Here is a 72,089-nt window from a genome sequence, read left to right on the forward strand (position 1 = left end):
TATACTCATATTGGATGGAGTTATGGGCAAAGTGACACATTTTTTTGAAAAATCCTTCAAACCAGCCCAGATGTTAAATTGTTCTGGTCTGCCCCCTGTGTCTTCCCTGCTTCTTTTTTGGAAATTTAATTTTTTACGAGCAACAGCTTGAGAAAGTGAAGGAGGACACGTCGTCAAGCCGAGGCCCAGTTCAGCGGCCAACTTGCTGAGCAATAGCTCCTTGCAAAAGTTCACATCTCGCTCATTTACAAGTAAAGACTCAATGTAGGTTTTAAACCTTGGATCAAGCACAGTGGCCAAAACTTACTGATCCGAGTTCAAGATCTTAATAACTCGAGGATCATTGTGAAGCGAATTAAGTACTTGATCGACAAGGCCAACTTACTTTGCTGAATTGCTTGCTTTCAGCTCCTCCTTCATTTTCTCAAGCTGCTTTTCCAATAGTCTAATTAAAGGAATGACTTGGCTCAAACTAGCAGAGTCTGCACTGACCTCACATGTCACAACTTCAAATGGTTTCAGCACCTTGCACAGCACTGAAAGGATTCCCCACTGTGCAAGAGTGAAATACATCCCCCCTCCTTTCCCAATGTCATGACTTGTGCAATATGCTTGGATGGCTTTGCGCTGTTCCTCCATCCTCTGAAGCATGTACAGGGTGGAATTCCACCGAGTTACCACCTCTTGCTTAAGTTGGTGGCAGGGCAAGTTAAACTGCTCTTGGAGCTGCTGTAATCTCCTACATGCTGTGGCTGAATGCCTGAAATGGCCTGAAATTTTACGGGCCACCGAAAGCATCTCCTGCACCTCACGTTTATTTCGTAGGAAGCTCTGCACCACCAAGTTGATGGTGTGAGCAAAACAGGGAATATGTTGGAAATCACCCAGCTGTAATGCTCGCACTATATTGTTGGCGTTATCTGAAATGACATACCCTGGGGAGAGTCCGAGTGGTATAAGCCATGCATCAATCACATCTCTCAGTTTGCGTAACAAATTGTCAGCCGTATGCCTGTTAGTGAAGCCGGTGATACAAAGAGTGGCCTGCCTGTGACAAATGTTACGTAGTGGTGTACATGCTGCTGCTGTTCCTGCTGGTGAAGGTGAATGACCAACCCAGTGGGCTGTCACAGTCATATAGTCTTTGGTTTGGCCACTTCCACTTGTCCACATATCTGTGGTTAAGTGAACAGTGGGCAGAATGGCATTTTTCAGCGCAATCTCTACATTTTTACACACTTTTTGGTATAGTTGTGGAATAGCTTTACGGGAGAAATGGTGTCGCGATGGAATTCTGTAACGCGGACACAAAACCTCAATTAACTGTGAAAAACCAGCTGCGTTTATTGTGGAGATTGGACGCAGATCTAACACTAACATTGCAGCCATGGCGTCTGTGATTCGCTTGGCGACTGGGTGACTGCTGTCATATTTGCTTCCCCTCGCAAATGATTGTTTCACAGTTAATTGCTGAAATGTAGGACTGCTCATTTTATTCACCTGCCTCTGGGATGACGATTCACCCCCAGCAGCAGCAACAGCAGCAGCAACAGCAGCAGCAGGACTAACGCTTTCTTCAGAGGAATCAATAATAGTGCCGGAGTCATCCAGCCTTAAGTGGGATGCTGGGCTAACTCCGAGCGCTACTGAGGATATTGATGAGGATGGTGTGGTGGGTGTATTTTGTAGCCGTCGGTATGTCGGTGAGCGGAGGGTCTTAGCTGATGAGGGAGTGCTTGTATTCTTTTGGGAAGAACTTTCAGCTTTTCCCAACACTTTGCCATGAACTCTCGTTAAATGGCGTAACATAGACGAGGTTCCAAGATGGTTAAGGTCCCTCCCTCGACTGACTGTGGCTTCACATACACTACAAATGGCTATACAATTGTTGTCTGGATTTGGGTAGAAATAATTCCACACATAAGAAGTGGATTTTTTTGTTTTATGCCCAGGCATGACAATGGCCTTTTTCTTGTCACGTGCCAGAACTGCTGCCACTGGTGCAGGACTTACACAAACAACCTCATCCTCATCAACATCCTCATTAGCGCCCTCGTCGCCTACACAAATCTCCCCCTCATCCTCTTCTAATTCCAAAGTGGCATCCTCAATTTGGGTATCACCGGCTACACTCGGGCTATTAAGGCACACATCAGCAGAATGCTCACGATTAGACATCCCACTGTTGGATGGACTCTCCACAGGGTTTGTTGTCATTTGTGAATCAGAGCAAATATTCTCTTGTAATGCCTCACTGTTATCTTGCAGCTCGGCTTTGACGCGTAACAGTAGTTGTGCACCAATTGTAGGCTGGGTAACTTTTTGGGATCTGCCACTAATAGCCAAAGGTGAAGGCCTCATTCTCTCTTTGCCACTGCGTGTGTAGAATGGCATGCTTGCAATTTTTTTTTTATCGTCACTTAACTTTTGCTCAGTTACACTTCTTTTTCGCTTCAATACAGTAAATTTTTTTTTGGTTTTTGTTTTTTGCACTAATTTGAAAATACTCTGTTGTTTGACATCGCCTTGGCCAGATGACGTACTGGGAACACTAACATCAGGACTGGTGACAGAACCTGGTTGCTCATTCAGATCATATGTGGACTGCTTTGAATCCATTCTGAGCGCAAACCACTGGGGAGTGCTAACAATTATTTAGTAGATACTGCTGACAGTTATGACTTTTGACAGCCAGAAATATTAATGCACAATTAGGGAGGACACCCCAAAAGCACTGAGGAGTGCTAAAAATTATTTAGTAGATACTGCTGACAGATATGACTTTTGACAGCCAGAAATAATAATGCACAATTAGGGAGGACACCCCAAAAGCACTGAGGAGTGCTAAAAATTATTTAGTAGATACTGCTGACAGATATGACTTTTGACAGCCAGAAATATTAATGCACAATTAGGGACGACACCCCAAAAGCACTGAGGAGTGCTAAAAATTATTTAGTAGATACTGCTGTCAGATATGACTTTTGACAGCCAGAAATATTAATGCACAATTAGGGAGGACACCCCAAAAGCACTGAGGAGTGCTAAAAATTATTTAGTAGATACTGCTGACAGATATGACTTTTGACAGCCAGAAATATTAATGCACAATTAGGGAGGACACCCCAAAAGCACTGAGGAGTGCTAAAAATTATTTAGTAGATACTGCTGACAGATATGACTTTTGACAGCCAGAAATATTAATGCACAATTAGGGAGGACACCCCAAAAGCACTGAGGTGTGCTAAAAATTATTTAGTAGATACTGCTGACAGAAATGACTTTTGACAGCCAGAAATATTAATGCACAATTAGGGACGACACCCCAAAAGCACTGAGGAGTGCTAAAAATTATTTGGTAGATACTGCTGACAGATATGACTTTTGACAGCCAGAAATATTAATGCACAATTAGGGAGGACACCCCAAAAGCACTGAGGAGTGCTAAAAATTATTTAGTAGATACTGCTGACAGATATGACTTTTGACAGCCAGAAATATTAATGCTCAATTAGGGAGGACACCCCAAAAGCACTGAGGAGTGCTTAAAATTATTTAGTAGATACTGCTGACAGATATGACTTTTGACAGCCAGAAATATTAATGCACAATTAGGGAGGACACCCCAAAAGCACTGAGGAGTGCTAAAAATTATTTAGTAGATACTGCTGACAGATATGACTTTTGACAGCCAGAAATATTAATGCACAATTAGGGAGGACACCCCAAAAGCACTGAGGAGTGCTAAAAATTATTTAGTAGATACTGCTGACAGATATGACTTTTGACAGCCAGAAATATTAATGCACAATTAAGGAGGACACCCCAAAAGCACTAAGGAGTGCTAAAAATTATTTAGTAGATACTGCTGACAGATATGACTTTTGACAGCCAGAAATATTAATGCACAATTAGGGAGGACACCCCAAAAGCACTGAGGAGTGCTTAAAATTATTTAGTAGATACTGCTGACAGATATGACTTTTGACAGCCAGAAATATTAATGCACAATTAGGGAGGACACCCCAAAAGCACTGAGGAGTGCTAAAAATTATTTAGTAGATACTGCTGACAGATATGACTTTTGACAGCCAGAAATATTTATGCACAATTATGGGGGACACCCCAAAAGCGCTGGGGAGTGCCAAATATGAAGAAAAAATAATAAACCTCTATCCTCCTCTCTGCACTAGCGATTTTGGTTAGAGCAATTGCAAGAACAATATTGTATTCTCTGTCCCTGCTCTAATTAGCCTATGACTACACCCTGCTCTCTCCCTCTGTCAAATGGCGATGGATTGCTGTGGAGGCGTGTATTTATAAAGTTGAAGTATCGCGAGAACCGAGCCCCGAGATCTGACGACGTCACAATGACGTTCGGCCTCGATTTGGATTCGGAATGGGCGGGAGAGTACCGAGCTGCTCAGCTCGGTACTCGGATACCCAAAGTTTGGGTGGGTTCGGTTCTCTGAGAACCGGACCCGCCCATCTCTATTGAAAACCCATCTCTTTTTTAGAGGTGACCTTATCCTCGATAACACTGTTCACACTACTACACCCTCACAAATATCCCAATCTCCACTCTGAGCCACACTCGCTCCACTTGTTTCAGCTGTGCCCTCTTCCCTTTGTTTTCCTGTCTCCATTAATTTTGTCTGCCTTGTCTGTTCTTGTTTTACGCATGACTTGTTTTAGGTATGTCCTTGTCTTCCCTACTGTACGGCGTTGTGGAGCACTAAGGTGCCTTACAAATCTACGATAATAATAATATTAATATGTCTCTTAGTGAAGCAGTTGATACACAGAGTAGCCTGCCTCTGAAAAATGTGACATTCTTAGGTACATGCTGCTGCTGTCCCTGCTGGTGAAGGTGAATCACCAGCCCAGTTCCGCTTGTCCACATATCTGTGGTTAAGTGTACAGTGGATAGAATGTCATTTTGTAGCCCAATAATTACATTTTTACAAACCTTCTGGTAGAGGTGAGGAATAGCTTTTCGAGTAAAATGGTATCGTGATCGAATTTGGTAACGGGGACAGAAGACCTCAAGTAAGTGTCTAAAATCAGCTGCATAAACAGTGGATATTGGACGCAGATCTAAAACTAGCATAGTCGCCATGGCGTCTGTGATCCGCTTTGCGACTGAGTGACAGCTTTCATACTTGCTTCCTCTTGCAAAGGATTGTTTAACAGTCAATTGTTGTAAACTACTAGTGGGCCTAACGCTCAAAGATTCTTCTGAGGAGTCCTGTATAGGGGAGGAGTCATCTCACCTTAGAAACTTGGATGCAGGACTAACTCCGATTCCTTGTGAGGATGTTGATGATAAAGTTGTTGGGGTGTAGATTGCAGGTGCTGGGATCTAGCTGAGAGAAGGGAGGTAGCTGATGCTGGACTGCTTGTTGTTATTTTTTAGCATAAGTTTCTGATTTTCACAAAAGCTTTCCAAGAACTCACTTCAAATGGCGTAACATGGATGAGGTTCCTAAATGGTTAAGATCCCTACCTCTACTGACTGTGGCTTTACAATGCTACAAATGGCTAGACAACTGTTGTCAGGATTTGGGTAAAAATAATTCCACACATAAGAGGTGGATTTTTTGGTCTTATACACAGGCATGACAATGGCGTTCTTCTTATCACTGGCAAGAACTGCTGCAGTCTTTGTTTGAAAGTGTATGAAAATAATTAGTGCTAGTGAGGTTAATAATAATGTAGGGGGGGAAGCAAAATTATGTGCTTTTAGCAAAAAAAATTGGGATTTTAGAAAAAAATAGGTATCCAAAATCAAAACAAAAACCAAAACACGCAAGAGCGGTTTTGCCAAAGCCTAAACCAAAATACGAAGTTAATCCAGAACCAAAACAAAAACCAAAGCCAGAACATTGGGGTCAGTGAACATCTCTTAAATAAATTGATGTAGGAAAAAAAAATTGCCATGCCTTCCCCCAACCCTAGTGCTGCCAGTCTAAGACAGTACTAACAATATCAAGGGGGCAAAAAGCATGGGGTCCCGCCCCCAAATTTTTCATTGCCAGTAGTAGGCTTTGCCAGCCTGGGCTAGTGGCACTATAGCAGGGAATCCCGCAGCGTGATGTCCCCCTGCCATAATGCCAAACTAGCTCCAGGCTGGGCAGTACGGGGTTGGTATCCCTAGGGAGATTGAGTCTGCAAAGAAACAAATGTGCACCCCCCCTCCACTAGATTTAACTGGCTCCATGCTGAGAGCCCTAAGTTCAAACCATGTTCTATTTAAATGACTTATCCGCCGGTTAGAGGTCATTTGTGCCGGGAGCTCTTAGGAGCTGGTTGTGCTGCGCTTATCAGGGTTTTTAATTTTGCCAAGCCAAGGGTCCCTTGCCCAAGTGCCAGCATGCCCTGGTAGCCGTGGGTATGCTGGTACATGTAGTACTACAAGCGCCAGCATGCCCAAACACTTAATGGCAGCCTGGGCATGCTGTGACCTGTAGTGCACCAGGGACAAAATGGATTTATACATCTAAATAATGAATATTACAATACTCCATGCTTTCTATCCCCCCGATTTTGCTAGTACCAGCCTAGGCTGGCAGCACTAGGGTTGGTTAAGCTGTTTGGGGGACAGCGCGCCGTTTTTGTTTTTTTCATTTATTGCCTTGTTGTTTGTTTACACGTATTTATTTATGTCGACATCACAACCCTGTAGACATTATGACAGTGGGTGAAATGTGTACACATTTTATGTTGACATTTTAACTGTATAGACATTATGAACATGTAGACATTATGTTAGTCGACATTAAAATAGTGTAGACATTATCACTATCGACATTATGCTGTGGACATTTTGACTACATCCCCATTACATATAGATTAACTCCATGCTTATAGTCATCTTTATTCAGGACCACAATGTTTTTTTAGAAAACAGGACTATTTTCCTGTCTGCAATGTAGACTCTAGTGGAGTGTATATACAGTTGTAGGCAAATGTTTTGACACCCCTAGTCAAATTAGATGCTTCACTTAATCTCTAATTGAAGATAAGTTAGTACGATCTCTACAGGGTACAATCTTAAACATGACATATTTTTGTGCACATTAATGCACAATTACACAATCTTTTGTGATGAGGTCGTAGGAAAGGACAACTCTTCTGTGCAGATAATTTTTGTGTTAGTAACGGTGCACTAATATTAATCCATTGTCTGCTAAATCTTCTATGCATGTCCTTTGTAGTGATGTGTGGATTCTGCATTACATCTCTGACCAGTTCAGCAAATAGTTTGCATTTTAACATTAAGATGTTCAGAAATATGTCATGTTTATGTTTGCAGATTTCATGCTTTTTCACTTAGATATTCAGTAAAACAAGCAGTTTGACTTGGGGTGCCCCTAATTTTTGCATAGAACTTAACCATTTGCCTCTACTAAAGCTCTTGCAAATATTTTGGCCAGCCGTAGCGAATCCTCTGTCTAGGGCAGGCAACATTCACAGGACCCAGGGCCATCTTAACAACATTATGGGCCCCCGGGCAAAGCAGTGCACCGGGGCCCCTAGATATAGATATAGATATAGATATAGATATATAGATATATAGAGATACAGATATAGATATAGATATATAGAGATAGAGATAGATAGATGTACTTGCTCAGTGACCCTTGAAGGATTTTTTTGCAGGTTTTTTTCTTTTGCAGGATTATTTATTCTCATTAAGAGCCGTGCCTATGGGCCCCCCTTGCCCGTGGGGCCCCCGGGCAGCTGCCCATCATGCCCAATGGAAAAGATGGCCCTGACAGGACCCAAAGACATCATGTTTAAAACTGAGTAGCTCAAAATGATTTTTGACAACAAGATGATGTGGTTTTAGGGACTGGTTATAGTTAGAGAACTTAGTAGAGCCAGACCACCAAAGATTGCTGGAGCTTCAGGAGAAGTTAGTGTAATATACGCTCTACTAGAGATTGTACATAGCAAACACCTCCAGATAGTATTAGTGGTACATTTTTTTCACATTGCACCTCTAAAAAGTGGGTTTCATTAGCATCAGAGAAATTTTTGTTATAAAGTTTTATCTCCTACTCGTCCATACGTCTCCAGGTTTGAAGCGGATGACACAACCTGCAGCCAATCAGATCAGATCAACCTGTAGCCAACCAGATCGCCAGATAAGTTCGGCGTATTCCAGGAGAAGACAGCTGGTGAGTGTTAGGAAACCCCCTAGCCAATACTGCACAACCCGGAGTCTGCTCTGCCAGTCAGGTGTTCACTGAAGCCCCTAGTGGTAGGGACAGACTTAGCCGCAGACTGACAGAGGGTCGTGAAGTGCGTACCGGTTGGGGAGAACCCAGGAAAGCGGAGTGAGGTCCAGGCACGGGTCAAGGGCCAGTAGCAGACAGCAAATCCAATAAACCAAGCCGAGGTCAAGGGTCACGGGCAAACAGGAAGGTCGGTAAACACGCCAGAGGTCGGGGTCACAAGAAACACAGGCAGGGTCCAAATCCAGGCAAGGGGTCATACACGGGCAATCCAACAGAATATACAACGGACAGGAACAAGGCACAGAGCAGGTCAGCAGACAGGCAACAGAAGCTATAACCGGCAGTGAGGCTGCAGACCTCACTGCCTTAAATACCAGAGTCAGCCAATCAGAGCCTAGCTCTGAAATCACCCACAGTCCCTGCTTGATAAATATATTAAATTAAATTAGCCCACAGCCTATGTATATTTTCTGCGCACGCGCCCGACTGTCCCCGGCCGCCTTGGCAACGGTCAGGTAGACTCCGGAAATGACGTCCCGGTCATCAAGGTGACGGCCGGGACGTCAGAGGGCACCCGAAGTGAGCCGCAGTGGCTGTGAGTACCGCCGCGGCTCGTGACAGTGAGGTGAGGCTCTTAAACTGATGCAGAGAGATTTTTGGGTCAAACAGACCTCAACCGGGCTCATACATCCAAATTATTTTCTTTCATTTTTTTTGTTATTAAGTGAGGGGGCAATAAAAATGAAACATTGCACTTGCCCTATTTTTGGCACGCATTATTTTAATGCAGTTACTACACATAAATATAAACATATATATACCTAAATTTACATAGTGACTTCCTACTTACATAGAATATGTGTATATATTAGATATGTACGCTGACCTCCGTGCTTTGCTTTGTTACTGGTTTTGCCCAAAAATCCTGAAAGGTTTTGGGTTTGGATCTAGATTTAATAAAAAAAATAGGTAAAATGTTGTGATTTTGAGCTAATTTTTCTCTCATTTACAGTCATTTACAGTCTAATTTCTAATGATCTCTTTCCAACTGTCCAAATGTTCCCCAATTTTGTCCAAAGTCTGCAGCGAGCTGGCTTTCTAAAATTAGTAACTATTATACATGGCAGTTTAATAATTATTTCTTGTTTCTTAAAAACCAAATTTTTATTTTCTTTAGGTGGAGGGGGGGTTGTGCTGAGACAGAGTCAACGAAACCAACACCCTGCTGATCACTGATGTCACTGATAAAATTACAGTACAAAAAGTGAACACATTTTAGAAGAAAGAAATATATTTTCTTTCATCATCTATTTATATAGCCAGGGCCTGATCAACCACTAGGCTGATCAGGCTGCAGCCTGGGGCGCTGAGTCCTGGGGGGGTGCAGCGCGGAACACTGACAAGCTGTTGGTTTTTTTTGGGGGGGGTTTTTTCTTCAAGTGCCGGTGATCAGCTTCTTTCTCCTCTAATGGGGTCGCCCCTGGCCTCAAGGGGGCGGTCCCGCATGTTCCTGTACCCAATCACACAGCTAACAGCATCCAACGCTGTTAGCTGCCCTATTAGTGTATTGCTTAGTGTGGTCACGTGAGATCTCACATCTCACGTGACCACACTAATCACACAGAGCGCGCCCGCAGCTAAAAAGACAAAATCTGAATTAAGTTTAATCTACTGTTCAGTGTCCTTGATATATAGCGCTGGACATGTATACAAGAATTTTGCTTCATCTGTAAATGTTGTCCTTTGTTGTGAGACAATGAGATACCAAATATTCTGTTCTTTATTTCTTTTCCAGCCAGGAAATCTAATATGCATAGCTTCTTGGTTCTAACAACTTACTGAATATTTTTGCATATATATATATATTTGTCAATTTTATTTGCGTAAATCATGTTGTTTAGATAATCTTTACCACTGATTGTATAGGCTTTCTCGGCAACTAAACTATTTGAATGTTTTTTCAATCCCTATAAAACGTTGGCACATTATTTTTTATGAATTAATGGGACGCTTTTCCCACACTCCCTTACTTCTCAGTACAGAAGCAGATCCTTGCATGCAATTTGTATAATCCATTCTATGACCTCCTGTTCTGTTTATTTATTCTGTTGACTATATCTATACTTTAACTCAACTGGCCACAAATGACCAATCTTGACCTTTTTCTCTTTTACACCTTATCTGACAGCAGTAGGAATGATAAGAAAATCTATTTATAGATAAATCACATTTATAGGCTTTGAAAATGTACCGTAAATGTGGATGATATTTATATTGTCAATAAAGCAACTATTTAATTTTTATTTTTTTTTAAAAAAGTGAAGCAAGATGTGTAAACCTCTATATAAGTAACACCTAAATAAAATAAACAAATGTGGTTATTTTAGATTCCAATTTCTTATAGTTTCCTCTTAAATTGTTAAGCCAGAAAGCGATTAATGTATTTCATTCCCTTGAAAGATTATTCCTTTGTTTTACTGTACCTTCGAATTTCAAAAAGTAATGACAACTTATTGTTTCCTATAAATTTATTGTGCATCGCCGCATAATACAGTGACATAATACCAATAAACATTATTATTAATAACAATAATAATAATAATAATGATAATATTAGTAATATATGGTTGTTCTGTAGTTGGAGCTTCCAAACTAACATTCCCACATCTTCCCAAAAATAATAAAAGCTTCAATTCTGGTGTTTAGGACTGCAGTAATTTTGTTATGGGAATTGGCTTCTGTCACAGAGACGCCAAGCGTCACCTAGTGCTAAGACATTTACAGATGACAATACACCTTGGGAAATGAGTTTGTACCGCGCTCAACTCTGCCTAAGCTCCTACCAGATATTTCTCATTTTTTGTTAAAATTAAAAAAAACCTCATGTTTCACAAAACAAAAAGAAAGACGATGACAAGTAGGGAAGTGTCTTTTAAATACATATATTTAATGTGTACCTGTAATGGAGTTTTGAAAAAACTTATATTAATAGTATATCCTGAGTCAAATCCTAACTGTGATGTACAGTTATTAAGACACATATCTTGCTTGAGAACAGTATTTTCAGAATCATTGTGATCCTAAGTGAATCATTTCTTCTCTACCTTGAACGTCTGCTATAATGCCTTATGCATTGTATAAATTAGCTGTTGGTGTGGGCTGTCCCGTGGACTTGAGAGCATGTGATCATAATGTTCATCGTGATCCCATGATCGCTCAGAGCCAATGGGGGGAATTCAATTGACTGCAAAGATATTTTTAAACACCGCGCTAAGTCATTTTAACGCTGTTTTTTATCATTTTTGAGCGGGTTAACTTTACCCGCAATTCAATTCCATTTTTAAAGCTCAGTTTTTTTTCAAGAACCGGTCCTCTCGCGCTCCAGTAGAAGGTCTATTATAAGTATAGGGTGTGCGATAGGCAGCCGCGTTAAAAGTTATTAAATTGTTTTTTAACGCGGCGCTTCAAACAGACCAATATGCTGTTTTATCTCGCACCTACTTGGGGTGTGATAAAAAATGAAAAACCTAAGAAAACTATTTGAAATCATGTAATAATGGGAAAAAAAAAGATAAACTTATGTTTATCACTAGGGATGAGCGCACTCGGATTTATGAAATCCGAGCCCACCCGAACGTTGTGGATCCGAGTCGGATCTGAGACAGATCCGGGTATTGGCGCCAAATTCAAATGTGAAACTGAGGCTCTGACTCATAATCCCGTTGTCGGATCTCGCGATACTCGGATCCTATAAATTCCCCGCTAGTCGCCGCCATCTTCACTCGGGCATTGATCAGGGTAGAGGGAGGGTGTGTTAGGTGGTCCTCTGTCCTGGTAGATCTCGTGCTGTGCTGTTTAGTTCTGTGCTGTTTAGTTCTGTGCTGTGCTGTGCTGTGCTGTGCTGTGTTCTGCAGTATCAGTCCAGTGGTGCTGTGTGCTGTGCTCTGTCCTTCTGAGGTCAGTGGTGCTGCTGGGTCCTGTGCTGTGTCCTGTTCAGTCCAGTGGTGCTGTGTCCTGTGCTCTGTGCTTCTAAGGGCATAGTTATTTCCCCAATATTCCCCTGTGTTTAAAAAAATAAAAAAAAGTTTTTTTAAAAAATACCAAAACTACTTTAATTTTTTTTAATTACCACAAAATTTGCACAACCAATCCTGCAGTATAAGCCCATTGGTACTGCAATATTACCAAGTTCACACATTCAGCAGTAAAAGTCCAGTGGTACTGCAATATTACAAAGTTTACACATTCTGCAGTATCAGTCCAGTGGTGCTGTGTCCTGTGCTCTGTCCTGCTGAGTTCCGTAGTGCTGCTGGGTCCTGTGCCGTGTCCTGTTCAGTCCAGTGGTGCTGTGTCCTGTGCTCTGTGCTTCTAAGGGCATAGTTATTTCCCCATTATTCCCAAGTTTTTAAAAAATAAAAAAAAAGTAAAAAAAAATAAAAAATTTTAAAAAAAAAAAATATATATAATAATTATAACCAAATTTGCAAAACCAATCCAGCAGTATAAGTCCATTGGTACTGCAATATTACAAAGTTCACACATTCTGCAGTATCAGTCCAGTGGTGCTGTGTCCTGTGCTCTGTCCTGCTGAGTTCCGTAGTGCTGCTGGGTCCTGTGCCGTGTCCTGTTGAGTCCAGTGGTGCTGTGTCCTGTGCTCTGTGCTTCTAAGGGCATAGTTATTTCCCCAATATTCCCCTGTGTTTAAAAAAATAAAAAAAAGTTTTTTTAAAAAATACCAAAAACTACTTTAATTTTTTTTAATTACCACAAAATTTGCACAACCAATCCTGCAGTATAAGCCCATTGGTACTGCAATATTACCAAGTTCACACATTCAGCAGTAAAAGTCCAGTGGTACTGCAATATTACAAAGTTTACACATTCTGCAGTATCAGTCCAGTGGTGCTGTGTCCTGTGCTCTGTCCTGTTGAGTTCCGTAGTGCTGCTGGGTCCTGTGCCGTGTCCTGTTCAGTCCAGTGGTGCTGTGTCCTGTGCTCTGTGCTTCTAAGGGCATAGTTATTTCCCCATTATTCCCAAGTTTTTAAAAAATAAAAAAAAAGTAAAAAAAAATAAAAAATTTTAAAAAAAATAAATAAATATAATAATTATAACCAAATTTGCAAAACCAATCCAGCAGTATAAGTCCATTGGTACTGCAATATTACAAAGTTCACACATTCTGCAGTATCAGTCCAGTGGTGCTGTGTCCTGTGCTCTGTCCTGCTGAGTTCCGTAGTGCTGCTGGGTCCTGTGCCGTGTCCTGTTGAGTCCAGTGGTGCTGTGTCCTGTGCTCTGTGCTTCTAAGGGCATAGTTATTTCCCCACTATTCCCAAGTTTTTTAAAAATAAAAAAAAAGTAAAAAAAAATAAAAAATTTTTAAAAAAATAAATAAATATAATAATTATAACCAAATTTGCAAAACCAATCCAGCAGTATAAGTCCATTGGTACTGCAATATTACCAAGTTCACACATTCTGCAGTATCTTGTGCTACATATAATGGAGACCAAAAATTTGGAGGATAAAGTAGGGAAAGATCAAGACCCACTTCCTCCTAATGCTGAAGCTGCTGCCACTAGTCATGACATAGACGATGAAATGCCATCAACGTCGTCTTCCAAGCCCGATGCCCAATCTCGTAGTACCGGGCATGTAAAATCCAAAAAGCCCAAGTTAAGAAAAAGTAGCAAAAAGAGAAACTTTAAATCATCTGAGGAGAAACGTAAAGTTGCCAATATGCCATTTACGACACGGAGTGGCAAGGAACGGCTTAGGCCCTGGCCCGTGTTCATGACTAGTGGTTCAGCTTCACCCACGGATCTTAGCCCTCCTCCTCCTCCCCCCCCTACAAAAAATTGAAGAGAGTTATGCTGTCAGCAACAAAACAGCAAACAACTCTGCCTTCTAAAGAGAAATTATCACAAATCCACAAGGCGAGTCCAAGGATGTTGGTGGTTGTCAAGCCTGACCTTCCCATCACTGTACGGGAAGAGGTGGCTCGGGAGGAGGCTATTGATGATGTAGCTGGCGCTGTGGAGGAACTTGATGATGAGGATGGTGATGTGGTTATTGTAAATGAGGCACCAGGGGGGGAAACAGCTGATGTCCATGGGATGAAAAAGCCCATCGTCATGCCTGGTCAGAAGACCAAAAAATGCACCTCTTCGGTCTGGAGTTATTTTTATCCAAATCCAGACAACCAATGTATGGCCATATGTAGCTTATGTAAAGCTCAAATAAGCAGGGGTAAGGATCTTGCCCACCTAGGAACATCCTCCCTTATACGTCACCTGAATAACCTTCATAGTTCAGTGGTTAGTTCAGGAACTGGGGCTAGGACCCTCATCGGTACAGGGACACCTAAATCCCGTGGTCCAGTTGGATACACACCAGCAACACCCTCCTCGTCAACTTCCTCCACAATCTCCATCAGATTCAGTCCTGCAGCCCAAGTCAGCAGCCAGACTGAGTCCTCCTCAATACGGTATTCATCCGAGGAATCCTGCAGCGGTACGCCTACTACTGCCACTGCTGCTGTTGCTGCTGTTAGTCGGTCATCTTCCCAGAGGGGAAGTCGTAAGACCGCTAAGTCTTTCACAAAACAATTGACCGTCCAACAGTCGTTTGCCATGACCACAAAATACGATAGTAGTCACCCTATTGCAAAGCGTATAACTGCGGCTGTAACTGCAATGTTGGTGTTAGACGTGCGCCCGGTGTCCGCCATCAGTGGAGTGGGATTTAGAGGGTTGATGGAGGTATTGTGTCCCCGGTACCAAATCCCCTCGAGATTCCACTTCACTAGGCAGGCGATACCAAAAATGTACAGAGAAGTACGATCAAGTGTCCTCAGTGCTCTTAAAAATGCGGTTGTACCCACTGTCCACTTAACCACGGACATGTGGACAAGTGGTTCTGGGCAAACGAAGGACTATATGACTGTGACAGCCCACTGGGTAGATGCATCCCCTTCCGCAGCAACAGCAACAGCTGCATCAGTAGCAGCATCTACAAAATGGCTGCTCATGCAAAGGCAGGCAACATTGTGTATTACAGGCTTTAATAAGAGGCACAACGCTGACAACATATTAGAGAAAATGAGGGAAATTATCTCCCAGTGGCTTACCCCACTTAGACTCTCATGGGGATTTGTGGTGTCAGACAATGCCAGTAACATTGTGCGGGCATTAAATATGGGCAATTTCCAGCACGTCCCATGTTTTGCCCACACCATTAATTTGGTGGTGCAGCATTACCTCAAGAGTGACAGGGGTGTGCAGGAGATGCTTGCGGTGGCGCGCAAAATTGCTGGACACTTTCGGCATTCAGCCAGTGCCTACCGCAGACTAGAGGCACATCAAAAAAGCATGAACCTGCCCTGCCATCACCTCAAACAAGAGGTTGTGACGCGCTGGAACTCCACCCTCTATATGCTGCAGAGGATGGAGGGGCAGCAAAAGGCCATTCAGGCCTACACAGCCACCTACGACATAGGCAAAGGAGTGGGGATGCGCCTCAGTCAAGCGCAGTGGAGACTGATTTCCGTGTTGTGCAAGGTTCTGCAGCCATTTGAACTTGCCACACGAGAAGTCAGTTCCGACACTGCCAGCTTGAGTCAGGTCATTCCCCTGATCAGGCTGTTGCAGAAGCAGCTGGAGAAAGTGAGGGAGGAGCTGGTAAGCCATTGCGATTACACCAAGCATGTAGCTCTTGTGGATGTAGCCCTTCGTACGCTTTGCCAGGATCCGAGGGTGGTCACTCTTTTAAAGTCAGAGGAATACATTCTGGCCACCGTGCTCGATCCTCGGTTTAAAGCGTATGTTGTGTCTCTGTTTCCGGCGGACACAAGTCTACAGCGGTGCAAAGACCTGCTGGTCAGGAGATTGTCCTCTGAAGAGGACCGTGACATGCCAACAGCTCCACCCTCATTTTCTTCCACATCTATGGCTGCGAGGAAAAAGCTCAGTTTTCCCAAAAGAGGCACTGGCGGGGATGCTGATAACATCTGGTCCGGACTGAAGGACCTGCCAACCATTGCAGACATGTCTACTCTCGCTGCATTGGATGCTGTCACAATAGAAAAAATTGTGGATGATTACTTTGCTGACACCATCCAAGTAGACATGTCAGACAGTCCATATTGTTACTGGCAGGAAAAAAAGGCAGTTTGGAAGCCCCTGTACAAACTGGCTCTATTTTACCTGAGTTGTCCCCCCTCCAGTGTGTACTCGGAAAGAGTTTTTAGTGCAGCGGGGAACCTGGTCAGTGAGCGGCGAAGGAGGTTGCTTCCTCACAACGTTGAAAAAATGATGTTTATAAAAATGAATAATCAATTCCTCAATGAAGTACAGCACTGCCCTCCAGATACTACAGAGGGACCTGTGGTTGTGGAGTCCAGCGGGGACGAATTGATAATGTGTGATGAGGAGGAAGTACACACTGTAGGGGGAGAGGAATCAGAGGTTGAGGATGAGGACGACATCTTGCCTGAGTAGAGCCTGTTTAGTCTGTACAGGGAGAGATGAATAGCTTTTTTGGTGTGGGGGCCCAAACAAACCAATCATTTCAGCCAAAGTTGTTTGGTAGGCCCTGTCGCTGAAATGATTGGTTTGTTAAAGTGTGCATGTCCTATTTCAACAACATAAGGGTGGGTGTGAGGGCCCAAGGACAATTCCATCTTGGAACTTTTTTTTTGGCATTATATGACCAATCAACAGTCGTTTGCCATGTTCAAAAAGTAAAACCAAATCTTAAAAAATTCAAGAAATTAAACCAAAAGTAAAATGCCGTGTCATAATTTAAAACAAGAGTTTTTGACGTGCTCTAAAACTACTGTATTGTTGTTTATATTTTATAAACACTACACTTGAAAGCTTGAGTCTTTCAATAAAAAAGTAACTGTCCATTGCACGAATATTTGCAACAGGGACAATTTTAGGGTTAAGAAAGCCAACTGATAACACTTTGACGCTGTCTGTCTTTATAAACACTACACTTGGAAGTTGGAGGAGGTATTGTGGCCCCGGCACCAAATTTACTACCGGGGCCACTCCACTGTGCAGTCCATATTTAGGTGTATCAGATATTAAACAACGGTGACAGTTGATGCCCAATTTTTTAATTATATTGTGGCCTCGGTACCAAATTGTGTACCGGGGCCACCACACTACGCAGTCCAGATACTTGTTTGGTGGAATTCAGACCAGTTGAGGGTTTTATTATTATATTGTGGGGACCACTCTATCTATACCACACTACAACTCTATACCACTCTATTTCATACTTTAATTCTATTTAATACTTTAATTCTATTTCATACTTTAATTCTATTTAATACTTTAATTCTATTTCATACTTTAATTCTATTTAATACTTTAATTCTATTACTAATTACCATAAAGAGGAACAAAATAAACCAATTTTACCAAAAGTATAATATGACTTAGACTTACAAACACTACACTTGAAAGATGGTGCCTTTAAATGAAAAAGTCAGTCTTCATTGCACGACTATGTGCAACAGGGACAATTTTTTGGTTTACAAAGTCAACCAATAACACTTGGACCCTGTCTGTCTTTAACATACTTGATGGGATCTCAATGACGAATTGTCTGTACCATGTTTGGAGGAGGTATTGTGGCCCCGGTATCAAATTGGGTACCGGGGCCACCCCACTACGCAGTCCAGATACTTGTTTGGTGGAATTCTGACACGTGGAGGGTTTTTTAATTATATTGTGGCCTCGGTACCAAATTGTGTACCGGGGCCACCACACTACGCAGTCAAGATAGATAGATGCGTATCATAGATAAAGTACATTCAGTGGTGTGGGGCAAATTGAAAAATATTCAAAATGCACTGACATTATCAAAAACAAGAGGTTGTCACACGCTAAAACTCCAACATGTATATGATGGAGAGGATGGAGGAGCAGCCGTATGTGTAGTGTAATGCAGACCTGTTGAAGGTTTTTTATATATTTTATTGTGGTGCCCAGTGCCCACTCCTCTACGCAGTCCAGATACATTTATTGGTGCGAATCATAAAAGTTCAGGGTTTTTAATATATATTGTGGTGACCCACTCCTCTACGCAGTCCAGGTACATTTATTGGTGCGAATCAAACAAGTTGATGGTTTTCTTATTATATATATTGTGGTGACCCACTCCTCTACGCAGTCCAGGTACATTTATTGGTGCGATTCATAAAAGTTCAGGGTTTTTAATATATTGTGGTGACCCACTCCTCTACGCAGTCCAGGTACATTTATTGGTGCGAATCAAACAAGTTGATGGTTTTCTTATTATATATATTGTGGTGACCCACTCCTCTACGCAGTCCAGGTACATTTATTGGTGCGATTCATAAAAGTTCAGGGTTTTTAATATATATTGTGGTGACCCACTCCTCTACGCAGTCCAGGTACATTTATTGGTGCGATTCATAAAAGTTCAGGGTTTTTAATATATTGTGGTGACCCACTCCTCTACGCAGTCCAGGTACATTTATTGGTGCGAATCAAACAAGTTGATGGTTTTCTTATTATATATATTGTTTTGACCCACTCCTCTACGCAGTCCAGGTACATTTATTGGTGCGATTCATAAAAGTTCAGGGTTTTTAATGTATATTGTGGTGACCCACTCCTCTACGCAGTCCAGGTACATTTATTGGTGCGATTCATAAAAGTTCAGGGTTTTTAATATATTGTGGTGACCCACTCCTCTACGCAGTCCAGGTACATTTATTGGTGCGAATCAAACAAGTTGATGGTTTTCTTATTATATATATTGTGGTGACCCACTCCTCTACGCAGTCCAGGTACATTTATTGGTGCGATTCATAAAAGTTCAGGGTTTTTAATATATATTGTGGTGACCCACTCCTCTACGCAGTCCAGGTACATTTATTGGTGCGATTCATAAAAGTTCAGGGTTTTTAATATATTGTGGTGACCCACTCCTCTACGCAGTCCAGGTACATTTATTGGTGCGAATCAAACAAGTTGATGGTTTTCTTATTATATATATTGTGGTGACCCACTCCTCTACGCAGTCCAGGTACATTTATTGGTGCGATTCATAAAAGTTCAGGGTTTTTAATATATATTGTGGTGACCCACTCCTCTACGCAGTCCAGGTACATTTATTGGTGCGATTCATAAAAGTTCAGGGTTTTTAATATATTGTGGTGACCCACTCCTCTACGCAGTCCAGGTACATTTATTGGTGCGAATCAAACAAGTTGATGGTTTTCTTATTATATATATTGTGGTGACCCACTCCTCTACGCAGTGCAGGTACATTTATTGGTGCGATTCATAAAAGTTCAGGGTTTTTAATATATATTGTGGTGACCCACTCCTCTACGCAGTCCAGGTACATTTATTGGTGCGATTCATAAAAGTTCAGGGTTTTTAATATATATTGTGGTGACCCACTCCTCTACGCAGTCCAGGTACATTTATTGGTGCGAATCATAAAAGTTCAGGGTTTTTAATATATATTGTGGTGACCCACTCCTCTACGCAGTCCAGAAAGATACCTTGTTGCAACGTTTTGGACTAATAACTATATTGTGAGGTGTTCAGAATACACTGTAAATTAGTGGAAATGCTTGTTATTGAATGTTATTGAGGTTAATAATAGCCTAGGAGTGAAAATAAGCCCAAAAACTTGATTTTTAAACTTTTTATGTTTTTTTCAAAAAAAATCCGAATCCAAAACCTTAAATCCGAACCGAGACCTTTCGTCAAGTGTTTTGCGAGACAAATCCGAACCCCAAAAATAACGAAAATCCGGATCCAAAACACAAAACACGAGACCTCAAAAGTCGCCGGTGCACATCCCTATTTATCACTAATGCATAACATGTAAAAGTTGATTTTCTTGTGAAACAATATTGATGAAAAAAACCATAAAAAATAAAAATCACTAATTAAATATATTTATGTATGTTTTTGGTACAAATATGTATGTACTAATGTGTTTTGACACGGTATAGATGATTCTATAGTAAAAAAAAAAGTTAAATAAAAAAATATGCTAAAGAAAATACTGTAATGTAGATATTATGAAATAGAATGGCTGTTTAATGCAATCTAATGTATGAAAATGTATGCCAATCCTTTTATTTGTGTTATACATGACCGCGTTAAAACTCTCCTTTACTCCCCCTAAAAACTCGCAAACACAATGTAACCCACGTGGGCAGCGTTTCCTCTTTTTCAATTGAATTGTACGAGTTTTCGCGCTCTGTTAGCTAAAAACGGTCACTATAGCTGTTAAAAACCTGCGTGTGATTTTTTATTTTAACGCTGCAGGAAAACTAAAAAACTTGCGGTCAATTGAATATCACCCAATGAGTTGAAAGTTGGCAAACGACCAATGACGGAATGATCCGTGACATCCATAGTAAAGTCAACTACTGCATAATAATCGAAATGAATATATTCTCTTGTTTTAGATATTACCACACCAGGTAATTGAACTATGAAGTAGGGAACGGAGGAACTTGAAAATGTTGTTACCTTGCTGCAAATCAGTCACTGCCACACAGTAATGTTTAATGACTTTTTTGCTCTCTAATGTATACTACAAACGTATGAATCTTGTCCTAGAACATTCTATAAACTACACACAGAAGAGAGAGATCAGCAATGTTCTTTAACTAGATTTCTTTTCTTACCATCGGTTATACACATTACCTGCAGGGGGAGGTCAGTGATACAACAGTGGAGGATGACATGTTGTGGTCTGAACCAATATTAAATCAAATAGGAACTAGCAACCTTACTGAGGCGTGAGGCGGTTTATAATGAACAGATACGCTGGATATTGGTTTAGGCCCCCAAAAAAATGGCAGCCGCCAAAATGTGTAGCATGAGTAGCATTCATGAAATAAGGTATATGAAACGTAATTTCTCCTCAAAGACAGGGTGAGGGGCAAACGCAGGATTTGTAGAGGGGGGTTTCCACACCACGCCACCAGTGGGCATGACCAGCATGCATGGGGGTGTGGCTATAATTTTAGACAGTGCTTGGCTTCTCTTCAACTCTTCCTATCCCTATAATATACATGGGCATTGCTGTGTGCACTACTGTTAGGTGCACGCAGCTCTCCCTTTTCAAGCAGAGCTGTGTGAAGCAGGGGCAGGGTCCAGCCACCTCAATTATACAGTGCCTCAGGCTTGTAGGGGGGTTTCCAGGCAATAGGAAACCCCCCTCGGTTTGCCTATGAGGGTTATATGTCATTCACCGCTGTGTTACCTGTATAATCACTCTTCATTTGTGTTACCAATCTACTTCTTGCCTGAATATAAATATCTGATAAGTGCACACTCCTGTGCTTGAGTATCAGGAGATGTAGTAATTCTTTGCAGTGTTATTTGTGCTTCATTCAAAATACCCAAGAAGACTGTTCAATTTTGACCCTTGACATTAGCTTATTTCCTTAATGCGAACATGTGATACTTGACTAGACCCCAGGCCTGTCTCTGACTACTTACAATTTTCAGGTCCTTGCCAGTTGCCGCTTTGAGGTTATCGTTTTAGAGTGAGATCCATCACCTCTTTGCAGGTGTCTCCTAGCAAAGAGCGATCTTTCTATGTACGTGGTGTCAGATGGCAGCAGTAGGGTAGAAATTATTCGGGTCTCCAAAAAACCTCTTTACTGAAAAGTCTTCTATGATCTTCTATCATCCGTAAAGTTTGATCAATGCAACAACGCTTATGTGTGAGGCAGCACGGTGACCCAGTGGTTAGCACTTCTGCCTCTCAGCACTGGGGTCATGAGTTCGTTTCCCCATCATGGACTTATCTGTGTGGAGTTTGCATGTTCTCCCCGTGTTTGCGTGGGTTTCCTCTGCGTGCTCTGATTTCCTCCCACATTCCAAAAACATACTGGTAGGTTAATTCGCTGCTATTAATTTGACCTTAATCTATGTGTGTGTGTCTGTCTGTGTGTGAGTATGTGTGTTAGGGAATTTAGACTGTAAGCTCCAATGGGGCAGGGACTGATGTGAATGAGTTATCTGTACAGCGCTGCGGAATTAGTGGTGCTATATAAATAAATGATGATGTGTGTCAGTAATCCATTGTAATCAAAAAGGGGAAAAGCTGGGCACATTGAAGAACCAACATGAGAACGTTCTCTATAGTCTAATAAACTTGTAAAGTATATACTTTGTTGGATAAGTGATGAGCTTTTCAGACCTCCATCAGTAACACTGAGTCCACGTATTTAATGTTCTCCCTTATTATAATTGACATATAACGACCTTTTCAAAAATAGTTTGCGGTTGAACGTCTTAATGTCTACGGTTCATATCACCCAAGTGGCTCAATGCTTGTCACCATTTTTAGATGTGCTTTTCCCTGTTTCTGACATACAATTATTATTTTTTTACATACATTAATATGCGCTTTAAAAGCCACCTTACTTGAACGCTGATGCCGGCCTGCATGGTAATGGACTGCTACGTGTTGGCTTTGAGCTGCGATGTGACACCTTGTTAACTCCGTGTGACATATTTCTGACTTTATTTTTCCGGTTCTATAGACAGGTAAATGAATTACACGTTTGGTTGAACTTTCTATATTTCTCCTATAAAACTTTCATTTTGCATGGGGTCATTTTTGTGAAAGTGTGCCCCTGAAGTGACAGGGGCAATCACCCACTTCCAACTTTAAAAATGTGTTTATTGTTGTTCATTCTTCTTAAAGGCTTTATCAGGCAGTAACCAAGGATCTGATGTAAAACATATTCATACATCATTTAGATACATGTTCCTTTATGTTTTATACGACTTGCAATTAATGCATTGCCGTTTATCGCCCAAGAAAGTAAAATGATACGGTATGAACTGTTGAACGTTGATACTAGTAATCCAGTACTGCTTTATTCATAGATATTCCTAAATTATTGACATCCTGGGATCCCTTCTTGCTTGTTGATTCCTCATCTGATTCCTTGAGAGCTGCCCACACAAGCAAATGTGTATATATATATATATATATATATATATATATATACTCCTACTGCCTACATTGTAAAACTTTAAAATGCCATTCACTTCCATTCCCATTACATTTTTTCATTCCACCACTTGAAAATTATGTATAAAAACCTCTCAGTCTGAGGTTTCCATGGAATCCTAAACCTGGAACAGAAATCAGTAATTGCAGTTTAGTTTCTAAATTTAAAATAAGTTACAGTCTAGTTCATAAAGATCAAATGCAACAGTAGGTCCACACTCACAGTCAGTGATATTACTATAAGTTTGCGTCATTGCAGAACACAGCACAACAGCAAACATCAAGGAAAGTTGGCTCTTTAAATATTTGATGGAGAGCGCTAATACAACCACCAACTGGTTGAAACCGTGTATTCATATAAACTCTATTGACTAGAAGCTGTGTTCCAACAAATGCAATAATGGGCTTGTGTCTTGTCTCTTAGGGGTATATTTACTAAACTGCGGGTTTGAAAAAGTGGAGATGTTGCCTATAGCAACCAATCAGATTCAAGCTGTCATTTATTTAGTACATTCTACAAAATGACAGCCAGAATCTGATTGGTTGCTATAGGCAACATCTCCACTTTTTCAAACCTGCAGTTTAGTAAATCTAGCCCTTAGTGTTTTATTCAATTTAAACACCTGATTGTTCCTCTATATAGACAGATGGCTAATGCTGACATGTTTCACCAACAGTATTCTTATACAGCAGCAACTCCACCATATTCTAAGTGTTACAGTTGAGAAATGTGATTTTGCTAAGCTAACGCCATCTTGTTGCTTTATAGCCATTTTGTTCTCTTATAGCTTAAAGACAGATTAAATACAGCTAGTTTATAGGAGTTATTCATTGTTTGCAGGAGACTGTTCTCATGACCTTGAATATGGTAGCACAGGAGATAAACCAACTCCCGCCTGGAGAGTATTCCTGTGTGAAAATGAGAGAATTTACCAAACATCTGTGTAAAGGGAGCATGAGTGGTTAAAACCTTCTGGGGCGTAGTTTTCTGTAATATGTGATTTTCGCTATATAGATATGGACTTGTAACTAATAAAGCAGAGCTAATTGTACACTCAAACCATGCAGTGTATTTATTTCTCTCCAGCTGATGAGCTCATAACTGATAAACTGACACTTACAGGTGAACAATCTGATTTAGATTCGACACAGTTTTCATCAGGATTGTCTTTCCTAGAATTCCTCATAGACTCCAGATATGTTGTTGTCACAGGGTTGATTACTCCCATGAGAGAACCAGTTGGCTGGGGTAGCCATCAGAGACACACCAAGACCAGTCAGGCTGCTTAGTTATGAAAGGACGGATCATAAGGGACAAAGCTGAAGTCAATGAGCGAGAGAAGGTAGAATCGTGAGGAATAAAGCCAAAGTCAATGAAGCACCAGCAGAGAAACAATTTGCCAACTTTGCCCATGCAAAGATCGAGAGAATAAGGACCTTATAAAGGCTGCATACATGCGAGGTTGCTTATTCCTCATTGACTAGACCTTTAGCAAAGTGTTGATTGCAGTAAGTGGATAAGAATGTGAAGTAGTCAGCGTTGATGGTGCACTGCCACCTGTTGACTGTAGCTGATATTGCAGCGAATCCTCACAGTTGTCAACTAAGGTCTTCCCAACAAAAACAATTCAGAACTACAATATCTTTGGACAATTTCAGGTAGATCATTTGGTTGTTTTTATCTGACAAGAAGATCTATGACTTTGGAATTTCACACTTATCATTGATGGGTTTGATAATTCTGTCTGTAGAAGACACAATACTCAACAAAAACACTTAAACAAAATGAATTAATTCTAATTCAGGGTGAAAATGTTCATTGTGTTGATACAATTTCTGTTTCTTTAATTTAAACTTGTTGACATGACTGTAAATAGTAGAAACCTATCGAGAACCGTATATATGATTATTTGTCCTTCAGTGGCCTTATATCCTTTTATCTGTCTGACTCACACGTGTTTCCCATGAGTTACTGTGTGTGGAACCTCACGGATGAGAGCAGGAATGATGGTAATGGAAGTGAAGACTCAAATCTGATCTTGTTATCTCCAAAGAGTACATGTGTGACAATCACTGAGATTTACGGAATCTACAGAAGGTCCATTTTAATGTCACTCTTCTTTTTGCTTTTGATACAAATAAATGCCGAGCTCAGTTATTCCAAATATAATGAAACCAGAAGCAGACGAGGGAGGGTTCTTTGGTTCACTCTTACTTTTATTTTATATCAACGAAAATATATATAATATGGAGTAAAATATAAAAAGTTTTACTGAACCAATGGTCATTTCATTTTAATGATAGATCCAGGCAGATAATTTTTTTGGCCTTATTACCCTAAGTTACAATATTATAATCTCAGGATAAGTTTGTGATATGCCAAATTAGGATCCACTATAAACTTCTGCTGCATGTGTTTTCCAAGGTTCACTGTACTGAAAAAGATTTGTTAATAAAACCAATAAATTGAAGGAAACTCTTATTGCTGAATTAAACAGTTCTCCAATATCCAAGAACCCCCACAGTTCCCTCTATATTAACCCCCCTGCCTTTAACAGTCAGTTCCCCAATGATCAAGACCCTGGTGATCTTTGAATGAATGCAGCAAGCAGAGAAAGTATATGGGGGTATGCTGATTGGACGACTGGCGTGATTTCTGATTGGCGGTCTTGATACCATTGCACCACTCACTGTATTCATTTCATCAGAGGGTCAACCCATGAAGAACGGACTGAAAACCTGGTTATTTTAGGGAGAAGGGGGGATTGTTTTAATTAAAAAACAAAAACATGATATTATGTACAAATGATAAGTGTAGTTCTTTAGGTGTTAAGGCAGCGATGGGCAACAGGCGACTCAAGGGTCGTATGTGGTACTTCGAGCCTTCACCGGAGGACCACAACTCCTTCCTGCTTCGATGTGAGATGTAACACTTTTCTATCTTACATTATAATGGTTGCTGATTAGTTATTACAGATAGAGGTCTCTTTCTTTGATTAAATTTAAATCTCGGATCTCGCGAGTTTTGAATTCCTTTTAAAGATCCAACATCAGGAAGGGAGGGAGGGCAGACCCCCATTTTTCTTTTCTGCCACTGCTGTGTGCCAATGTGTCCTAGATGTGCTAGGAACTGCCGTGTGTTTGTGTCATTGCTCTGTCGCTTACCATCCAGCCAGGTCGCTGCAGTATTTGTCTGAAAGTGTATGAAAATAATATTGTGATCTGTGAGGTGGTCAAAATTGACTGCAAATGACTTGAAATTAGTGTTGTTGAGGTTAATAATAATATAGGAACAAAAAAGAGTAAAATTCTGTGATGTTAGCATATTTTAGGTTTTTTCCTAAAACAAAATCCAAGACCAAAACCAAAACCAAAACACACAAGGGTGGTTTTGCCAGAACCAAAACCAAAACACGAAACTAATCCAGATCCAAAACCAAAACCAGTTCATGGGGGTCAGTGAGCATCTCTAGTTAAAATACATCGCACATAAGGATAATTAAACAAAATTAATATTTAAAAAAAAAGCATGTATAGAGATTATTCAACAAATCATGTACATTTTGTGCAACTAAGATTGATGTCCGTAAAACACACATATTTAAATAATTGTAATCTACAGTTATAATATATAAATGCAACACTCCAATATATAGACATTATCCTCGCTTTATAGTTTTATCTTTTTGTTTTGTTTTATTTAACAGTGCTCCCTACTGTACGGAAAGTCAAATTGGCAAACGCCACTCGCAGGCTGATCTTTCTTTTACCTACTGGCATCTGTGCTGAAGGTTTCCACGGCCAAATCATAATCAGGACAGCTGATTAGCATGCTCTGTAATTGGCTAGCGTCTGATTAAACTGAAAAGCCAAGCAGTGTTTTATTATTTTTTTTTGGCCAGCTTAGCACATCATGAGCAGTTGAGGGGAACTCGGGAGGTTTTCTTGTGTGGCGAACATTGTTTTTGAGGTTTTAATCCAATTATTGACTAAATGCAGAGACAAGGTATTATACTTATAACAATAAAGTATACATAATAATAAAAAGGTTAATAGACAAGTTGCAACCATTTCCGAATAGCTCTACAAGAGTTTCAGCAAAGCAATGATGGACGGATGTGTATTATTGGTGAACAGAGGCTAGAGTTATCCCTGGTGACTGCCGATCTGTCTGTGATCCTTTCTATTTATACTGATACTACAGACATGAAGTCTAGGGTATGGAGTTAATGTTTTAGCAATCAGCACAGAATTGGACGATGATTACAACTGACTGACGTTCCCCCATCTCAGTAAGGAAAACAATTCTAGATTCTGGAGCACCGGAACACAATCTCAAGGGCACAATCGTCCAGCCAGTACATGATTGTTTTTGTACCCAACGTACTGAAGTTATTTTAGCCCTGACATTCTTTTTTTTCAAATCAAAGAATATTGCTGTTTACTGCTACAGGACAAAAACTTTCGGCATGGTGGCAGGATTTACCTGGCGCTATCGATTGCAAGCATATTATAAATTAGACAGTCAACATAATGCAGTATTACTCTGTTTGTACCTGTCTTTTTATCTTACTTTATACATTCAATATATATAATTGCTCTATTGATCTTGAATGGAAAGTGAAGCCAAGGTGCACCAGCTTTTAACAATTTAAATGCCCAATTAATTGTTCCCTTTCCAAACCAGCACAGTACAGTAATATATTTTAAAGAGGACCTGTTGCCAGTCTCAACATTGGCTTTTCATTTGCTTATTATATAAAGCCATTTGCGATTTGAAATAAGCAAATAAAAAATCAGACTCCTTTCCAGTCCATTAAACAGGGATTTACATAATGTAGAACCTACACCTCTGGGTGTTAAACCTCACAATTACAGTCACCTTTTCCAGTTTTTTCTCTATGCATTGCTTCCACCTTACAGATCCACAGGGATTTGACTCAGGAACCCCCTAACTGGCTCCCTAAACTACTTGTAGGAACACACATTTACAGGGAATGGGGATATCACTTGGCACATTGGTTGGGATAAAGGCCTGGTATCCTATTGGCCTGAAAGCAGGTAAGTAGTGGATAACAAATAGTTTTAATCTCTTCAAAACAGTGATGGAAAATGTTCAGAGTAGTTTAACCACAAGATGATAATAAGGAGAATACTACAATACAAACACTTGAGGAATAATGTATCACAATGTCAATATTGAAACACAATAATGGTAATGCAAGATGAGGTAATAACGGAATACAAATGACAATATCATGCACTGTGCAAGCTATAACAATACAAAGGCAATATAAAGGTGAATGCAGCGATATAAAGATAAACACAGCAATTTGAAGACAATAAAAATGCAGTGTGATTAAGACACTCTTTTTAACCCTCTATGCATGGTCGCACACCCGCAACTAAATAAAAGAAGATGAGGCCACCTAGCGACTTTAACCAATGGCGATGAAGCAATAACTCGGCTTGACTTGATGACGTCACTCAGATCCGCGACGCTGTTATCGCTGCAGTTAAGGGGGTAATGTAAGTATGCGGCCATATACAATGTACTTTACAAAGCGTTCTACATTGCATATGTGATGTCACGGATCTGACAGAGAGACGTCATCAAGTCAATTCGGGTTATTGCTTCATCGCCATTGGTTAAAGTCGCGTCCAACACCAGTCATCCTCGATCCTCGTTGGCAAGCAGCGCTTCGGTGTACACATGTCGTGGTAAGGGGTGTCGGTGTACTCAGCTTCATTATACCGTACCCCACCCGTAATTATCTATGGATTTAAACCCTGTAACAAAGAAATCGAATACAGGCAACATTGATGGAATGGAGAAGCAAACATAAATGGCAAGTAAACATTTTGGACCAGAAGTTTGCTCCAATCTTGAAAAATGCAAATCTGTAATAACAAGGTTACAACAAGAACAATATCAAGACGAAAAGTAACAGTCCTGAAGAATATCTATCCCATGGTAGATACCCTGAAAGATGTAGAAAAAAATGATATGGGTGGCACACAGTAAGCTCAAGTATGGTGAAACTAAAGATTCATCACAAACCAAAAAAGAAGTTGTTACTTTACAAATGTAGTCAAAAGGGGTGAAGTAGCCCCTTGGGTAATAAGCACTATTAAGTGTATGGATAGAAATAGGATGAGAAGAGGAATAGTCTCAGTTGTATAGAGCGATGCAAAGCTGTACCTCTGTCTCAAACAGACATGGGCAAATAACTCCTGAGGATATATTTAACAAACTGCGGGTTTGAAAAAGTGGAGATGTTGCCTAAAGCAACCAATCAGATTCTAGCTGTCATTTTGTAGAATGTACTAAATAGATGATAGTTAGAATCTGATTGGCTGCTATAGGAAACATCTCCACTTTTTCAAACCCGCAGTTTAGCAAATATACCCCCAGGTGTGGTGCAGTGTTTGGCAGATTACTCACACATGTAGCGGACAGTGACCAAGTTTGGAAACTAGTTGGGTTCTCTGAACACGAGTCAAAGAACTAGAATGTCCTTCAGGGACTCTCTCACCATAAGGCAATGTGAATTGGGCAGCAGGAGCTTGGAATAATGGCAGACACAGAACTAGCAGCAGATACATGTAACACTCCTGCACTCTCACTGTCTCTCTATGCTGGTACTGGATCTTCTCTGTTCCCCTGAGCCGGTATCTGATTTCATCTAAGTTGGACCTGAAATCACCCTTATATCTTGTACAGGATCCTTGGCAATCTCTGGGCCACTGTTCTCTGGGTTTGCCACGTCCCTATGATGATTTTTGCAGCTAGCTCTCACAATATTGCAGCTCTGTCTAATAGATTGGCAACTTTTAGGACTAAGCTTGCAGCCTTGTCTGTGAGGGTTGCAACTCTATCAGTATAGCCACTTGCTCTGTGAGACTGGTGGCTCTATCAATGAGGTGTAAAGCTATTCTCATCTCCTAAATTCTCTATCAGTGGTGTTTCTTCTTCTGTTTGGCTCTGAGGTTCTCATGCACAATACACACACAGGCTGTCTATCTTCTCCCTTCAAGTAGCATCTGTAGCTAAGTGCTATGCAGGCTGTCTGGTCATCTGACCAGCTCCAGGACACTCAAACATGCAGCATTCACACTAACTTTAGGCTCATCAGACTTATAGACGTTTCCTCTTATAACAATATAGCTCCTCAACATGCTGACCCGATAGTGGCCGTGCCTAGCACCTCCTCTGCCTCTCTCTCATATTTTGCCTTCTCCTCTGGGTAAGCAAGGAGTTCCCCAGAGTGTCTTTTATTGACATGTTCTCACCTTTCTCCACTTCCCCAGTATGCTCTTTTCTGTTTAAAGTGCTGGGAAGCTGTCAGTCCACCAGGATCCTCCCAGAACCCTTGTGAATGGCACCAGAGCTTATGATTCACTTCTGACATTGGAGTAAAGGTCAGTAAAGTGGCTGATTTGAAACTCCTCTTAACCAGCCCCCAAAGTGCTGGAGGGTGGTAAGTAAGTAATGTGTGGATAGATCCGCACAGGAAAAATGGGTAAATAATAACCTTCTGTTATTTTATTTTTACAATGTGCCTGGTGTATGTTATTGTAAATGCAAAAAATATATTTATTACCAAGATAGTATCCACGAGCATGATTGTATAACATTTTGAGACAAGAGATCATATGCAAATTAGCCTCTCTTCTTGTCAGAGATCCGGGGAAGGTATCACCTTGACAACAGAGGATTGTTTGTGAAGTAAGAGCAAGTGGGTGACAGAGTTTAATAAAGACACAGGAGGACGAAGCCAAAACATGGGGTTAATAAAGTCAAAGGACTAATTAATAAATAAATGAATAAATACAAATAAATTGCTAAAAAAAAGATATTGCTGAATTCTGTATTCCAGGCACAAGTATTTAGCACTCCAAGAACAACTAGTGTAACTGAAGAAATGAAGCGCTCTTGACATTATAATAACGACACTGCTTAGATCACCTTGACATTGTCACTTTTGTTTTTGTTAATGGCATATAATTCCAGCTTACTCACAAACAAAAAAGTGGATTTGGTGCACAGTGCCATTAACATGTTTTAAAGCAAAATTCACTCAGCTGAAATCATAAGGATTTTCTGGAATATCCCTATCTACAAAAACTTGCCATGGATGTTGGTAGATGTAGGTGGATGTAGGTGGCTATAGGTGAGTAGTAATAGGTTGGGTACACACTACAAAAAGTAACCATTTAACCATACAACCGTTTACCTTCAGATCTCTGCATCTGTCAAAACCATTGGCTGAAAAGATCATGACTCTGTAAACTTGTAAACTCTATGGCGATCTTGATTTTGAGCGCTCACACACTTCAGTATCTTCAGTGCCACTTGCAGACAGAAGATGTCAATGCAGACACCACAAGGTTATTTTAATACATTGGTGGCCCCTCCAAGTCCTATTGCAAAACACAAGGGTGCATGCAAAAGGCAGCAGTATTCCTATAGTAGAAAGAGTCACGTTCTTACTGCTACTACTGGTGCACAATGCGTTTCTTATGTGTTTGGTGAGATTAAAGCTGTTAGAAGCTAGTTTTATGGATTAAAATATGATCATGTTTCAGCCTAGGGCTAAAGCTTGGTGTAGGTTCAGATACAGACCTGTGGATAATGTTTGGGCTACATAAGAGGTAGAATCACTATTATTATGTATATTTGTTGTTAATATTTTTGAATTTTTCCTTCTTTTTTTCCATGGGATTTAAGAGCTCTTACGGCGGTTTTGAAAAAGTGGAGATGCTGCCTATAGCAACCAATCAGATTCTAGTTATCATTTAGTTAGTACATTCTACCAAATGACAGCTAGAATCTGATTGGTTGCTATAGGCAACATCCCCACTTTTTCAAACCCCTTAGGGTCACCATGGTCAAACAACCCATATTTTCACCTTTGAAGCAAGGAATTTGCTGTCTTCCTAGGACACCAGTATGCTTTTTAGGGTCTCTCCTGGCCAGGCTTTATTAGACGGAAGTCAAATGGTAGGTTAAAGTGTCTCTCCTGGCCAGTCTAATGGTAGCCCCAAGGTAAATAACCTTTTTGACCTCTTATTATTACTTCAAAGAAAGGCTAGTGGATAAGTGGAATAGCCTCCCATCAGAGGTGGTAGAGGCTAATACAGAAGAGCAATATAAACATGCTTGACATAAGAATATCCCTACAAAGAACTAAGGATCAAAAAGAGCTGGAGGTTACCATAGGCTAAAAAATGGGCAGACTAGATGGGCCAAGTGGTTCTTATCTGCCGTCAAATTCTATGTTCCTAGCCCAGGATGAGACAGTTAATTTCATTATTTATCTATCTGTTGGACAATGTGACTCACAGAATATTCTAGGTCAGAATTTACATATATATGCTATGTTTGGCCTTTTTGTATTTCTGTGCAATCTATTTGTAGGTACCAACTATTGTTTGACAAAGGTTGATAATGGAATGCCTGCCAATCCGGCATTTGCCCAGAGAAATATTGACATATTAATTTGGCAATGTGACCAGATTCTTACTTGGGATAAAAATTCAGTAATCTCCTTAAAATAAATCCCTCTACATATAACTTCTAAGGAGAAAATGAAAATAATTTGTTAAACACACTTTATTTTATTTACCAAGGGCACTCGATTGGCGAGAAGTTTCTCTATCTGTATTATACCTTCTGTTATCCCATAAATGTATCTTGAATTACCATGGAAGAGTCATAAAAACTCGAAAGCTAAGTTTTCTGTCTCTCGTCAAATGCTGAGCTTAGGGAACACTACTCTATAACCTAATACAAGAATAAATAGGAAAAATATTCTTAAAAATAATAATGGAATGAATTGAAGAACATATTTGTAATAACCAGAGAAGATTTAACTGCACTTCTTGGCCGAATATGACGGATCTAAATCTCACACTCTCTACCACGGAGGCAGCAGATAAATATCAGGCCTGGAAGATTGTCTGGAATCTCTCCCGCGAGGTCCAGCTGAGTAAGAGAAGTTTAACGTACAATGAACCCGGAGGAATTATGAGCCAGCTCGCAGTTTGCATTGGATTGTCAGTCTTTCTTCAGCTTCCTGCCAGCTCAGAAGTTTTGCTTTATCTAGTAATTTGTTTGCCTCTACATAAAAAAATAAATTAAATTTATGCGTAAATCCGAGACCCAGCAGTACATTCCTGCTTCCAAGCAACAAAATGAATAGCTCTAAAGGGTGCAATGGTAGACAAGTCTTAATAATTTGCAGAACGCCTAATTATCTGTTCAAGATGATGATTGCAATTCATAATAACACATTGGATGTATGAACGGAATGTTTCAAATAGAGGTGCATTTTAATCTGCGATTTTCTTGTGTCAGGATCCTCACGTCAATACTTGTTACATTATCACCCCTTCCCTCTCTTTTTCCTTCTAGTTATGAAGGAAGAATAGGGGTTAGTAATATACCCCCCGTGTGTCACAATTGCAGGAAAAATGCCATAATCCCCAGGCAAATTCTAATACAATGTTAAAGCCAAATAATATAAATTACATGTAGTTATCCACCAGCACTAACAGATAATGTATCATCTACAGATGCAGGAAATAGCACAGTCTACAGGTAAACAGTTACTTTTAGTCTAAGGTGTAACGCTTGGGAAAAAATAGGACAATATGTTCCATTTCCGTCTCTCCAATAAATTAGCATGAAATTCCAGGGTGAGATCTGGCTCAGATATCTCAATTGTTTTGCTAAGCCCTCAAAGATCTCATTTTGGTGATATTTATTGAACATCATTAATGGGTGTTTCCTACACAGTTTGAGACATCACACAATGTATCATCATACCAATTCCTCCACAGAGTTTAGCGATATCATGTCAATGTTATGCCAATTTTCCTCCAGTATGAGTTTTACAGCTATTACAGGGTTGGTGTAGAGCAGTGGTCAGGGAACAGGGGTAAATTACCCCAAGAGGGGTAAAAATGAAATTCCTGGGGGTAATGCTGCTGATTCACATGCTGTCAGTTGGATTGTAGACCCCTTTAAATGTGAAATTGCTGTTGTAACAAAAGAGCCTGAAGGGTTGGCAGAGGCACTTCTTGAGCTTTGATGCAATAATGAAGCACGTATTGCATTTGAAAACAAAGCAGATCTGTCATATTTTTGGATGTCAACAGCTGCAAAGGCATTCAAAATTGCACATGAGGAGGCAGTCAAAAAGTTGCTGCCTTTTGCAACAACCTATCTTTGCGAACAAGGATTTTCCACTCCAACGGACATAAAAACAAAGCAGAGAAATCGATTGGACGCTGAAGACTGTATCCAAATTGCTCCGACATCAAAATGCCCCAATATTGATGCTCTCGTATCAAAAATGAAGCAACATCATTTCTCCAAAACCTGAAGTATTGAAGTTGAAGCTTTCACAGACATTTTGAATAGATTCAATAAAACTTTGAATTCCAATAATTAATAATATATGATTTCCTTCCTTTCAAATCAAGGGGGTAATGGTGGCGTTTCTAAATATATTTTGGGGCAAAAGGTAAAGAAGTTCCCTGACCCCGGTGTAGAGGGTAGCATCCAGACTTCTTGCTGGTATAAAGGGGGCTCAGAATCAAGATAATTAAAGCTGTAAGTCGCTCTCTCTTGCAAGTACCCCACCCAAATCGAAATTCCAGATATTGCGTTCCCTCTGGTAGATTTCCAAGGCCTATCAGTAGCATGACTCAGGTACTCAACATGGCAATCTTGGTGCGTCTTAGTAGGATTTAAGTGAGGTTGCCCCAACATTGCTCAACCAGGGCTAGTGCAAGAAATTAGCAAAATTGTCAAAGGTGTTACACAAAATATTTGCTTTGCTCTTTGTTTGGCTGCGAAGTGTTGCACGTTTCTCTGTCATAATTTGGCCTTAAGAGTTTCCAGTTCTACCACAACCACATCACATACCCTAATGAACTGGCCAACACCACCCCAGCTCTATGCATAGGCTATAAATTTGGTGAACTTGACAAGCGTGCCCTTAAAACTTGTTTCTTTATTCAAGTCTATCGGTCCTCCTCATAACTTCCTTGTCCTGGCTCTCTCCCCCAATTAATACCACCCTATTTGTGTCTCCCCCTTCCCTTTAGGATGTAGGCTCTCATGAGCAGGGCCCTCTTTTCTTGTGTGCTCCTCTTTCCTTGTGTGCTCCTTCCACTGTTCCTTCACCCCCTGTACCTCTTGGACTGCTTCCCTAGCCCTGTTTTCCCTGTTTTCTTAAGCTTTGGCCTTCTTCTCACTGATTTCTACCATCCCTTTCACTATCTGTCAAATATAATCTGATTTGCTTTACCCTGTCACCTATGTTTGTATATATTTTTGTATCATGTTGTGTCTTGGTTCTGTTTTCTGTATATGTAATGTACGGCGCTGCGGACCCTTTGTTGCGCCTTATAAGTCAAAGATAATAATAATAAATAATAATTGTATCACCAGAACTTCACACAAATGCAAAACAGCATGTTCCACTGTAAAACATGATTTGGTGAGAAATGTATTTTATATCTATCTACCTCAAATTCATTATTCATGGATTGTTATTAGGAAGATAATCATACTAATTAAATAAGACTATGGCCCCAGCTATACACTTGTGGTCCACGTTGATACATACGCTAGATTGTAACTTAGTATTTCTGTTTATTTAGCTACAGATGCTGCACATTGTCTATAGATGATCCACATGATCAAGCGCTGAGGTATAAGGTGCATCAATGACATTTTTCGATCCGTGCCATGGTTCAATAGTTTATTAATGAGTAAATGGGTTTTGTACAGTGCAGCCCATAGCGTCTTATGCCATCTGAAAGACGCAAGATCATTCCTCTCTTCCTTATGTCTCTCCAAGTACTGCACTTCTATAGATCTCACAGAAATGCATATTACTCCCTATACTGTAGTCTTTTGTAGGCATTATGTGAATAAGCATATAAACACGCTCATACATAAAGTCACCCCCAACTGAGTTAGTATCTTCCGATACTATATCTACACTACACATCTTTAATAAAGCAGGACTGATAGACTAGTATGTTCCATTCCATTGTTACTGTAATCTTCCTTTCTTCATCTCCCCGGTGCATAGTGTCTCAATGACCCAAGCTAGTGTAACGATGTATATGGTGATTAGGATAAAGTGCAATACTATTTTTATTTTATTTTTAGATTTAGAGAGTTAATTAGTGCCTCCCAAAAACACTGTTAGCTTTACATTACTTGTGCCTTAACAGTTAACAAACAAATGCTGATTCCTGTGCGTGATGCTGGCTTAATAAAGTTTGATGAAGAAAAATAACACTTAAACTTCTAGCAAACATTCTTGGCGCTCCTAGCAGATGTCTGGCATAAGAGCGCGAAGCCTTTCCAAATACAGAACTGCGCTTACATACTAGACGGCTATAGATAATATTTCCATAAGAAATCAGCAGTTGCTGTGAGCAAACAGTTTTCCTTTGCTTCTACAGGAGCAAGTCCTTCAGCAGGTGCTTTTGTGTTTTCAACATTTTATAGAACTTCATTTAAAAGTTTCATAAAGCCAAGGGAGGAAAATTACTGTAAAACTACAGACGGATGCAATATGAAAAGTGCACTTTAGAAAATTCAGCAAAATGGATGTAAAATGTTTCGTTTTTTGCAGAGCTTAAATTGGCAGTATCACTATTTATAGATTTACAACATATTAGGGATCGTTGCTTTGCGTGCTTGTAGCTCATTTCTCCAGTTTGTTTTTTTTGCTACAAATACAGCAAGAACTGCCCTCTGGTGCTACGTACATTGGGCCTGATTCAATTAAGAAAGTGAAGTAAAAAATTGAGTAAAGTAGGCTACTGGATAAAACCATGTTACAATACGAGGGGTGCAAATCAGTTTTCTATTTTGCACATACGTTAAATACTGTCCTTTTTTCATGTAGCACACAAATATCAACTTTCAATTTCAGTGTACAAATAAGCTATCAAGTATTTGTGTGCTACATGAAAAAACAGTTTTTAACTTATATGCAATATAGAAAACTTGCACCCCTTGCATTGTAACATGGTTTTGTCCAGGAGACTACTTACTCAATGTTTTACTTAACTTAACTTAATGAATCAGGCCCATTATGGGTATATGAAAATTAATGTTAAATTTCAGTTCAAACAATAGTAAATTGCTCTTTAGCCATGTCATCTCTTGCTTCCCTTACAGTGATTTTACATATGATTGATGCTTTCGCCTAACAGTCCCATAAGCCTCTTTAGTGACAGACAAGCTGAACATTCCTACTGTTGCCTCCATTTAAATGAACAATAACTAATTATTAATTATTATTCTATTTTTAGAATGACTATTGAACTCATGTTACCATTCTGCATGCAGTCAAATTAAATATTTTAAAAATTGATAGTTCCTCTTTTAGATATTGTTAGTTTGGCAGGCACTCGAGGGTAATAAATTTGTGATTGCACACTTAATTCCCTGAAGGTAATTATAACTATTTGTAGCTATTATTGTTATTAATGCATTCAGTGAGTAATTTTATGTTTTGTCCTTACAGTTATATGGCAGCTCCCGTTAAAGTGCTTTTGAATATTACAGTGCTTTTTAAAACTCATTTTATGGGAAATAGAATATCACTATTGGTCTCTCTTAGTCTATGTGTGTGTATGATAGGGATTTAGATTGTAAGCTCCAATGGGCAGGGACTGATGTGAATGAGTTCTCTGTACAGTGCTGCGGAATTAGTGGCGCTATATAAATAAATAATGACTATGAATGATGATCACGGAGCAGAGTTAACATAGCTTTTCTATGACAGTTTATCGATAGAAACTCTATTTTCTCTTCTATTTACCATTAAAAGTCTGCATTGGCAGCTGCGTGATACACAGTTTAACCAGCAATACTGGCTGACAGTGGAAAGAGGGCTCTTGTCTCTTTGCTAGCCAGTCTTTAGTGCCTATGTACTTGCCTGAGCCAGCTTTGCTAGTTCACCTATGGATAGTCAAACTGGAAGACTGAACTTGGGCTTCCATTTCCCCTTTTTTTCCCGAAAAATAAGTAAGTAAACTGTTAAAAAAGATTTTATAAATATAATACAAATACATACTTTAAAATCACACAAGTCAAATAATTAAAGCATTTTCTCTAAGTATAGACCTTACTATCACATCCTGAGATGGCGATAGCATTAAGAGGACTGCGGCAGTGCTTGTACCGCCACTGTCCATGATAAACAGTCTTCCCCATGCTTTGAATGGGAAAGTTTCACCATGAGGAAACCGGTTAAACTCTTTAATCGCAATAGGGGTGATCCAGCAATAATAAATAGACCCCATGGTCAGAGGGAAAACTATATTGTAGATGCACAAAAAATAGACAATGACTATCCATGACCATTTCTATAATTAAACGTCAGATCAATTTTATCATTGAAGCTATTATGTTCATATTAGAGCATCATAAGTTATGGTTCAAAGGGAGGTATTACAGACAAAAATGTGGCACTGCCATGGGCACAAGATTTGCACCAGTGTGCGCAAATACATATGTAACCCAATGGGAAAATAGCCAAATTTGGCATAATAACCCCTTTACTCAGTATATGAAGAAGTGGAAACGATATATAAATGATGTAATTTTGTATCTGGATGGGAAGAAGAATGTTTGTAAAATATAGTTGTTTGTAAAATATATCAATTCTAATCAATGTAACCTTCAATTCTCTGCAAGTATTAACAGCCAAAAAATAGAATTCTTGGATTTGGAGATATTTGTGGAGAATGGAAGGTTGGAAACTAGGACTTACCAGAAGAAAGTGGACTGTAATCAACACATTCCAGCCGCAAGTAACCATCACAGTAACTGCCGTCGAAGTATCTCTAGCAGGCAGTTTTTGAGAGTTAGGAGGAACTGTTTGAAGGAATCTGACTATTTGAAACAAGCAGGCGAAATAAGAGAAAAATTTATCAAGAGAGAATATGACCCAGAAACAGTAAATAAACAAATCTCTAGATAAGCGAATCTCTATCCCTTACGAAGACTTGACGGTGAAACGCGTAGGTTGAAAGGAGACCCTACACATACAGTGACTGAGTGTGCTAAACTGAAAACACCAGAACATAACCCTTCAATTACGTCCAACACACTGTGGAACGCAGAAACCAGCGTGCATTCCAGGGTATAAGCCGAAAGCCAGAAGTTCGGCTTTTGAGACACATGACGCGTTCCATTTGACAGGGAGTTCATTGGAATTATAAATATCGGCCATGTGCTGCAACAATCTAAAGAGAAGTTTTAGGACAGGAGCTCTCAACTATTTGTGGTGACCTGGAGTGACAAACATTCAAGTAGAAGGTCCCTTGAAAAGATATGATCATAAATGTGAGTACTCCCACAACACTAAATGTTTAAGTGGATCTGACAGGGGACAGTGTGATGATTTATATTTACATACCACTGACGAATGTGTATGCGAATTGACAACATCAGATATAAATTAAATTGGACTATTGCTGAGACCTGTGGATATTTTAATAGACAATACTTTATATGATTTTACTATTTCGCAAGGTGGAGCATACGATCTAACGCACAAATCTATATGTGCACAGTCATTTTATTATTGAATTACTCTATTAAATATATCATTGGATTAAGCTGATATATACACTGTCTCTTTACTGATATGACCTATGTGGCGCCAGGGAATTTATTTCTGATATACTATGTTTCCTGTTAGTGTTTTTTTAGGAACAGAGGATGAAAGTTGTAGCAGACGATATAACGGGTAAGGAGCTATAAATATCACATTATGAAAGAATGTATAGAGATAAACTGAGTTCAAAGTGGTACTGTCACCTACCACAGTGGAGGCAGCAATGGAATAGGCTTAGAAATCATGCCTCGTAATGTCAGTAGTTCCTCATATATAAATAGGCTGCATTAATATTAAGATCGTAAAACTGTTGCCTTCAATGTGTGCCAATGATAGATATACTTTAAAGGAGGATTCTAATGTATCTGGGATTGTTTATGTATTTACACCTTCATATACCCCTTTGTCAGGCAATAAGCCATTTCTGTCTACAGCTGAATAAAAGTCTAGATAGTCAGTCTTCTGAACTTCAAAATTAAGATAAAGAAGTGGTAAGTGTAAACATTAAATCTAAAACACAGGATGGCTTTTGTGAGAGAGACACTATACACTATACACAACCGACTTCTTGTCTGTTATCCCACTAAAGCACACTGCAGTTTGCACGTCTGTGCAGAAAAATGGATAATAACAACCAGCGCTCCTTATATTGCTAGATACAATGTTAAACAACTTCTGGTCATGGTATGAAAATTTTCGCACACATGCCATTGTTAATGCTATTAGTTTCAACTTGAATTTTAAGTTTTAGTCTGGTGTATTTCACAGAAAAATTAAATAGCAGAGTTAATAGTGTTTTATACAGAAGCTAAATAAAAATGTATCAGACCTATAACTCTGTCCTTCCCTAGAGCCGACTACCTGACAACACATGTATTGAGCTGGTCCTAGAATTGCGGGAGGACCAAAACTGCTTCAATATTTTACACAAATACTGCAACAATATAAAACAAAATAATGATCCCACAGCACTAGTCAATCAGCTCAGTAAATAACTTGTTTTTACCAATAACTTTCTATGTGAAGCAGATCAGCCTGCAGCTATAAAGGACAAGAGTCAAAGACAAAACACCTGTGTATCCAGCCTCAAAGACAAAACACATGTACTCCCAGCCTCAATAACAAACACCTGTGTATCCAGCCTCAAAGACAAAACACCTGTGCATCCAGCCTCAATAACAAACACCTGTGCATCCAGCCTCAATAACAAACACCTGTGCATCCAGCCTCAATAACAAACACCTGTATATCCAGCTTCTAAGACAAAACACCTGTATATCTAGCCTCAATAACAAAGCACCTGTACTCCCAGCCTCAATAACAAACACCTGTGTATCCAGCCTCAATAACAAACACCTGTGTATCCAGCCTCAAAGATAAAACACCTGTGTATCCAGCCTCAATAACAAACACCTGTGTATCCAGCCTCAATAACAAACACCTGTGTATCCAGCCTCAATAACAAACACCTGTGTATCCAGCCTCAATAACAAACACCTGTGTATCCAGCCTCAAAGATAAAACACCTGTGTATCCAGCCTCTAAGACAAAACACCTGTATATCTAGCCTCAATAACAAAGCACCTGTACTCCCAGCCTCTAAGACAAAACACCCTTGTATCCAACCTGTAAGATAAAACACCTGTGTATCCAACCTGTAAGATAAAACACCTGTGTATCCAACCTGTAAGACAAAACACCTGTATATCCAGCTTCAAAGATAAAACACCTGTATATCCAACCTCTAAGATAAAACACCTGTATATCCAACCTCTAAGATAAAACACCTGTATATCCAACCTCTAATATAAAACACCTGGATATCCAACCTCTAAGATAAAACACCTGTATATCCAACCTGTAAGACAAAACACCTGTGTATAAGGCTTCAAAGACAAAACACCTGTGTATCCAACCACTAAGATAAAACACCTGTATATCCAACCTCTAAGATAAAACACCTGTATATCCAACCTCTAAGATAAAACACCTGTGTATGCAACCTGTAAGACACAACACCTGCATATCCAGCTTCAAAGATAAAACACCTCTATATCCAACCTCAAAGATAAAACACCTGTATATGCAACCTGTAAGACAAAACACCTGCATATCCAGCTTCAAAGATAAAACACCTCTATATCCAACCTCAAAGATAAAACACCTGTATATACAACCACTAAGATAAAACACCTGTATATCCAACCTCTAAGATAAAACACCTGTATATCCAACCTGTAAGACAAAACACCTGTATATCCAGCTTCAAAGATAAAACACCTGTATATCCAACCTCTAAGATACAACACCTGTATATCCAACCTGTAAGATAAAACACCTGTATATGCATGTTCAAAGATAAAACACCTGTATATACAACCTCTAAGATAAAACACCTGTATATCCAACCTCTAAGATAAAACACCTGTATATCCAACCTGTAAGATAAAACACCTGGATATCCAACCTCTAAGATAAAACACCTGTATATCCAACCTGTAAGATAAAACACCTGTATTCCCAACCTCTAAGATAAAACACCTATATATCCAACAACTAAGATAAAACACCTGGATATCCAACCTCTAAGATAAAACACCTATATATCCAACCACTAAGATAAAACACCTGTATATCCAACCTCTAAGATAAAACACCTGTATATCCAACCTCTAAGATAAAACAGTGCTGACCGGCTTAACAGTCGGCCTCCTTTTCACAGTTTGATAATACGCTGATTCTGCTTTTCTCTTTTACTTTCCAATTGCAGTAACTTTGGATTTAAATATTCAATAGGAGTTAAAAGTATTTCTTTAACATTAATTAATTCATCCCAATTTATTGAAGATGGAAAATAAGAGAAAGAAGCAGACTGAGGAGGACTCGGATTGGCAAGTATGTCCTAGCACTCCCTGCAGTTTTATTTGGAGTTTGCCTTATGTCTGGAAAAGTGAAAATAACAGCAACAGAAGATATGTTAAATTATAAAACAAGCATAAAGTGCACAGAAGGGTTTTTGAGTGCTGGTACTTATGCTTTATTACCCCATCAATACACATTACTAACTGAAAACCAAAGCCCGGGTTTTAAAGCAGAACTCTGCAATGTTCAATGAGCAAAAGTATAATGTTTGCAAAGCATCATCAAAGCGGTTTCATTACAGTCATTTCTGATATAATTAGATAGGCAGTGTTCATTTAATTTGCTAACTGGGTTTTAAAGCACGGTATCTATTTTGTTTGGGGGCGCATAAGGAGCGAGCTTTGTACAGTCACAAACCGATGCACAAAAAAAAATAACACATCCTACAATCTAAAAAAGAACAAGCTGGCAGTTTGTTTTGTTTTACCAATGATTTTACACAAAGCCACTCAGTGGAAAACGTTCTATATTACCTTGAAATGTGTTTAAATTCCAACTAGAGACAATTACAAGCTTATTCCTAATTGAAATCATACAGTAGCTGCAAATGCTCTGCTTCTTTATTTTAACCTAGAGATTCCTAATAACACTTCAACCTCTCGGCTTGACATTTTTAAAGTGAAAGAAAGAAATATAGGTTAAGCGTGATCACCTACCCAAATAGATTAACCAACCCTAGTACTGCCAGCCTAGGCTGGTACTAGTAATATTTAGGGTACAAAAAGCATGGGATCCTCCCGATTTTACTAGTACTAGCACTAGGCTTTGCCAGCTAGGACTGGTGGCACTATAGCAGGGGAACCCACAGTGTGAGACTCCCTTCCTTAATCACAAACTAGCCCCAGGCAGGCCAGTCAGCTGGTTTACAGAAAAAAAGGATGGTGGGTTCTGCGCTCCCTGTGTACATATGTTAGTAGGCTGCCTATAGGATCATGAAAAAGAGGGGTGGGCTTCATCCCTCCATAATACAGGATTGAAACAAAGGGGATATTCCAAAGGCGCCAAGATGGTGTACAATAAAGCACAGAGTATTTTTCCAATACAATGTATATATTACAACATGTATAAATAAGTCCACTGATATATAAAATCAAATCATCATGCCACATATACATACATATACATCAAGTCCTCAGGGACAGGCGATTAGGCATAATCCATTACAAGACTTTTGATGCAGTCCATTGTACAATGTGTATAAAGTTCAAAGCAAAACTGCTTGTAAATATATCACAAGTATATGTTGATCAAATATCAAGATGATTGAACAGGTTTCCCGATATACAAAGTCCCGTTTTACAAATAAAAGACCAAAAGCATTATGACACATATGTCCATATGTATCCAGTCCTGCGATGAGCAGGTAAGTGTGTTAATATGCAAGTCACTCTTGATACAGTCAATAGTATTGCGTGTACAGCGTCCAAGCCAGATAGCTTGCAACTTTTTTTATATCAGAAACCCTCTATATTGGATATAGTGCTGAAATATAGAGTGACTATCAAACTAGAAGCAATCTCTTAAGTTATATCAGCAAAGAAACGGTATTTTGGGACACCTTATCACACAGTCTGTCACGGATCAGTAATCGCTTGTGGAAAAAAGTTGCAAGCTATCTGGCTTGGACGCTGTACACGCAATACTATTGACTGTATCAAGAGTGACTTGCATATTAACACACTTACCTGCTCATCGCAGGACTGGATACATATGGACATATGTGTCATAATGCTTTTGGTCTTTTATTTGTAAAACAGGACTTTGTATATCGGGAAACCTGTTCAATCATCTTGATATTTGATCAACATATACTTGTGATATATTTACAAGCAGTTCTGCTTTGAACTTTATACACATTGTACAACGGACTGCATCAAAAGTCTTGTAACGGATTATGCCTAATCGCCTGTCCCTGAGGACTTGATGTATATGTATGTATATGTGGCATGATGATTTGATTTTATATATCAGTGCACTTATTTATACATGTTGTAATATATACATTGTATTGGAAAAATACTCTGTGCTTTATTGTACACCATCTTGGCGCCTTTGGAATATCCCCTTTGTTTCAGTCAGCTGGTTGCCCTAGCAGCAATGGGTATGCTTACAAGCGCCAGCATGCCCAGGCACTTAATTGCAGGCTGGCCATGCTAGGACTTGTAGTGTACCAGGGACAAAATGCATTTTTACATCAAAATCTTCCTTATTACCCCACACCCATTGCCCAGGGGTGGGGGGAAGAGCCCTAGCACTTTTAGCAGAGGGCTGGAAACACCTGGGAATAGGGAGTCCACATTTTATTTGTAGACGGAATCTTCCTAGGAAATCCAGCCATGTGCTGACCAGCTTGGGGCTTTGTAATTATGGTAGGGGTACCCCACAGTGCTACTTTCCCTGCTTTAGTGCCATCAGCCCCTGCTGGCAAAGTCTAGTGCAGGTACTAGTAAAATTGAGGGGACTCCACTCTTGCTGCCCCCTCCCCCCGATTTTGCTATGGGGATGTGGTAGACCACACATTTTTTTTAACATTTAATTCTGTTTTTTTATTGCTGGCAGTAGTAAAGGCAGCATTGTCAGTTTAAATGTAATGCTCTATGTCGACATTGTGACTGTCGACTTTACATCATGTCACCATTCACAATGTCGACATTTTAACCTTGGTGACCTAATGAACATGTCCGAATGTCGACCCTTTAACCGTGTCAACATTCTGACTGCCAAACTTATGGTGTCAACATTCCGAATGTCAACATGTTCATTGTCGATATTCCGACTACGTCCGTAGTAGAAAAGATGGTGATGACCATAGCAATGTGATATCTCCTATGAATTTCTGAGCTGTGGTCGGAAAATGTCGGAATCTGGTTGGTTGCTATGGGCAGCACTTCCTTTTCTACACAGTTCCCTCTAGAGCACTTTTCAGAATTTACGCCTATAGTAAAAACCTGGTACAAAATGACAGGTAACGATGGGGGTATTTATTTGTTAGATGTTCCCTGACTTTATTTTAAGTGACACTAAACCTTACAAAGTTGCTGAGGTACAGGGGGATCTAGCATGTCTCATTTTACCTTTAATGTCAGAAGAACTTGGTTATCTCATAAAATCATTAAGAAGTATTGCCTGTTAATCGTGTCAACCACCCCTAAAAAGACTTAGATAACACCAGTCAATTGTTTGAAGCAGGTTTCGGTAGGTTAGGAGGTGGCTGGCCATACATTCAATTCCAGGTCTGTTTTGCGCTTATTGACTGGCAACTGGAATAACTGATTTTTCTATCGATAGTTGATTAATATATATCATGACAACTACTATAACTACATAATAACATTGCATGGTGTTATGTACAAGTTTGAGGGAGGACAATGGTTCCTTGAATATCATGTTGCTTTGAGTTGATATACATCTGATACACTTTATTAGGCGAGTTGCCCTCACAGCATCTTGATTTGTGAGGGCCTGCAGAACAAAGATTGTGGAACATGTTAACTCCAATGTATCTAGAGGCATTGTAAATTAGTTGGTGGTGGGTATTTATTCTGAAGAGTTTGTTTCAACAGATAGTTGATTGGACTGAAACCTGGGGACTGGGAAGACCAGTGAATTAAATAGTTTTCAATGTCATGTTCCTCATCGATTTTCAGAACATGCCTTGTCTTGGTGGCATGGAGCAGGAGTTAATGCCCCTGATCGGCAAAAATGGTCAGATATCTTGAGATACAAATCTTGCTCTACTGGTATGAAGGTACCCAATATGTGTTACAAAAATACACCCAAAATCTTGTAACACCCCTTTTCCTGGCTGGTCTGGGAATTGGTGTATGTAAATGGTGTTGGTGTAAGATTTTCTCTCACCTCTGTAATAGTCCCTCCACCCAAGTCTTAACACGTGGCTTCTGTTCTGGGGAGTGCCAAGGGCTACAAAAACCAAGGTTGACACTTGAGGGTCCTCTTTCCCCCCACTATAACTTTGACCACAAACTCGAAATCTATTTAGCGGCACATAACATAGCATTTATTAGATAAGGATTTGGGCTGCAACCACTTGTCTAGGTTTTATAGCAAAAATATACTTTTGACGTGAAATAATGAAAGGGCATAAAACAATTCAACAAATAATATGAAAAATAAACTTTTACTTGAATATTAGAAATCTAACAGTTTGAATAATAACTCAGATCATTTTCCTTGCACTTCTAACATTATCTCTCACTTAATGCCTTTAGATGAGGTACCTCTGGCACTCTATTTGCTCTAGTCTGTTAAACAGGAGCCTAAACACTAGACTCTGCCTGGGGTCATATTCGATTTCACTAGGAATAACAAGATTATGACTTAAAAGTGATACTCTCTTCATGAAACATTAATTTCCTCAGCAGTTTAACTCTTTACACAGGTTGAATTGTATTTACACAAAAAGGTGGATAGCAAGCTCAATTCTCTCTGTTCAGCAGCTTTATTTTTCTTGGAGCACCACAACTTCTGACAGCAGCCACAATTTGTTAGCTTAGCAAACATCACTTGAAGCAGGTCAAACTCAGCCTCTCTATCCTAACCACCCTCTTTCTATAATATCTATTGCCCTTGCAAAATATTTCTCAGTCCAGCAATAGCAAAAGGCCAAAACACAAATCCACATCTTCGGGACTCCCCACACTATCCCTGATCACATCACTCTAAGATTAATATCTTAGTCCATTAGCAAATAAATAATACAACCAGCTACTTATCTGGATATTCTCCACTCCAAATCTCCTTATCTGAACTCTCATTTAGTGGCACTTGCATCTTCTTTCCATTCTGTCCCAAACTGTAGCCTACGGTTTATTTTCCTTCTCTCCTCACTGTGTCTCTCTTACACTACTTTGCTGCTTTCTTTCTCTGCGTTAGCTCTATTTCCTCTCCTCTCACAAACTTGGCAACTTCCTAACTTAGCTCCTCTGTCACCAAACACTTCTCTCTCAGATCTCTCCTCACAGAATCTGACTCCATCACCCTTTTTGACACCTTATCCTCTCCCTTTGAGCATGCATATACACTGGGCTGGATCAACTCCTCCTCTGGCATCTCACCAGCAGTACTAGAGCTTACTGGAAGATGTAGTTTTTCTCCTATCTTGGCACATATCCTGTTGCACAGCTGCACTGTCATCAAAATGATTACATGATTGACACCAACCGCCATTGTTGACACTTGATAGGATAGGATTGACTAAAACAGTTTCTACAGAATGCTAACCCTCGTTCAGCATTTAGCAGAAACCAAATCCTCCACTGTTTATGTTCCCCGGCCCACTTCAATCACAATGTCTTGTCTTACACTAATAAAAACAGAAGATCTTAGCTGCCAAAGCCCATCCATGATAAAGCACGAAGAGTTGTGCATTGCAATATGCTTCTTGCTGCAACACTTGTTTGTACACAGCTGTTAGTTGACCGAATGTAGTCTATAAATGGATTGTTTGTGACCACCAATTTTGGCTGATCGCTATTTGCTTGGTGATCCACTCTCCATATACCCATGCCATGTTCATGCTTGAAAATCCTACTCGTGTTTCACTTAATACATTCACGCCACTGCATCTGGTGACAACTACAATATGTCATGTTTAAATTCAAGTTTTTGTCTTGCGCATGCTCCCTCCGAATTGCCCTTATACACACAGTCCATTGGTGCCATCTATCTACCCTATAGCATCGCCTGTAAATTTCTCTCTTGCTTTCACGGTTTCGCTGTAAGAGGCAAACGCAGGATTTGTAGAGGGATGTTTCCACACCATGCCACTAGTGGGCGTGACCAGCATGCATGGAGGCGTGGCTATAATATTAGACAGTGCTTGGCTGCTCTCCAACTCTTCCTATCCCTATAATATACATGGGCAATGCTGCATGCACTGCAGAGCCGTGTGAAGTGGGAGCAGGGTCCAGTTACCTCAATTATACAGTGTCCCAGGCTTAGAGGGGGTTTTCCAGGCACTAGAAAACCACCCTCGGTTTGCCTATGCTGTCAGATACAAGAGCAAGTCTTGATTTACCTAATACAGTGCCCATAATGTTCTTATGAATAATTGATTAATTGTGCCTAGCACCGTGGAACATATATGCTAGGCATTATTTTTATATAACCACTTTGTGCAGGCTATGGGAAACAAAACTCCTTGCCTGTTTTCTGTAAAGTTTTCAGTGCTTTCCAGACCTGAACAGCCCACCCCCCGATGACATCATACCCTATCCCAAATGCAGTCACAAATTACCTTTACCACTAGACCATACCACTATTGCCTTGTGAACAGATTATCCTAAATCAATAAAATTGACAGAAGAGCTCTGGATCATGGGGAAAATAAGACAATGTATGTCAACTGTACTGAATATAGAGTTCTGCAAGCAGACTTCCTAGCACAATCATAGAAACTAAGTAAAGACCTTACTTCGAGGAAAATATAGGGTTAGGGACACTTTAAAAACCGTTAAGTAATATGTACTGTTAAGAGTTTATAAATAGTCATTCTAGAGCGAGATGAACAATGTATCCTGCTTTGTCTCTGGTTTTTGGATTGGAAAGATTCATCAAATACCCATCATGCACCTGTCCAGCTGTACTTTACCTCTATCTAACGTTTCACAATAACATCTATTTGGAATGAAGGAGGAAAACCTATGGTATGACTGCTTTTCATTTGAGCCACTGCAAAAAGGAAGATTTTCTCCATAATTTTATGGCAGAAACATATTATCGTCCCCAATAAGTAAAAGCAGTTTTCTCTTAAAACATTTTAAAGCTGTAGATTAGAGCAGATACGGTCTGACATTAAATGAAGTACCAGTGTTATGATACAGTAGTTTTTAGCAATGTTCCTGCTTTTAGTATTATTAAAACGTTAAGTAGCTTCTGCAATACATCACCATCTGCTTGTAGCAATCAGCCATATCATTTTATAGCACAGCTACTTTTTTTATGCTTGCCATTTAAATGAACATTCAACATCAGCTGTGCTGGTGTCTGACTAGAAATGTTTTCTCTGCAAGAGGGAATGGAAGACATGTAAATATCATGTCACTATGCACCATGACGCATAGAATTCATGAAAAAACAGTGACTATGTTTTTTTTTTATTATTAAATAAATATGTTATATTAGTATAGGAGGAACAATCAAAACAGAATCCCATTTGTAAGAGGTGTTCTTCATATGTTGACGTGTTTTACTTTGAAAGGACCTGAGTCATTAAGGAAAGTAAGGCAAAAAAATGAGTAAATGTTCATACCATGTTACAATGCAAGGGGTGCACATTAGTTTATTATTTTGCACATGAGTTAAATACTGGCTGTTTTTTCATGTAGCACACAATACTTGATAGTTTTATTTTTACACTGAAATTTAAAGTTGATCTAGAACATGCCCTACCCCAACTATAAATCCGACCCCACATTTTAAATTTGCCTCCCCCTCCAATGCACAATACAACATGGTTTTGCCCAAAGTTACTCCATTTTTATGCTTTGCTCTCCTTAATGACTCAGGCCCAAAGTGTCATAATTCTGAAAACTGGTACAAAGTAAAAAGGGGGTGTTTCACATTATATGTGTAGTGAGGTTTAAAATTAAAGTTAACATCTGATTGATGGTGGTGGACAACACCTTTTTTTTATCTTTGCACTGGTTTTCATAAATACCACCCAATCTTCCCTTTATAGATGATGTTCTAAAATGAGTCTTAACACGAGTGGACGGGACCTGTTTATCAAGTAAATACCGATAGATTTCCACGTTTACACCTTGTAGAAAATAATATTTTTAAGAAAAAACTTATTCCAGACATTTAATTCTCTAGAATTCTGGGGGTTGACGTCAAAAGTTCTGAACAGTTTAAGGGACTGTTTTGTATTGTTCTCTCCCGCACTTTGCTAAAACTGTCTGTAGATGGGCAGATAACCATGCAACCATTAAACGATGGGAGAGGATGCGGTCACAGAATACCGGATGAAACCATGTCAAAACTAAATTATATTTTGGTAACAATTTTGTGACTAGTAGGAGGGGAGGGCTGTTTGTACAGTTTCCCTGGCAGCAATGAGGATATGCCTCCATATATATCTATGGTGTTTCGAAATCTGATCTGGGCACAAGTGGAAGAGGGCTTCATTGGCATTTAATTGACTGACATTAAAAATGTAGCAGGAAGAATTAAAACAAAGCCCGTCATTGGTTAGTAGTGTAGGCTGCTTAATATAGGTCACGATAACAGCAGCCACAGACTGATCAGTAGAGGGAGCATCAGTAAGGGGATAAATTGTCTGCTTCATAAACATTGGGGCACTTAAAAAAAGTTTTATGGGGCAAACAAATGTCTAGTTATACCCTTGGTTCTATTGTCATGAATATTGTTTCAAAGCACAAAATTACTTGCTCTGCTGTTTTTTAAGATTTGTGCTAGATTCACACATATTTGTGTGACTCTAGTCATTTTTATAAGTCCTGAGGGATATGCAATTGTTTGCATCTTTTGCTGGGAGGAGCTGAGCAGATGGGGGGAGTTTGTTGCTGAGTGTACAGTCATGGCCAAAAGTTATGAGAATGACACAAATATTGGTGATCACAAAGTTTGCTGCTTCAGTGTTTTTAGACCTTTTTGTCAGATGTTGCTATGGTATACTGAAGTAAAATTACAAGCATTACATAAGTGTCAAAGGCTTTTATTGACAATTACATTAAGTTTATGCAAAGAGTCAATATTTGCAGTGTTGACCCTTCTTTTTGAAGACCTCTGCAATTCGCCCTGACATGCTGTCAATCAACTTCTGGGTCACATACTGACTGATGGCCGCCCATTCTTGTCTAATCAATGCTTGGAGTTTGTCAGAACTTGTGGGTTTCTGTTTGTCCACCCGTCCCTTGAGGATTGACCACAAGTTCTCAATGGGATTAAGGTCTGGGGAGTTTCCTGGCCATGGACCCAACATTTCGATGTTTTGATCCCGAGCCACTTAGTTATCACTTTAGCCTTATAGCAAGGTGCTCCATCATGCTGGAAAAGGCATCGTTCATCACCAAACTGTTCTTGGATGGTTGGGAGAAGTTTCTCTTGGAGCATGTTTTGGTACCAATCTTTATTCATGGCTGTGACTATGAAACATAGTTCAGCCCTATTGAATAATGTTTAAATGAAACCTTAAATTGTACAAAATATAAACTAATTTGTGTTTAGAATTTTTAAAGAAGACTAGCTGAAAAAAAATGAGGAACTATATGATAAGCCCTGAGAACTAGCCTACAGACAGATGGTCCATGCATACATATTGTATAGCAAGACAATCACTGTTATTTCTGCACTGTGTGTAACACTGTCCCATGAAATGATCTCATATTGTAATTTTTTTGCCATTTTGCATAGGAAAGTATAATGCAGTATAATAAATTAGTTATCTCCCTGACACTTATTAACAACTTAATTGTAAAAGAATTCTCTCTCCAGACGTTACTTAGTGGCCCTAATTCAATAGCTGCAGTAATGAAAGACATTGTGAACACTGTAACTGTCCTGTAGTTTCCCAGAGACAAGTACTTTCTGAATAATGGGATATTTGGTAGAAAAAAAAGACATAAACAGAACAAAACACTTAAAATGGTGCTTTGTATCAAAACAACAATCAGAAGATAAAAGAATGTTCCGTTCCTTTGTTAGTTCAGTTATTATTCTCCAGGTGAGGTATTTTAGGGAACAATAAATGAATAATGCAATGTTCTTCTATATTTATTCATTATATTTTGTCCACGCTGTAAAACTGTCCTAAACGAGAGACTTTTTTTTATTTGGAGACTGTATGTAATAGTTCTTCTACACAGGAAGTTTGTGAGCGAATAACTTAGATTTCCATTAAAAAGATACATAATAATTAAACTTAACTAATTTCCACAATACTTTCCCTAATCGCAACCATCACATTGAAAAAACGTTGAAACACTATACATATCAAATGCGCACATATACCATACTCCCAATTGTCCCGATTTTGACGGCCCCAAATCATGGAACTCGAAATGGGCGCAGCTTCTGCAGAAATGTGCGGATTTTCACCTAAAAGTAGGGTTATTGTGATGATATGGGTGGGATTTGGGCTAATTGGGGCGAAGCATATTGTGTCCCGATTCTCAGTGTTGGGAGGTGTGAATATTAAACTAATAAAACATTCACAAATGCCTCACATATAAAACACACATCAATTGTATTAGGATCTGGCTATAGACTCCCTAATTAGGCACTCCTGAGAAAATAGGCAGTGCTCCTACACAGGTGCTTGTCCATACTTGCCAACTCGCCCGTAACGTCCGGGAGATTAACAAAATCCGGGTCGGTCCCCCGGACTCCCGGGAGAGCAAACAAGTCTCCCGTATTCCATTTCCCCTGGTCAAAATAACGCGATTTGCGGTGAATTGCGTCATTTTGGCCACGCCATCCGTGACAAAACGTCATTTTTTTCATGAAGGGCGGGGCCAAAATGACGCAATTAACCGTGCCTGCCCCCTGTAGTCACGCCCCTCTCCCGGACTGCACTGCCTGACAGTAGGCAAGTATGTGCTTGTCTGCTTGCAAGGTGAGTGGAAATGTGCTGTGTTTATGCAAATTGTGCCATCCAGCCACACAGACTTCAGTGAACACAGAGGGCCTGATGCATTAAGGCATGCAAAATTAACGTATTGTGCGTTTTTTTTACAAACTCGCCTAATTTGCCATATTCAACTACAAGTGGATCTGAAGGTATGACTCTTGCTGAATACGGCTGTAGGTACCCTCTGCATACACAGCTCTTGCCTTATTGGGGAGCACGGTGGCTCAGTGGTTAGCACTTCTGACTTACAGCACTGGGGTCATGTGTTCAATTCCCGACCATGGCCTTATCTGTGTGGAGTTTGTATGTTCTCCCCGTGTTTGCGTGGGTTTACTCCGGGTGCTCCGGTTTCCTCCCACACTCCAAACACATGTTCTAGCATGCACACACAGCCCTCACCACTATCACTCAGCACTTACACCTGACCTGTAGCTGGTGCAAGTGATACGACTAAAAAACACGTACCTTAGAGATGCCCAAAGTTTGAATCGGACGCCACTGCATGCACTCGATTTTGAAACGCCCTTATTGTACATTGACCAAGTGCATACGCCCTTTCCCCTCCCTTTTTAGCCCATCAAATCGTAGCCTGTTGCAAGTGTCCTTGGTGCTTGAAGATTAATTGCATACACTTGCGTTCTCTGGCATATAGTTAATTTCTGGGCATGCATAGTGCAATTTAACACAAAATACGGCACGTATCGGCATGCGCATTCCCTAACGAATCGGGCCAGGAGTATAATGTCCCCATGCACATTTCCCTGCCCGCGATTGGGGTCATCAAGCCACTCCCACCAATTCTCAGTAGACACGTGTGCTATCATTTTTTACTACAGTTACCCGTACCTGACTTTATTCAACATGTATACAAGGCTTGAATTCAAGGATACGCATTTCACTTTTTCAGTTTAGCCGTTTTTTAATGCAGATTATCTGCAGTGTACCGAGATCTGCTCTAGATATTTTTATTGTAATCATTAAAGTAATTTCTGGGATTTTTCAAAAGAAAATCCTATCAAAAGGACGGAGCTGCAATTACTGGTTGCTTTTGTTGGCCTTAAGTGTTTTGTATCCTCTAATAGCCACTGTTTGCTTTCACCAGTCCCTTGATGTGATTGCAGTCAGCTCGTGTGAGCGTACTAGCGGCTCTGCTTACATTCTGCTTTGCTGACAAAGAAGATTAGAGACATAGCTTGTTTTAAATATGAGACATAGATGAGCGAGCCAACATTTATAGCTAACCATGATGTGTTTATATGAGTTCTGTCACCGTCAGCTCTACTGCCTTTGTGTTGGGGAGGGTGAAATTCTATTTAAGTTACAGAATGAGCAATTAACCATTTTATGACTGGATGGTCCCGCTCCCCCATCCGCTTTCATGCGCTCGTTTTACAGGGAATAACTTTTTTATTTCTTACGTAAGTGAATTTTATATATTTTTGACTGATACAGCTTCCTTTTAATAGAATAGAATAGAATATATTTTTTAAGGACATTATACAGAGAAATCAGAAAAAAAATCACTTGTCAATAATTCTTCATCCAATTAACTTTAAAAAATTAGTAATACCCCAAATATTTTATCTCAAAATGTAATTATCTAGTTCTCCTGAGTACGGGGATACTAGATATTGCAAATACAAAAATTTAGGTACCCAATGCTACTACATATATGAAACATGTGAAAATGGTAATGTCTGTGCATGAGTCCATCTTTCCTGGTGTTCCTCAAGTTCAATGATAGTCACAAAAGATTCTTTCCAATATATACTGCGTCTCTGTTTCTTAGAAAGCTATTCCTAACCTTGGGCCTGAATCATTAAGGATCTCAACTTAAGAAACTTCTTATTTCAGTCTCCTGGACAAAACCATGTTACAATGCAAGGGGTGCAAATTAGTATTCTGTTTTGCACATAAGTTAAATACTGACTGTTTTTTCATGTAGCACACAAATACTTGATAGCTTATTTGTACACTGAAATTTAAAGTTGATATTTGTGTGCTACATGAAAAAACAGTCAGTATTTAACTTATGTGCAAAACAGAACACTCATTTTCACCCCTCGCACTGTAACATGGTTTTGTCCAGGAGACTGAAATAAGAAGTTTCTTAAGTTAAGATCCTTAATGAATCAGGCCCCTTATCCATAAGTTGTGACCTCAAACAAATGTGTATAACAGAATGATGTGTATAACTGTGCTCTATCCAATAAAATTGTGTACACCACCACTTGTATGCAGAAGAACCTAAATTATAATGTGAGCCATAACTTTAACATGCTGCATATCGAGTGAAAATGAAATATCTGCTGTGTGCCTCATGCAAAAACCAGTGAAATAAAGAAGGAGATAATGGAGGGCGACTTACATGCATTGTTTTGGAATGGTAGGTCCATGAAAAAAAAGAGATAAACTGATATACTGAAGCCTAGTACAACTAATAGAGTGAGTTTACTTAGTGGCAGTTGTGGCCATATTAGGATATAAAAGTCAGGCATTCTATAATCTACCCTTAGACAGTGGAAACTACACTGCAACCATCTATTCCAAGATTCTAAATTCTGCTCTAGATGTCTTTAGGAAAACACTCTCATAAAAAAAGGGCTGACACATTCAAATTAGTCATAATTACACTTACATTTGGAAAGAGCCAGACACGCCTCTACAGTGAGATCCACTTCTCATCTGTCGACCTCAATAGGCTTTTCTTGACAATTATTCTGAGAATTGCGAGTGCTTCCTAGAATTATTGAAATGCTGCTTCCTATCATCTAAAGCTTAGATTATCACAATAGATAATAAGAAAAAAAGAAGCGCAAATGGGTCTTTTGATGGGGTAACCTTATACTGCAGCAAACCCCCTATAGTGTATTGAAATGTTTACATGGACCTATATGAGAATGTATTTTGTAAAGTAGAGGAAAGCCAAAATAAAAATAAATAAAGTAAAATAAAATAAATGAAACACAATAATAATAAATAAATAAAAACAAATTAGTAGAACAGACACTGTAGATTGCATATAATGGCAACCGAATGAGTAATTAGACAATTACACTAAATGATGGAGCAGCAGATTATCTATAGAAATCAATCACAATACTTTTTAGTGCAATTATACCGATTATACCTATCACACAAAAATCAGTAGAGATGCAAAAAGGAGTAATCAAGTATGTTCGAGGTTAGATGCTTTAGAAGAAATGACTGTAGACTAGGGTCACTTTACAATAGACAGATGCCAAGGGGATAAATTGTAATCCACAAGTTTAAGCGAAGTTTCATATGACACATGAAGCTTATTTATTTGTACAAGATGAAATCAGTAATCAACTTGACGAATGCGTGACTCCTAACCTCAGTGTAAACAACAGCAATTCTGCACAATAAACAATTTCTAGTGTAAAGAACTTAATCTCCACTTAATAATCAGTCTAATGGAATAAGCAGATCTTTTCCAGCAACTGTAGGGTTAAACAAGTTGCATATCTCTACTTAGCAACCATTTTAGGCAGTTTCACAACAGAATCAAACTTCAGATGCAATATAGACAGACTCTTATGACAAATGATTTCTTGCTATTTCCCTTGCACACTGCTTCCGCGTGCAGATAACTTTAAATATAGCAGTTTTTGGCTGGAATAAACTCTTACTTCAGACAATAGCATAATCTCTCAATAGCAATATTACAGTCCCGGTCAGAGGTTTTAAAAATACAGTTTGATATCTCACTTAAATAACTTGAACACAGCAAACGAAAATAAATGTATCTGTCTTCATATGATTTCTGCTGACATCTCATGGGCATTGGCATGCTAGGTCTTTTCCTGTACTCTAAAGATGCTTCCTTCTGGACTGGCTTCAACATACTTTTGCTGCAAACTGCCCTCATGTAATAGGTCAGCAATACCATTCAGTGGCTCTTTGTGGGAAGATCCTTCATTAGCCCAGCAAGCAATCACACATAACAACTCACAGCCACAACTGAAAATTGAAAACTGTGCACTGAAAAATTTTGAGTAGCATGCATTAAATGTATTTGAGACCAGAAAGACCTTCTTTCTCCCACTTGGACTGAGTGAGAGTGAGCTAGTGAGAGAATAGAGGAGGATGGGCTCCAGGACTTTGCTATGTAAATGTAGGCAGGTTTCAATGGCCAAAACCTGTTTCTGTAGTTAGGGTGGGGGAGGAGGCTTATGTGCCGGGAAATCACTTAATTTTGACGATAGATCAATAATATTTATTGTATGAATAAATGTTAGTCAAGTTTCATAAGTGACCGATATGCAAAAATCTTCAAGTTTAATTGAGCTATTGAAGAATTCAACTGAGGCAATAAGGGTTTAAATCTTTATTGTAGGAAAATAAATATTTGCTGATGCATTCTTTGTCCTGTGAAACTTGCTTGATACTATTTGTATTTCAATGTATGGACACCACCAAGGGAAACTCTGTGCCTACTTTACATCTCTGCAATGACATGTGAGATGTTTCAGTGCAGTGCATTATGGGTTGAAATGAACTCGGGGCCTCATACAAATGCTAATGTGCAAATATGCTTCATAAATTTCTGTGTGACATGAAGTTTTATATTTTAGAACCAGGGATGTCAGGGAAGGAAACTAATGTCTGAGATGTGAAACTAATAACTTCTAGAAAAGTAATGCAGAGTAAAAGTTATCACATCTACTTTCTGAAGGTATAATAAGTGTATGTTTACTTGCTTAAATACACATTCTGTCCTGCTTGATGAGAGTGAATAAAATTCATGCAGTGGCTACAAAAGGTATATTATTATTATTATTATTATTATTAATATTTATTTATAAGGCGCCACAAGGCATCCGCAGCGCCGTACAGAGACAAACAAAATCACAGTACAATGGGAGACAGCACAGTACAGTAAACACAGCAACTCAGTAGTATATAACACCAAACCCCCATCCCCCCCCCCCCCCCATTGGACTTCTCCACATTTTGCTTTGTTGCAAAGTTGAACCATGATGAATTTATTTGAAATGTATTCTGACTAATCAACATAAAGTACTCAATAATGTGACAAAAAAATAACCAACCATATTGATTATGAACAAAAAACTGGAAGAGAGGTGATTGCATTAGTATTTACCCCCCCCCCCCCCCCCCCCAATTGTCACTTGGTAGAACCACCTTGGCAATAATTACAGCTCTGAGTCTATTAGTCTTGCACATCTAGACACTGGAATATTAGCCCATTCTTCTCGGTAAAATTGCTCAAGCTCCATCAGGTTGGTAGGTGATCATTGATGAACAGTATTTTTTACATGGTACCACAGATACCCAATTGGATCGAGATCTGGACTTTGAATAGGCCACTTCCGGACGTTAACCTTTTTGGTGGTAACCAACTCCACTGTGTCTTTTGCTAAATGCTTTGGGTCATTGCCATGGTGGCAGGTAAATCTTCCAAAGCAAATCCAAGCGTTCTTGTAGACTGCAGCAGGTTTTCCTCCAGGATTTCTCTGTACTTTGCTCCATCCATTTTCCCCTCTATTTTTACAAGCTTTTCTGTACCTGCTACAGAGACGCATCCCCATAACATTTTTATCTCTGTGCATCAACTATAGCTAGGATGTTTTTGAGTCTAATACTTGAAGGTAATATATCAAACCTTTTAAAAAGTAAAAGTGGAGGTGTTGCCCATAGATTCTAGCTATCATTTATCTAGTACATTCTAGCCTTTAAAGCGTCCACTCAGAGGAAGGAGGGGGAGCACAGTGCACTTCCTCCTCCTCCCAGTATGTGGCGTGATCTCCTTCCACAGGAGGTCAGGTGAAATAGAAGTCAGCTGCCCCCATTCTGATATGAATGGGAGCAGCCAGCTGGGGGGCCAAAGGCTCGACAGGTCACTGGCCCAGTGCTGTTTTACAAGGAATGTTGCTGATAATATTTATACAGACTCTAGATATGCTTTTGGGGTTGTCCGTGATTTCGGGCATTATGGAAACTACATCATTTTCTTACATCAAATGGGAAGCTAATTTCATATCACACCAGAGTACCACAACTGTTGGGTGGTAGTTATAACCTAAACGCTTTGCTGTACTTAAATGTCGATCACATACTTCTAACACTAATGATATTACTAAAAGAAAAGCCGAAGCAGACCTATTGTCAAAACAACTCCCCTTGCTGGATCCCTATCTTCGGGGCCTGGAATTTACCAAGGCTCCCCACACCTTTCTTTTCTTTGCTGAAACATTTCTTTGGGAAGGTTTCTTCTAAAGAGTAAAAGGGATACTAGGCACAAAACATTGCACCCAAACTGACCATGTGAGCTGGGTTTACTCAATGGCCAGACCAGTGTCCTAAATCACTACCCAAATCACTGTGGTGGGACCCATGCAGTTAAGGGAAAAATTGCTCCAGGGTTTTCTTTCTTAGCACAAAACCTTTGCCAAACATGTTGTATGTGTTTGCAAAACAACCCATGTAAAGCAGCCACCATTACAAGGTAACTCCCCTGTACCCAGTGTCCCTTTGATACTACAGGTTGATGTCACTCAATTGTCAAAGGTAATAAATTTGGAATATGCACTGATATGTGTACATTTGCTTTTTGGATGGGTAGATTCCATGCCATGTGCCAAAGCCACAGTTCATTTAACAGCAAAGAGTTGTTTGTAGGATTGTGACAGGTAATATCCTCAGACAGAGGAACACACTTCAGCAGACAGTAATGAAATGAATACGTGAATTAATAAGCTAGCCAAGACCAAGTAATTTGAACCTATCCACAGGACTTATCAATCTATCCCCTTATGAAATCCTATTTGGGAAAGCTGGTAATGTGAAACTTATCTACCTACCACCACAGGACATGAAGTTGCAGATTGGACATGCCCTATTAATAAAATACAGAAGTCACAACATTCTTTACCCACATTCCATCAACATGTGATAGTCTCACTCCCTAACCAAATGATGACCATTGCCATTCTCTGAAACCTGGAGACTTTGTTTACATCAAAAGATTAATCAGGAAAGAAGCAATGGACTCCAAAGGGATGGACAGCTCCAGGTTCTACTGGCTACTACTTCAGTTGTAAGGAATGAAAGCAAAGACACCTATATCACGCATCCCACTGTAATAAGGATTAAAATCATATCAAGGACAAAAGGGAGGTCAAAGAGAGGCTTCACGTGCAACACCTCAATGCTGACACCACCTAAGCTGCCAGGGAGTAGTATCCTAAACACGTGAAGTTGATACTATGCATTCGGTCATAATTTGTGGCCATACGGATTTCTCCTACTGTGGATGGACTGAAAACACAATCCATCACCTATATGTTGCAACAGTGAATGTATGCTCCTACATTCTGGTTCTGCTAACAGGCCCCTTTATATAGTCTTCATACCTGGGGAATACATTATAAATAGAAATGTGTGTCCAGATTTTAGAAATAACTATTCATAACTATCTATAATCAGGATAAATACTTAAGACTATTGGACACTTTGGGAAACCAGATATCTGCATGAACATTCAAAGCCCTATTGGCAAGCACACTGTAATTTTAAGTAACCATCATAAAATCTTCTCATTAACACAAGTAGGTAGATGGGACTTCTAGTTTCGCAACACCTGGAGTGCCACAGATTAGCCAAGCCTGCACTAGACTCAGAACATTTGACAGACTGTCCTACCTGTTCTTGTCACTTTTACCACCTGTGGCTGCTGGTTTCTTTAGTTGTGGCTTGTCTGGATACTGAAATGTTGGGGGCCCTATTTGGAAAAAATAATGGGTACATTTAGAAGATTCCAACCAGCCCCGGCGTTAAATCAATACGACCCACAATTAATACCTAGGCCTTCCTCCAGCCTCAACATTAAAGTAATAGTATTTCCATTTAATAAACCTATTTCCCTGCCTCCAGGCAGCCCCTGCAATAAATTAATAGCATTTAAGTATAATAAATATACTTATTTCCCGCAACCGCACTGCCATTAAATAATTCATATTCACATTTAGTAAATAGACCTCATGCTCCTGAAACGGAGCCTCACATTCAATTTATAGCCCCCAAACCACCCCATCTTAACTTAATAGTCCCCACTATAAAATTAAATTGCCCCACCTTCACCCTACAAACAAAATAGCACCCATTAGTTAGCCACCACCTACCACACACACACACACATTACATTGCCACAAGCCTGCTATGCTATCATGCACACATTACTGTGCCCCTTAATCACCATGATGTGCATTTTTATGATCATACTGCGCCCTCCATGCTGCTTTTACCCCCCCTTTCATCACCCTGTACCTTGCTGCTTTTGCTCCCCCCTTCTCCTGGTCCTCCTTCATCACCCTGTGACATGTTGCTTTGGCCCCCCTTCACACTCTGCCATGCTGCTTTGGCCCCCCTACATACTCTGCCATGCTGCCCCATCACTCTGCCATGCTCCCCCCTTGCTTCCGTTCCTTCATTTATCTTTTCTATCAGCTTCTTTCTTCTCTTGTTCTATTGCTCCCCCTTCACTCTTTGCCATGCTGTCTGTGCACCCCCTTTACTCTCTTCCATGCTGTCTGTGCTCCCCCTTCACTCTGAAATGCTGTCTGTGCTCCCCCTTCACTCTGCCATGCTTCCCCGTCACTCTGCCATGCTCCCCCCTTCACTCTACCATGCTCCCCGTTCACTCTCTGCCATGTGCCATGTTGTCTGTGCTCCCCCTTCACTCTACCATGCTCCCCCTTTACTCTGCCATGCTCCCCCTTCACTCTACCATGCTCCCCCTTCATTCTGCCATGCTGCCCCATCACTCTGCCATGCTCCCCCTTAACTCTACCATGCTCCCCCTTCACTCTCTGCCATGTGCCATGCTGTCTGTGCTCCCCCATCACTCTGTCATGCTCCCCCATCACTCTGCCATGCTCCCCCATCACTCTCTGCCATGTGCCATGCTGTCTGTGCTCCCCCATCACTCTGCCATGCTCCCCCATCACTCTACCATGCTCCCCTTTACTCTGCCATGCTCCCCCTTCACTCTCTGCCATGTGCCATGCTGTCTGTGCTCCCCCTTCACTCTACCATGCTCCCCCTTCACTCTGCCATGCTCCCCCTTCACTCTACCATGCTCCCCCATCACTCTGCCATGCTCCCCTTCACTCTGCCATGCTCCCCCTTCACTCTCTGCCATGTTCCATGCTGTCTGTGATCCCCCTTCACTCTGCCATGCTCTCCCATCACTCTGCCATGCTCCCCCTTCACTCTGCCATGCTCCCCCTTCACTCTACCATGCTCCCCCTTCACTCTGCCATGCTCCCCTTCACTCTGCAATGCTCCACCTTCACTCTCTGCCATGTGCCATGCTGTTTGTGCTCCCCCTTCACTCTAACATGCTCCCCCATCACTCTGCCATGCTCCCCCTTCACTCTGCCATGCTCCCCCCTTGCTTCCGTTCCTTCACTTATCTTTTCTATCAGCTTCTTTCTTCTCTTGTTCTGTATTCTGTCTCCTGTCTTCTGTATTCTTCCCAACTACTCTCTGCAGCGCTCCTCACTGAATGTCGGGCGTGATGACGTCATGCCCGACATTCAGTGAGAACGGAGCAGAGAGGAGGGGGGCCGGCGCTGTGGTCACGTGAGTATTCTTTTTTTTTATTTTTTTTTTTTTTTAAGTTTTAAGCTCCCCCCACCAATGAAGAGGGGAGCGATGAGAATCGGGGCTTACCGGGGGATAGCCCGGTCCCCCGGCGGGCCAGTCCAACCCTGCTCACAGGCAATGAGGAAATGGTGAGAGAGGTATGGACAAGGGCAGGTTCATTATAAACACAAGGGGTGGTAGATGAGGGGGCAAAGGGCACAACGAGTGGTAAAGGAGACATTGATAGGGCACAGAAGAGGGGGGCTTAGATAGTCTACAGGACAGAGAGGGAACAGGGGAATATCTTCCCTCCTGTCTCCATACCTGTTCTTCCACTCCGTCTCTACTGTATCTGCCTGCCTGGAGTTTCTGAAGTACTGGTACTTTGTGTTTATTGTTCTGTACTGTCTTACCCTGTATAGTCTACTGTTTGTACCATGTACGGCGCTGCGGAAACCTTGTGGAGCCTTACAAATAAACGATAATAATAATAATAATAATATGAGGTGTGCACACAGTGAGAATGAAAATGTAAAAATTAAGACAATTGGGAGTTAGAGATAAGACAAGGTTCATCCACCAAAAAGCACTTGATGCAACCTTTTAATAACCTTTTCAAGGCAAGCACAGCAAATTCTAAATAAACAGCTCAGAACATGCACAAAAACCCTTTGGAACCAGAGCTGGATTAAGGCCCCATGGAGCCTTAGACAACATACTGGTTTAACCAGATAGAATTAACTGAAGAGTGGAGGTCCTTCTTCTTTAATCAGAAACATTACCAGTACAAGGTGTGTACCCCTCCTGTAATACTGAAAATCCGTATCTGCACTTGACAGCCTAGGCTGATTAACATCATTTGGGGGGAAACCCTAGTGATTCATATGACTAATCAGCACTTGGGTTGATCATAAAGGGGCTACTTGCCCTAAATAAAGACCCTCTATCCCCCACCCAAACTATAGTCCATCAGCACTGCATTTATAATAGTCTTTTCCACCATTCCTATGTGACATGTTACATTTTTTAACAGAAAAAAAGAGTTAAAATACCTTTACAGTACTACACTGGATCTCAGCCGCAGGAATAATCACACTCTATCTAGCAGGTTTTATGTTGTCAACCAGTGCGCGCTTTAAAATGACATTTCATGCTGTCCACTTTTTGTTTTAATACGAGAACAAGAAGTGGCGGGGTTCATTAAATGACAGGAAGCTATAGTTCTGTCTCCAATTCACTAATAAGCAAGGAGAAAGAAGGCAGCTACAGTTTCATGCTTGATATTGTAAGAACTGTCGGTGTTAAGGGAATTAAACAGAACATTAAAGGAGCAAGAAAGAACACGATCAACAACAGCTACGGTTAAGTGAGTAAATTGAGTACAATGTGTGTGGCCCAATCACGATCTGAGGGAGAAAAGCAATTAAATTCTCACATAATTTATTTCGGTCAAATGAAATAGATGAACCTGAAAACATAGTGTACCTGAAAAAAGAATAGACTTTCCTGCAGTCTCATAAGCTGTAGGAAGAGAAGCTATGAAATGCAAAACTTTAAATTATATTTCATAAGAGGAAACGTCTGTCTTTACAACCAGACGATAATGGATATGAGACCAGCATTCACCGGCAGCACAAGGTGAAGAAAAAAATGACTTTACTGAATAAGAGAGTCTTTGTGGGGCTCCAGGAACAGACCCAGCACAGTAAATGGCAGCGATACCGCATTAAATCCATTAAGTTATTTAACTGTTTCTCTTTTTGTTGTTAAAAGCCATATGGCATGCGATCCTCAACTACCAAAACTGCTTCACATGGTGTTCACCAATAGCAGCCCCCTTTCAAATAAACTACGTGTGTTCTTAGTTGCCCCCAGGACTTATGCTCGAGCAGTAGTAGCTGATGATCAAACTATTGCCAATGGAGTGGACAGAACACGGAAGGAGGTAGTGAGCAACCTAGATAAGTCAATAATAGAGAAACGGACTGGCAGGGGTTAACACTGATTTATGAAACAAGCCAAGGTCAGGAGCAGGAAAAGACAGCAATTGCGTTTAGCAAGCCAGGGGTCAGGGCAGGTAGAAACAAATGCAGATCTGTTTAACAAGTCAAGGTCAGAGGCAGGAGAAGACAGTAATTCCATTTAACAAGCCAGGGGTCAGGGCAGGTAGAGACAAATGCAGATCTGTTTAACAAGCCAAGGTTAGAGGCAGGGAAGACAGCAATTCCATTCAACAAGCAAGAAGTCAGGGCAGGTAGCAATAAATGCAGATCTGTTTAACAAGCAAAAGTCTAGAGTAGGAGAAGACAGCAATCCTGTTTTACAAGCCAGGGATCAGGGCAGGTAGAGACAAATGCAGATCTGATTAACAAGCCAAAGTCAAGGGCAAGAGAAGACATGAACTCAGTTTAAACAATTCGGGTCAAACACTGAAAGACAGAATCAGGTCAGGATACAAAAACACACTAGGTTAACCAGGAACTATCACCAGCATTGGTGAACAACAGGAAGGGGTTTATAAAGCCAGTGGAACCAATGTTGTTCAGATGCTAGCAAATGATCTGGCATGCGGGGGTGATCACCATATTTCTTAACATATCAGGGTGCCACCTGATAGGGAGAGGACACCTGCTACTTTCGCTAGACAACTGATCTGGCATGCAGCCGTGATCACCATGTTTCTTACCAATTGTGAGCAAACTCATTGTGGAAAAATCATTATGTTACTCATTTTTCTGTTTCACTAGAGTTCCATCCAGAGGAATACTATACCTCAATGATGCATCTCATTATGTTCCTCAAGAGGGAATCCTACTGAGATTAAAAGTTAAATAATATTTGGGACTGCCAGTTAGAACATATGGGGCCGATTTGGAGTTTGAAGCAATTGCTTACAAAACGCAGATATAAAATTCGTTAAAAAACGGAGCAATTGCATGTTTATTCTAAACCACAAATATCTTAATATATGTGCTCAGCATAGTATTTTAAATGGGATTCAAACATGATACGCTTTAAGTATGTCATATTCCTTTTAGGACATCGTCATCATCATCAACTTGTTTGTGACAAAGGCTGGACAGAAAGGATTTGCTGGTGCACATTCTCCCTTTTCGCATTGGGGCTGACAGGGAAGGAACAATAAAAATATTACTTCAAAGTCTTACCTTCTGTCACTTTGGGACATTCTATTAATTGACAGTATGAGGCAACCTGATCTTTATCCTCTCCAAGGAAGTATAAAGATCAGTGGTTTTGTGGGAAATGGGTGAGAGGTTTTGTTGCCACACATAAATCTCCACCTCTTGAAGCTCATTTAGGTATCTCATCCAGTAAACGACGACATCTCCATTTTGCTTGTGGGCATGCCCTGATGTACCCAGCTTCTCCCACCAGAAGGAACTGAATTGTGCACCCCAGCCAAGGCCGGTGCAAGGTTTCTCGTTGCCCCAGGCAAAGTTTGAGGATTGGGGAATGAGTGACAGGAGCAGGGAGTAAGTATAGAGTAGAGCCGGTGGAGAGGGGAAGAAAGGGTGGTACTAGGGGTGAGAATAGGGGCACAGGGGTGGAGTGGACAGACAGATGAAGCAGATAGGGAAAGGGAAGAGAAACATGGAAAATATAAGGGAGAGATGAAGAAACACAGGGGAGACATGGAAAGTTGAATGTGTCACAAGAGATGTGAGCGAAAATATAAGTACAAATAGAAGACACTAAAGAAATGTATGAACACCAGAGATATTAGGGAGAGGTGAAGGAATACAAGGGAGACATTAAAGAAAAGTAAAGTAATGCAGAGGAAGTGAGGGAGAGGTGGAGGGACAGAGGGGAGAGGTAATTGGAAACGGTAGATGTGTGGGGCATAGAGCAGATAGCCTTGCATCATTTAATATATGTTTAAAAGCATCTAAAATTTCACACTATCAAAATCTCTAAAGCTTCTAGGGGTCTCGAAGGATGGGTGTTAGGGGCAAACGCAGGATTTGCAGAGGCGGGTTTCCACACCACGCCGCCAGTGGGCGTGACCAACATGCCTGGCTATAATTTTAGACAGTGCTTGGCTGCTCTCCAACTCTCCCTATCCCCATAATATACATAGGCAATGCAGCGTGCACTACTGTTAGGTGCATGCAGCTTTCTCTTTTCGAGCAGAGCCGTGTGAAGCACGGACAGGGTCCAACCACCTCAAATATAAAGTGACCCAGGCTTGGAGAGGCGTTTCCAGGCACTAGGAAACCCCCCTCGGTTTGCCTATGCTTAGTGGCACTGAGCTTTTTTTTGTGAAACAAGATGGCAAGTTTTGTGGAGGGACATGATATTTCGCTTGAAGTTGAAAGAATGGGAATATTCCATATGAATATTGTCCTATATGCCAGGCACACATGCTGAAATGATGGGGCATTTACCACTTCTCTCAGTATACAAACTTTTTCAGTTTCCAGATAAGGTTTTTTTTACCCATCATTTGGATCACCATACCTAACATATTTTACAATTGCATTGAAAAAGTACCCATGTCTTTCCCCATACTACTCTTGGCCTCATCGTTAGCACTGCTCCTCATAGTGACTGTATGAAACACGCAATAATTATCAGGCGGCATCCCCACGTCTCCTATCTCGCCGCGAACGGACGCCTCTCTCCTCTTTCGGGGTTGCTAGGCAACGGGACGCTCCCTCCGGTCGGACCTCGGGCACATGCGCACCAGTTGCCTCGGGTGCCAGAGTAACTAGGTCTCCTATGCTCCAGCACCTCAGCAACTCCCTCTGTATCCTGACTGACTCTCTGTGTACTGACCCGGCTTGTTCTTCTGTCTGCTAGCTGGCTTGTCCACACGGTTTTGACCTCTGCCTGTACGGCCACGATAGTTCATCACCCTTCTCACTGGTAGCTCCCAGGAAGGACCGCGACCTGCACGTCACTTGCGGCGAAACCCAAACTCCCTTGCAGTGGTCCCTGGTGAAGACCAGTGGCTTGTTACTCTCCACGCCTCCTTGGGTAGCAGCGCCAATACCAGCAGGTATCTTCAGTCCGAAATACTCTCTGACAATAATCATGTCTGCATGTATGACAATATTACCAAACAGCATTATAAAATAGCCGGACACGTAACAGGATGTTGTAAACAAAGTCACAGGAGAACTCGGGGGGTCTTCAAAACAAAAGACAAAAGAAAAGAAAAAACAATGTAGATCGGGGAGTTCACCGTATGAAGCTCCACCATCTGCAAAACGATCAAGCAGTGAAGCTAATTAGAAATCTTGTTTGCAAGAGCAGAAAAGTGAAAACGAAATTGAAATTGTCTTATTACAAATTAGAAAAGAGATATAAAAAAAATAAATCTCCTTCAATTATCCTTGCCAAATCATGTAAATGTTACATATGTGTTTCCAATTAAAAAAATCATGGATACAGTTCTTCATTTTAACTAATGTACACGTTAAGACTTTTGCCTCTCTATTAGTACCGGTTTTTGTTTTATCCACATAAATATAACACATTTTTATATGTCGCCCAATATTGTGCACGCAGGTTTAGCACCAAATTGTGAAAGTGTAATGATGTAAGGCACAAAATAACTCGTTCCTCAGGCTCTAGCTCTTTGTTCTTTTTCCACAATAACAGTATTAATAAGATAAACAAGCCAATATCATTTTCAGAGAGCCTGATAAAAATAACATATGATGTTAGTGGTAGCTGTTAAAATCTTTGCTGGTCGCACCATCCAGAGTGTCTACAAAATATACAGCGTCCTCTTTCACTCGGCTATTGTAGAGTGGATGAAATTAGATAATGCATGGGATACCTGAGGCTACAAAAGAGAGAAAACTTCTGACATTATACTGTAAACTAGTTACAAACTTAAAAATAATATACTGAATCTTTTGGAAACTATGGGGTTCTATTTAATATCAGGATGCAGAAAAAAACATAATGAAGTTGCTATTTACCATAGCCCAGTCGAAGACCCCCATCTTCCACTAAACAAAATTCCTCTTTGCCAGCAGAGTAAAGTCAACGACGTGGGCGGAAGTACTATGCACATGCGAGGCTAACTTCCACTCAATGCGCATAGCGATCTTATCCAGCAGGGGATCAAGCAAAGCATTTCCGGCTTCACTGGACCCCATGGACAAGGGAAGCTAACGAAACGCCACCCTGAGATAGCGTTAGCTTACTGCAAAAAGCAAAAGTTTTCACCGCTTGATAAATTACTCCGAACGCAGTCCCCATAGAGGTCTTCTGATGTCAGCTGTGATATTGGCCAGTTGGCTTTATATCGTCGTGTACATGACTCCATAACATCACGTCTGAGAATAATCCGATCGTTATCAACTGTGCTTGTAAGTGCAGTCGGTCAATAACAGCTATTGCTCTGTATGTGATCATCATGTGCCCGTACTTATTAGCCTCCTGGTGGTGGGGAATACTTAAGAGAGCTGAATGACTAAACCCTGGACGTGGTACAGTAATTATCCTCTCTCTCAGGCTTGGGCCTTGCAATGGGGTCATACCGTGTGTAATAAATCAATAAAGGAAGTACATTGAGGTTATTTACAAAAGATGCAATGGAAAATGTTTTAAATATTTAAAACAAAAAAAATAAACTCTTTGCGCTCAAGTAAAAAGCCTGCCGCACCTTTGATTGTGTAACGTGTAATAATTATATGGATATCAAATATGCCTACTTTATTAGAGGTTGGATCTGCGTGTGTGGGGCACAGTAAATGAAATATATACATGTATACATTTTCCTGTCTGTGGTTTATGCATTTGTTGGTAAACCAGATGCCAATGGAAGTGCCTCTAACTGCACCGGACAGGTAATATCCATGGGCAGCCTGGGCTGGGGGCAGGTGGGCATCTGCCAGCAGAGTGGATCCCATAGTGGGCTACCTTATGCCGGGTCACTGGGCCGCCTGCATTTTTTTTTCCTTTAAAATGTTCTTAATAGTCGAGTTTTGCCCCCCCTGGGCTAAAATTTGCCAGTCCTCCCTTGGTAATATCTATGTGTGAGATAGTTGCCTCCAGACTCACCAACGCTGGCTGCCACCGTGATTAACACCATGCTCTAAGAGCGCCACAGGGATGTAAAGTATACACTTGTACTCCCCTGGAGCGGATGTAAAGTTCACATCTACGGATTTGAGAGCCTGAGAGCCTTAAATATACAAAGAAGTGGTGCCCTCTCCTGGCATTGCAGTCATGTTCTGAGAGTTTACTTTTTAAGCAATGACCTCTACTTTACGTCTTCTCCAGCTCCACCTATGGTGAAGTATTACACTTACCTAATGTCAGGTACCGTCCTACCTACATGTCATTAAGCTCAACTGTCCTACCAGGGCAGCCACATAATTTGTCCTGGATCAATTCTTGCACAATAAAAAAATCTTCATTAAGACAGATCACGAGACCTCAGAGTATACAAATATTAATTCCAAAGTGATTATACAATGCAAATATGTTTGTGTGATTGTATCACATCAGTGACCATCATTTGATGTTTTCTCTAAGGATGTTGGAGTAGATTTGAAGCTTGCTGCCTGCTGCCCTGGAGTCACCCATGACCCAGCCCTCAGCTTTACAAATCCCATCCAGTCACCCATCAAATCCTGCTACATCCTCCTCCGTAGCATCACAAAATTCCGTCCCTTCTTCTCCCAGGAAGCAACCAAAATCCTGGTCCATTCACTTATCATTTCACATCTCGACTATTGCAACCTTCTCCTTACTGGCCTCCCTGACGCTCACTTTTCTGATCTTCAATAAGAATGCTGCGGCTCGGCTCATCTTCCTCTCCCCCTGCACCTCTCCCACTACTCCACTGCATAAATCCTTTCATTGGCCCCCTATTTCAGAATTCAGTTCAAGCTCCTTACCCTTACCAACACTTCTCCCCCTTAAATCTCTGAACTTGTCTTGGGGTATATACCTACCTGGCCACTCGGCTCTTCCTCTGTCCTCTACTTTAAATCACCTTTCATTACCTCCTCCCATGCTCACCTCCAAAACTTCTGCCGTACTGCCCCCATTCTTTGGAACTCCCTACTCCCATCACCCCTTCTTCCTTGCCTGTCATCTACATTTTCTCCCAGTTGGTCCTACTGTCTCTCACCACCCCTCCCTCTAGAATATAAGCTCTCACGGGCAGGGTTCTCTCTACCTATTGTCCCAGGTCTGTCTCCCTTGTACATCCTGGCATGTCTTTGCTGCACTCCATGTGAGTCCCCATAGCATCACTCACCAGGGCCTGATTAAGGGTTCAGGCCGCCCTAGGCTAATGCGGCCGCAGCGCCCCCCCCCCCCCCCTCCGAATATATAGGTGTATAGGAACACTCCTGAATATGAATGTTCAGGTGTATTCTCCAGCATTCAAATTTAGACAGATTGTGCCATTGTCTCTTACCTGTTCTTGCTCTTCTCTCTTGCAACTTTGTTATCCTTTCGCTGGCTTCTGGAAAGTTGGTGTCCTGTTTTGAAAATGCAAAAATGTATTATAATGCAAACCCTGAATGATTAGGCCCTTTAGTTAAAACAAAACACTCCATTATGGCCAGCTAAAAGTACCCCATTGGACAGGCATATATAAGCAATATCTGAATATTTGTTGTCAATCAAATACAAACCTCTACCAGCCTCATCTCACTAATATTTAGTATTCTAGTGATTGCTGAGACCACCCATGTGACCACCACACAATCATGAGATTCTGCCCCCCAGAGCTGCTCTATTTTTTAAATACCCCCTGCACCCATTTTCCTTAACCACAACCCCCCCACCACAGCCATTTTCTTTAACCCCTGCTGCAGCCATTTTCTTTATCTCCCACCCTGCATCCATCCCCCTTGCAGCTATTTACCTTACCTCCACTCTGTAGCTATCCCCCCTGTCACATCAAAACTCCCCCAGTCACATATATCAGTCCCCCTCCTCTGCCCTCCTTCATACATATCAACCTCTCTCCCTCCCTATAGATTT

Source organism: Mixophyes fleayi, chromosome 1, assembly GCF_038048845.1.
Source record: "Mixophyes fleayi isolate aMixFle1 chromosome 1, aMixFle1.hap1, whole genome shotgun sequence".
NCBI classification, from domain to species: Eukaryota; Metazoa; Chordata; class Amphibia; order Anura; family Limnodynastidae; genus Mixophyes; species Mixophyes fleayi.